Here is a 72089-nt window from a genome sequence, read left to right as displayed (position 1 = left end):
TACAGTGAAAACTGCAGGAACTTCAAACCGGCACTAGGAAACAGACTGAGAAAGCAGAGAAAAAGTGTCTCCTGCAACCCATTCCTTTGGTGCTAGATGAACGAACGTCTCTCCACTTGCTCAGTTCTGAGAGATAAGTGTGTGTGAAAGCCGTCCTTCACCTAGCTTGTTGGGAACACAAAGATTCTTTTCAGTTGCAAACTCCATTCCATACATATATATGGGGAGGTACTACCTCCAACTCGGTTTTACAGTGAAAACTGCAGGAACTTCAAACCGGCACTAGGAAACAGAGTGAGAAAGAAGAGAAAAAGTGTCTCCTGCAACCCGTTCCCTTGGTGCTAGATGAACGAACGTCTCTCCACTTGCTCAGTTCTGAGAGATAAGTGTGTGTGAAAGCCGTCCTTCACATAGCTTGCTGCTTACACAAAGTTTCTTTTCAGTTGCAAACTCCATTCCATACATATATATGGGGAGGTACTAGCTCCAACTCGGTTTTACAGTGAAAACTGCAGGAACTTCAAACCGGCACTAGGAAACAGACTGAGAAAGCAGAGAAAATGTGTCTCCTGCAACCCGTTCCCTTGGTGCTAGATGAACGAACGTCTCTCCACTTGCTCAGTTCTGAGAGATATGTGTGTGTGAAAGCCGTACTTCACCTAGCTTGTTGGGAACACAAAGTTTCTTTTCAGTTGCAAACTCCATTCCAAACATATATATGGGGAGGTACTACCTCCAACTAGGTTTAAGAGTGAAAACTGCAGGAACTTCAAACCGGCACTAGGAAACAGACTGAGAAAGCAGAGAAAAAGTGTCTCCTGCAAACCGTTCCCTTCGTGCTAGATGAACGAACGTCTCTCCACTTGCTCAGTTGTGAGAGATAAGTGTGTGTGAAAGCCGTCCTTCACCTAGCTTGTTGGGAACACAAAGATTCTTTTCAGTTGCAAACTCCTTTCCATACATATATATGGGGAGGTTCTAGCTCCAACTCTGTTTTTCAGTGAAAACTGCAGGAACTTCAAACCGGCACTAGGAAACAGATTGAGAAGCAGAGAAAAAGTGTATCCTGCAACCCGTTCCCTTGGTGCTAGATGAACAAACGTCTCTCCACTTTCTCAGTTCTGAGAGATATGTGTGTGTGAAAGCCGTTCTTCACCTAGCTTGTTGGGAAAACAAAGTTTCTTTTCAGTTGCAAAATGCATTCCATACATATATATGGGTAGGTACTAGCTCCAACTCGGTTTACAGTGAAAACTGCAGGAACTTCAAACCGGCACTAGGAAACAGACTGAGAAAGCAGAGAAAAAGTGTCTCCTGCAACCCATTCCTTTGGTGCTAGATGAACGAACGTCTCTCCACTTGCTCAGTTCTGAGAGATAAGTGTGTGTGAAAGCCGTCCTTCACCTAGCTTGTTGGGAACACAAAGATTCTTTTCAGTTGCAAACTCCATTCCATACATATATATGGGGAGGTACTACCTCCAACTCGGTTTTACAGTGAAAACTGCAGGAACTTCAAACCGGCACTAGGAAACAGAGTGAGAAAGAAGAGAAAAAGTGTCTCCTGCAACCCGTTCCCTTGGTGCTAGATGAACGAACGTCTCTCCACTTGCTCAGTTCTGAGAGATAAGTGTGTGTGAAAGCCGTCCTTCACATAGCTTGCTGCTTACACAAAGTTTCTTTTCAGTTGCAAACTCCATTCCATACATATATATGGGGAGGTACTAGCTCCAACTCGGTTTTACAGTGAAAACTGCAGGAACTTCAAACCGGCACTAGGAAACAGACTGAGAAAGCAGAGAAAAAGTGTCTCCTGCAACCCGTTCCCTTGGTGCTAGATGAACGAACGTCTCTCCACTTGCTCAGATCTGAGAGATAAGTGTGTGTGAAAGCAGTCCTTCACCTAGCTTGTTGGGAACACAAAGTTTCTTTTCAGTTGCAAACTCCACTCCATACATATATATGGGGAGGTACGAGCTCCAACTCGGTTTTACAGTGAAAACTGCAGGAACTTCAAACCGGCACTAGGAATCAGACTGAGAAACCAGAGTAAAAGTTTCTCCTGCAACCCGTTCCCTTTGTGCTAGATGAACGAATGTCTCTCCACATGCTCAATTCTGAGAGATAAGTGTGTCTGAAAGCCGTGCTTCACCTAGCTTGTTGGGAACACAAAGTTTCTTTTCATTTGCAAACTCCACTCCATACATATATATGCGGAGGTACGAGCTCCAACTCTGTTTTACAGTGAAAACTGCAGGAACTTCAAATTGGCACTAGGAAACAGACTGAGAAAGCAGAGAAAAAGTGTCTCATGCAACCCGTTCCCTTGGTGCTAGATGAACGAACGTCTCTCCACTTGCTCAGTTCTGAGAGATATGTGTGTGTGAAAGCCGTACTTCACCTAGCTTGTTGGGAACACAAAGTTTCTTTTCAGTTGCAAACTCCATTCCAAACATATATATGGGGAGGTACTAGCTCCAACACGGTTTTACAATGAAAACTGCAGGAACTTCAAACCGGCACTAGGAAACAGACTGAGAAAGCCGTGAAATAGTGTATCCTGCAACCGGTTCCGTTGGTGCTAGATGAACGAACGTCTCTCCACTTACTCAGTTCTGAGAGATAAGTGTGTGTGAAAGCCATCCTTCACCTAGCTTGTTGGGAACAGAAAGTTTCTTTTCAGTTGCAAACTCCATTCCATACATATATATGGGGAGGTACTAGCTCCAACTCGGTTTTACAGTGAAAACTGCAGGAACTTCAAACCGGCACTAGGAAACAGACTGAGAAAGCAGAGAAAATGTGTCTCCTGCAACCCGTTCCCTTGGTGCTAGATGAACGAACGTCTCTCCACTTGCTCAGTTCTGAGAGATAAGTGTGTGTGAAAGCCGTTCTTCACCTAGCTTGTTGGGAACACAAAGTTTCTTTTCAGTTGCAAACTCCATTCCATACATATATATGGGGAGGTACTAGCTCCAACTCGGTTTTGCAGTGAAAACTGCAGGAAATTCAAACCGGCACTAGGAAACAGACTGAGAAAGCAGAGAAAAAGTGTCTCATGCAACCCGTTCCCTTGGTGCTAGATGAACGAACGTCTCTCCACTTGCTCAGTTCTGAGAGATATGTGTGTGTGAAAGCCGTACTTCACCTAGCTTGTTGGGAACACAAAGTTTCTTTTCAGTTGCAAACTCCATTCCAAACATATATATGGGGAGGTACTACCTCCAACTAGGTTTAAGAGTGAAAACTGCAGGAACTTCAAACCGGCACTAGGAAACAGACTGAGAAAGCAGAGAAAAAGTGTCTCCTGCAAACCGTTCCCTTCGTGCTAGATGAACGAACGTCTCTCCACTTGCTCAGTTGTGAGAGATAAGTGTGTGTGAAAGCCGTCCTTCACCTAGCTTGTTGGGAACACAAAGATTCTTTTCAGTTGCAAACTCCTTTCCATACATATATATGGGGAGGTTCTAGCTCCAACTCTGTTTTTCAGTGAAAACTGCAGGAACTTCAAACCGGCACTAGGAAACAGATTGAGAAGCAGAGAAAAAGTGTATCCTGCAACCCGTTCCCTTGGTGCTAGATGAACAAACGTCTCTCCACTTTCTCAGTTCTGAGAGATATGTGTGTGTGAAAGCCGTTCTTCACCTAGCTTGTTGGGAAAACAAAGTTTCTTTTCAGTTGCAAAATGCATTCCATACATATATATGGGTAGGTACTAGCTCCAACTCGGTTTACAGTGAAAACTGCAGGAACTTCAAACCGGCACTAGGAAACAGACTGAGAAAGCAGAGAAAAAGTGTCTCCTGCAACCCATTCCTTTGGTGCTAGATGAACGAACGTCTCTCCACTTGCTCAGTTCTGAGAGATAAGTGTGTGTGAAAGCCGTCCTTCACCTAGCTTGTTGGGAACACAAAGATTCTTTTCAGTTGCAAACTCCATTCCATACATATATATGGGGAGGTACTACCTCCAACTCGGTTTTACAGTGAAAACTGCAGGAACTTCAAACCGGCACTAGGAAACAGAGTGAGAAAGAAGAGAAAAAGTGTCTCCTGCAACCCGTTCCCTTGGTGCTAGATGAACGAACGTCTCTCCACTTGCTCAGTTCTGAGAGATAAGTGTGTGTGAAAGCCGTCCTTCACATAGCTTGCTGCTTACACAAAGTTTCTTTTCAGTTGCAAACTCCATTCCATACATATATATGGGGAGGTACTAGCTCCAACTCGGTTTTACAGTGAAAACTGCAGGAACTTCAAACCGGCACTAGGAAACAGACTGAGAAAGCAGAGAAAAAGTGTCTCCTGCAACCCGTTCCCTTGGTGCTAGATGAACGAACGTCTCTCCACTTGCTCAGATCTGAGAGATAAGTGTGTGTGAAAGCAGTCCTTCACCTAGCTTGTTGGGAACACAAAGTTTCTTTTCAGTTGCAAACTACATTCCATACATGTATATGGGGAGGTACAAGCTCCAACTCGGTTTGACAGTGTAAACTGCAGGAACTTCAAACCGACACTAGGAAACAGACTGAGAAAGCAGAGAAAATGTGTCTCCTGCAACCCGTTCCCTTGGTGCTAGATGAACGAACGTCTCTCCACTTACTCAGTTCTGAGAGATAAGTGTGTGTGAAAGCCGTCCTTCACCTAGATTTTTTGGAAAATAAAGTTTCTTTTCAGTTGCAACCTCCATTCCATACATATATATGGGGAAGTACGAGCTCCAACCCGGTTTTACAGTGAAAACTGCAGGAACTTCAAACCGGCACTAGGAAACAAACTGAGAAAGCAGAGAAATAGTGTCTCCTGCAACCCTTTCCGTTGTTGCTAAATGAACGAACGTCTCTCCACTTGCTCAGTTCTGAGAGATAAGTGTGTGTGAAAGCCGTCCTTCACCTAGCTTGTTGTGAACACAAAGTTTCTTTTCAGTTGCAAACTCCTTTCCATACATATATATGGGGAGGTACTAGATCCAACTCGGTTTTACAGTGAAAACTGCAGGAACTTCAAACCGGCACTAGGAAACAGACTGAGAAAGCAGAGAAAATGTGTCTCCTGCAACCCGTTCCCTTGGTGCTAGATGAACGAACGTCTCTCCACTTGCTCAGTTCTGAGAGATAAGTGTGTGTGAAAGCCGTTCTTCACCTAGCTTGTTGGGAACACAAAGTTTCTTTTCAGTTGCAAACTCCATTCCATACATATATATGGGGAGGTACTAGCTCCAACTCGGTTTTGCAGTGAAAACTGCAGGAAATTCAAACCGGCACTAGGAAACAGACTGAGAAAGCAGAGAAAAAGTGTCTCATGCAACCCGTTCCCTTGGTGCTAGATGAACGAACGTCTCTCCACTTGCTCAGTTCTGAGAGATATGTGTGTGTGAAAGCCGTACTTCACCTAGCTTGTTGGGAACACAAAGTTTCTTTTCAGTTGCAAACTCCATTCCAAACATATATATGGGGAGGTACTACCTCCAACTAGGTTTAAGAGTGAAAACTGCAGGAACTTCAAACCGGCACTAGGAAACAGACTGAGAAAGCAGAGAAAAAGTGTCTCCTGCAAACCGTTCCCTTCGTGCTAGATGAACGAACGTCTCTCCACTTGCTCAGTTGTGAGAGATAAGTGTGTGTGAAAGCCGTCCTTCACCTAGCTTGTTGGGAACACAAAGATTCTTTTCAGTTGCAAACTCCTTTCCATACATATATATGGGGAGGTTCTAGCTCCAACTCTGTTTTTCAGTGAAAACTGCAGGAACTTCAAACCGGCACTAGGAAACAGATTGAGAAGCAGAGAAAAAGTGTATCCTGCAACCCGTTCCCTTGGTGCTAGATGAACAAACGTCTCTCCACTTTCTCAGTTCTGAGAGATATGTGTGTGTGAAAGCCGTTCTTCACCTAGCTTGTTGGGAAAACAAAGTTTCTTTTCAGTTGCAAAATGCATTCCATACATATATATGGGTAGGTACTAGCTCCAACTCGGTTTACAGTGAAAACTGCAGGAACTTCAAACCGGCACTAGGAAACAGACTGAGAAAGCAGAGAAAAAGTGTCTCCTGCAACCCATTCCTTTGGTGCTAGATGAACGAACGTCTCTCCACTTGCTCAGTTCTGAGAGATAAGTGTGTGTGAAAGCCGTCCTTCACCTAGCTTGTTGGGAACACAAAGATTCTTTTCAGTTGCAAACTCCATTCCATACATATATATGGGGAGGTACTACCTCCAACTCGGTTTTACAGTGAAAACTGCAGGAACTTCAAACCGGCACTAGGAAACAGAGTGAGAAAGAAGAGAAAAAGTGTCTCCTGCAACCCGTTCCCTTGGTGCTAGATGAACGAACGTCTCTCCACTTGCTCAGTTCTGAGAGATAAGTGTGTGTGAAAGCCGTCCTTCACATAGCTTGCTGCTTACACAAAGTTTCTTTTCAGTTGCAAACTCCATTCCATACATATATATGGGGAGGTACTAGCTCCAACTCGGTTTTACAGTGAAAACTGCAGGAACTTCAAACCGGCACTAGGAAACAGACTGAGAAAGCAGAGAAAAAGTGTCTCCTGCAACCCGTTCCCTTGGTGCTAGATGAACGAACGTCTCTCCACTTGCTCAGATCTGAGAGATAAGTGTGTGTGAAAGCAGTCCTTCACCTAGCTTGTTGGGAACACAAAGTTTCTTTTCAGTTGCAAACTCCACTCCATACATATATATGGGGAGGTACGAGCTCCAACTCGGTTTTACAGTGAAAACTGCAGGAACTTCAAACCGGCACTAGGAATCAGACTGAGAAACCAGAGTAAAAGTTTCTCCTGCAACCCGTTCCCTTTGTGCTAGATGAACGAATGTCTCTCCACATGCTCAATTCTGAGAGATAAGTGTGTCTGAAAGCCGTGCTTCACCTAGCTTGTTGGGAACACAAAGTTTCTTTTCATTTGCAAACTCCACTCCATACATATATATGCGGAGGTACGAGCTCCAACTCTGTTTTACAGTGAAAACTGCAGGAACTTCAAATTGGCACTAGGAAACAGACTGAGAAAGCAGAGAAAAAGTGTCTCATGCAACCCGTTCCCTTGGTGCTAGATGAACGAACGTCTCTCCACTTGCTCAGTTCTGAGAGATATGTGTGTGTGAAAGCCGTACTTCACCTAGCTTGTTGGGAACACAAAGTTTCTTTTCAGTTGCAAACTCCATTCCAAACATATATATGGGGAGGTACTACCTCCAACTAGGTTTAAGAGTGAAAACTGCAGGAACTTCAAACCGGCACTAGGAAACAGACTGAGAAAGCAGAGAAAAAGTGTCTCCTGCAAACCGTTCCCTTCGTGCTAGATGAACGAACGTCTCTCCACTTGCTCAGTTGTGAGAGATAAGTGTGTGTGAAAGCCGTCCTTCACCTAGCTTGTTGGGAACACAAAGATTCTTTTCAGTTGCAAACTCCTTTCCATACATATATATGGGGAGGTTCTAGCTCCAACTCTGTTTTTCAGTGAAAACTGCAGGAACTTCAAACCGGCACTAGGAAACAGATTGAGAAGCAGAGAAAAAGTGTATCCTGCAACCCGTTCCCTTGGTGCTAGATGAACAAACGTCTCTCCACTTTCTCAGTTCTGAGAGATATGTGTGTGTGAAAGCCGTTCTTCACCTAGCTTGTTGGGAAAACAAAGTTTCTTTTCAGTTGCAAAATGCATTCCATACATATATATGGGTAGGTACTAGCTCCAACTCGGTTTACAGTGAAAACTGCAGGAACTTCAAACCGGCACTAGGAAACAGACTGAGAAAGCAGAGAAAAAGTGTCTCCTGCAACCCATTCCTTTGGTGCTAGATGAACGAACGTCTCTCCACTTGCTCAGTTCTGAGTGATAAGTGTGTGTGAAAGCCGTCCTTCACCTAGCTTGTTGGGAACACAAAGATTCTTTTCAGTTGCAAACTCCATTCCATACATATATATGGGGAGGTACTACCTCCAACTCGGTTTTACAGTGAAAACTGCAGGAACTTCAAACCGGCACTAGGAAACAGAGTGAGAAAGAAGAGAAAAAGTGTCTCCTGCAACCCGTTCCCTTGGTGCTAGATGAACGAACGTCTCTCCACTTGCTCAGTTCTGAGAGATAAGTGTGTGTGAAAGCCGTCCTTCACATAGCTTGCTGCTTACACAAAGTTTCTTTTCAGTTGCAAACTCCATTCCATACATATATATGGGGAGGTACTAGCTCCAACTCGGTTTTACAGTGAAAACTGCAGGAACTTCAAACCGGCACTAGGAAACAGACTGAGAAAGCAGAGAAAAAGTGTCTCCTGCAACCCGTTCCCTTGGTGCTAGATGAACGAACGTCTCTCCACTTGCTCAGATCTGAGAGATAAGTGTGTGTGAAAGCAGTCCTTCACCTAGCTTGTTGGGAACACAAAGTTTCTTTTCAGTTGCAAACTACATTCCATACATGTATATGGGGAGGTACAAGCTCCAACTCGGTTTGACAGTGTAAACTGCAGGAACTTCAAACCGACACTAGGAAACAGACTGAGAAAGCAGAGAAAATGTGTCTCCTGCAACCCGTTCCCTTGGTGCTAGATGAACGAACGTCTCTCCACTTACTCAGTTCTGAGAGATAAGTGTGTGTGAAAGCCGTCCTTCACCTAGATTTTTTGGAAAATAAAGTTTCTTTTCAGTTGCAAACTCCATTCCATACATATATATGGGGAAGTACGAGCTCCAACCCGGTTTTACAGTGAAAACTGCAGGAACTTCAAACCGGCACTAGGAAACAAACTGAGAAAGCAGAGAAATAGTGTCTCCTGCAACCCTTTCCGTTGTTGCTAAATGAACGAACGTCTCTCCACTTGCTCAGTTCTGAGAGATAAGTGTGTGTGAAAGCCGTCCTTCACCTAGCTTGTTGTGAACACAAAGTTTCTTTTCAGTTGCAAACTCCTTTCCATACATATATATGGGGAGGTACTAGATCCAACTCGGTTTTACAGTGAAAACTGCAGGAACTTCAAACCGGCACTAGGAAACAGACTGAGAAAGCAGAGAAAAATTGTCTCCTGCAACCCGTTCTCTTGGTGCTAGATGAACGAACGTCTCTCCACTTGCTCAGTTCTGAGAGACAAGTGTGTGTGAAAGTCGTACTTCACCTAGCTTGTTGGGAACACAAAGTTTCTTTTCAGTTGCAAACTCAATTCCATACATGTATATGGGGAGGTACAAGCTCCAAATCGGTTTTACAGTGAAAACTGCAGGAACTTCAAACCGGCACTGGGAAAAATACTGAGAAAGCAGAGAAAAAGCGTCTCCTGAAACCCGTTCCCTTGGTGCTAGATGAACGAACGTCTCTCCACTTGCTCAGTTCTGAGAGATAAGTGTGTGTGAAAGCCGTACTTCACCTATCTTGTTGGGAACACAAAGTTTCTTTTCAGTTGCAAACTCCATTCCATACATATATATGGGGAGGTACTAGCTCCAACTCGGTTTGACAGTGAAAACTGCAGGAACTTCAAACCGGCACTAGGAAACAGACTGAGAAAGCAGAGAAAAAGTGTCTCCTGCAACCCGTTCCCTTGGTGCTAGATGAACGAACGTCTCCCCACTTGCTCAGTTCTGAGAGATAAGTGTGTGTGAAAGCCGTCCTTCACCTAGCTTGTTGGGAACACAAAGTTTCTTTTCAGTTGCAAACTACTTTCCATACATATATATGGGGAGGTACTAGCTCCAACTCGGTTTTACAGTGAAAACTGCAGGAACTTCAAACCGGCACTAGGAAACAGACTGAGAAAGCAGAGAAAAAGCGTCTCCTGAAACCCGTTCCCTTTGTGCTAGATGAACGAACGTCTCTCAACATGCTCAGTTCTGAGAGATAAGTGTGTGTGAAAGCCGTCCTTCACATAGCTTGTTGGGAACACAAAGTATCTTTTCAGTTGCTAACTCCAAACCATACATATATATGGAGAGGTACTAGCTCCAACTCGGTTTTACAGTGAAAACTGCAGGAACTTCAAACCGGCACTAGGAAACAGACTGAGAAACCAGAGTAAAAGTAACTTCTGCAACCCGTTCCCTTTGTGCTAGATGAACGAACGTCTCTCCACATGCTCAGTTCTGAGAGATAAGTGTGAGTGAAAGCCGTCCTTCACATAGAAATTTGGGAACACAAAGTTTCTTTTCAGTTGCAAACACCACTCCATACATATATATGCAGAGGTACGAGCTCCAACTCTGTTTTACAGTGAAAACTGCAGGAACTTCAAATTGGCACTAGGAAACATACTGTGAAACCAGAGATAACATTTCCCCTGCAACCCGTTCCATTTGTGCTGGATGAACGAACGTCTCTCCACATGCTCATTTCTGAGAGATAATTGTGTGTGAAAGCCGTCCTTCACCTAGCTTGTTGGGAACACAAAGTTTCTTTTCAGTTGCAAACTCCACTCCATACATATATATGGGGAGGTACTAGCTCCAACTCTGATTTACAGTGAAAACTGCAGGAATTTCAAACCGGCTCTAAGAAACAGACTGAGAAACCAAAGTAAAAGTTTCTCCTGCAACACGTTCCCTTTGTGCTAGATGAACGAACGTCTCTCCACATGCTCAATTCTGAGAGATAAGTGTGTGTGAAAGCCGTCCTTCACCTAGCTTTTTGGGAACACAAAGTTTCTTTTCATTTGCAAACCCCACTCCATAAATATATATGGGGAGGTACTAGCTCCAACTCGGTTTTACAGTGAAAAATGCAGGAACTTCAAACCGGCACTAGGAAACAGACTGAGAAACCAGAGTAAAAGTTTCTCCTGCAAACCGTTCCCTTTGTGCTAGATGAACGAACGTCTATCCACATGCTCAATTCTGAGAGATAAGTGTGTGTGAAATCCGTCCTTGAACTACCTTGTAGGGAATACAAAGATTCCTTTCAGTAGCAAACTCCAATCCATACATATTTATGGGGAGGTAAGAGCTCCAAATCTGTTTCACAGTGAAAACTGCAGGAACTTCAAACTGGCACTAAGAAACATACTGTGAAACAAGAGTAAAAGTTTCCCTTAAAACCAGTTCCCATTTTGCTAGATGAAAGAACGTTTCTCCACATGCTCAGTTCTGAGAGATAAGTGTGTTTGAAAGCCGTCCTTCACCTAGCTTGTTGGGAACACAAAGATTCTTTTCAGTTGCAAACTCCACTACATACATATATAACGGGAAGTAATAGCTCCAAATCGATTTTACACTGAAACCTGCAGGAACTTCAAACCGGCACTAGGAAACAGGCTGAGAACCAGAGTAAATGTTTCTCCTGCAAACCGTACCCTTTGCGGTAGATGAACGAACGTCTCTCCACATGCTCAGTTCTGAGAGTTAAGAGTGTGTGAAAGCCGTCCTTCACCTAGGTTGTTGGGAACACAAAGTTTCTTTTCAGTTGCAAACTCCACTCCATACATATATATGGGGAGGTACGAGGTCCAACTCGGTTTTACAGTGAAAACTGTTGGATATTGAAACCGGCACTAGGAAACATACTGAGACACCAGAGTAAAAGTTACTTCTGCAACCCGTTCCCTTTGTGCTAGATGAACGAACGTCTCTCAACATGCTCAGATCTGAGAGATAAGTGTGTGTGAAAGCCGTCCTTCACATAGCTTGTTGGGAACACAAAGTATCTTTTCAGTTGCTAACTCCAAACCATACATATATATGGAGAGGTACTAGCTCCAACTCGGTTTTACAGTGAAAACTGCAGGAACTTCAAACCGGCACTAGGAAACAGACTGAGAAACCAGAGTAAAAGTAACATCTGCAACCCGTTCCCTTTGTGCTAGATGAACGAACGTCTCTCCACATGCTCAGTTCTGAGTGATAAGTGTGAGTGAAAGCCGTCCTTCACATAGAATGTTGGGAACACAAAGTTTCTTTTCAGTTGCAAACTCCACTCCATACATATATATGCGGAGGTACGAGCTCCAACTCTGTTTTACAGTGAAAACTGCAGTAACTTCAAATTGGCACTAGGAAACATACTGTGAAACCAGAGATAACATTTCTCCTGCAACCCGTTCCATTTGTGCTGGATGAACGAACGTCTCTCCACATGCTCATTTCTGAGAGATAAGTGTGTGTGAATGCCGTCCTTCAAATAGCTTGTTGGGAACACAAAGTTTCTTTTCAGTTGCAAACCCCACTCCATACATATATATGGAGAGGTACTAGCTCTAACTCGGTTTTACTGTGAAAACTGCAGGAACTTCAACAGGTACTAGAAAACAGAATGTGAAACCAGAGTAAATGTTTCCCCTGCAACCCGTTCCCTTTGTGCTAGATGAACGAACGTCTCTACACATGCTCAGTTCTGAGAGATAATTGTGTGTGAAAGCCTTCCTTAAACTTGCTTGTTGGGAACACAAAGTTTCTTTTCCCTTGCAAACCCCACTCCATAAGTACATACGGGTAGGTAAAACTCCAACTCGGTTTTACAGTGAAAACTGCAGGAACTTCAAACCGGCACTAGGAAACATACTGTCAATCCAGAGTAAAAGTTTCTCCTGCAACCCGTTCCCTTTGTGCTAGATGAACGAACTTCTCTCCACATGATCAGTTCTGAGAGATATGTGTGTGTGAAAGCCGTCCTTCACCTAGGTTGTTGGGAACACAAAGTTTCTTTTAATTTGCAAACTCCAATCCATACATATATATGGGGAGGTACTAGCTCCAACTCAGTTTTACAGTGAAAACTGCAGGAACTTCAAACCGGCACTAGGAAACAGACTGAGAAACCAGAGAAAAATTTCTCCTGCAACCCGTTCCCTTTGTGTTAGATGAACGAACGTCTCTCCACATGCTCAGTTCTGAGAGATAAGTGTGTGAAAGGGGTCCTTGAACAAGCTTGTAGGGAACACAAAGTTTCCTTTCTGTTGCAAATACCAATCCATACATATTTATGGGGAGGTACGAGCACCAACTCTGTTTTACAGTGAAAACTGCAGGAACTTCAAAAAGGCAATAAGAAACATACTTTGAAACAAGAGTAAAAGTTTCACTTACAACCAGTTCCCTTTGTGCTAGATGAACGAACGTCTCTCCACATGCTCAGTTCTGAGAGATAAGTGTGTGTGAAAGCCGTCCTTCAACTAGCTTGTTGGGAACACAAAGATCCTTTTCAGTTGCAAACTCCTCTCCATACATATATAAGGGGAAGTACTAGCTCCAACTCTGTATTACACTGAAAACTGCAGGAACTTCATACCGGCACTAGGAAACAGACTAAGAAACCAGAGTAAAAGTTTCTCCTGCAACACGTTCCCTTTGTGCTAGATGAACGAATGTTTCTCCACATGCTCAGTTCTGAGAGATAAGTGTGTGTGAAAGCCGTCCTTAACCTAGCTTGTTGGGAACACAAAGTTTCTTTTAATTTGCAAACTCCAATCCTTACATATACAAGGGGAGTTACGATTTCCAACACTGTTTTACAGAAAAACTGCAGGACTTCAAACCGGGCCTAGGAAACAGACTGAGAAACCAGAGAAAAGTTTCTCCTGCCACCCGTTCCCTTTGTGCTAGATGAACGAACGTCTCTCCACATGCTCAGTTCTGAGAGATAAGTGTGTGTGAAAGCCGTCCTTCAACTAGCTTGTTGGGAACACAAAGTTTCTTTTCACTTGCAAACTCCACTCCATACATATATATGGGGAGGTACTAGCTCCAACTCGGTTTTACAGTGAAAACTGCAGGAACTTCAAACCGGCACTAGGAAACAGACTGAGAAACCCGAGTAAATCTTTCTCCTGCAACCCGTTCCCTTTGTGCTAGATGAACGAACGTCTCTCCACATGCTCAGTTCAGAGAGATAAGTGTGTGTGAAAGCCGTCCTTCACCTAGCTTGTTGGGAACAAAAAGTTTCTTTTCAGATGCAAACTCCACTCCATACATATATATGGAGGGTACGAGCTCCAACACAGTATTACAGTGAAAACTGCAGGAACTTCAAACCGGCACTAGGAAACATACTGAGAAACCAGAGTAAAAGTTTCTCCTGCAACCCGTTCCCTTTGTGCTACATGAGCGAAAGTCTCCCCACATGCTCAGGTCTGAGAGATAAGTGTGTGTGAAAGCCGTCTTTCAACTATCTTGATGGGAACACAAAGTTTCTTTTAATTTGCAAACTCCAATCCATACATATATATGGGGAGGTACTAGTTCCAACTCAGTTTTACAGTGAAAACTGCAGGAACTTCAAACCGGCACTAGGAAACAGACTGAGAAACCAGAGTAAAATTTCTCCTGCAACCCGTTCCCTTTGTTTTAGATGAACGAACGTCTCTCCACATGCTCAGTTCTGAGAGATAAGTGTTTGTGAAAGAGGTCCTTGAACTAGCTTGTAGGGAACACAAAGTTTCCTTTCTGTTGCAAATACCAATCCATACATATTTATGGGGAGGTACGAGCTCCAACTCTGTTTTACAGTGAAAACTGCAGGAACTTCAAAAAGGCAATAAGAAACATACTTTGAAACAAGAGTAAAAGTTTCACTTACAACCATTTCCCTTTGTGCTAGATGAACGAACGTCTCTCCACATGCTCAGTTCTGAGAGATAAGTGTGTGTGAAAGCCGTCCTTCAACTAGCTTGTTGGGAACACAAAGATCCTTTTCAGTTGCAAACTCCTCTCCATACATATATAAGGGGAAGTACTAGCTCCAACTCTGTTTTACACTGAAAACTGCAGGAACTTCAAACCGGCACTAGGAAACATACTGTGAAACCAGAGTAAATGTTTCTCCTGCAACCCGTTCCCTTTGTGCTAGATGAACGAACGTCTCTCCACATGCTCAGTTCTGAGAGATAAGTGTGTGTGAAAGCCGTCCTTAACCTAGCTTGTTGGGAACACAAAGTTTCTTTTAATTTGCAAACTCCAATCCTTACATATATAAGGGGAGTTACGATTTAAAACACTGTTTTACAGAAAAACTGCAGGACTTCAAACCGGCACTAGGAAACAGACTGAGAAACCAGAGAAAAGTTTCTCCTGCCACCCGTTCCCTTTGTGGTAGATTAACGAACGTCTCTCCACATGCTCAGTTCTGAGAGATAAGTGTGTGTGAAAGCCGTCCTTCAACTAGGTTGTTGGGAACACAAAGTTTCTTTTCACTTGCAAACTCCACTCCATACATATATATGGGGAGGTACGAGCTCCAACTCGGTTTTACAGTGAAAACTGCAGGAACATCAAACCGGCACTAGGAAACATACTGTGAAACCAGAGTAAAAGTTTGTCCTGCAACCCGTTCCCTTTGTGCTAGATGAAGAACGTCTCTCCACATGCTCAGTTCTGAGAGATAAGTGTGTGTGAAAGCCGTCCTTCACCTAGCTTGTTGGGAACACAAAGTCTCTTTTCATTTGCAAACTCTAATCCATACATATATATGGGGAGGTACTAGCTCCAAGACGGTTTTACAGTGAAAATTGCAGGAACTTCAAACTGGCACTAGGAAACAGACTGAGAGAACAGAGTAAAATTTCCCCTGCAACCCGTTCCCTTTGTGCTAGATGACCGATCGTCTCTCCACATGCTAAGTTCTGAGAGATTAGTGTGTGTGAAAGCCGTCCTTCATCTAGCTTGTTGGGAACACAAGGTTTCTTTTCAGTTGCAAACTCCACTCCATACATATATATGGGGAGGTACTAGCTCCAACTCGGTTTTACAGTGAAAACTGCAGGAACTTAAAACCGGCTCTAGGAAACATACTGATAAACCAGAGTAAAAGTTTCTCCTGCAACCCGTTCCCTTTGTGCTAGATGAACGAACGTTTCTCCACATGCTCATTTCTGAGAGATAAGTGTGTGTGAAAGCCGTCCTTAAACTTGCTTGTTGGGAACACAAAGTTCCTTTTAACTTGCAAACTCCACTCCATACATATTTATGGGGAGGTACTAGCTCCAACTCGGTTTTACAGTGAAAACTGCAGGAACTTCAAACCGGCACTAGGAAACAGACTGAGAAACCAGAGTAAAAGTTTCTCCTGCAACCCGTTCCCTTTGTGCTAGATGAACGAACGTCTCTCCACATGCCCATTTCTGAGAGATAAGTGTGTGTGAAAGCCGTCCTTCACTTAGCATGTTGGGAACACAAAGTTTCTTTTCAGTTGCAAACTCCACTCCATACATATATATGGGGAGGTACGAGCTCCAACTCGGTTTTACAGTGAAAACTGCAGGAACATCAAACCGGCACTAGGAAACATATTGTGATACGAGAGTAAAAGTTTCTACTGCAACCAGTTCCCTTTGTGCTACATGAGCGAAAGTCTCCCCACATGCTCAGGTCTGAGAGATAAGTGTGTGTGAAAGCCATCTTTCACCTATCTTGATGGGAACACAAAGTTTCTTTTCATTTGCAAACTGCAATCCATACATATATAAGGGGAGGTACTAGCTCCAACTCGGTTTTACAGTGAAAAATGCAGGAACTTTAAACCGGCACTAGGAAACACACTGAGAAACCAGAGTAACTGTTTTCCTGCAAACTGTTCCCTTTGTGCTAGATGAACGAAAGTTTCTCCACATGGTCAATTCTGAGAGAAAAGTGTGTGTGAAAACCATCCTTCAACTAGCTTGTTGGGAACACAAAGTTTCTTTTCACTTGCAAACTCCACTCCATACATATATATGGGGAGGTACGAGCTCCAACTCGGTTTTACAGTGAAAACTGCAGGAACATCAAACCGGCACTAGGAAACATACTGTGAAACCAGAGTAAAAGTTTGTCCTGCAACCCGTTCCCTTTGTGCTAGATGAAGAACGTCTCTCCACATGCTCAGTTCTGAGAGATAAGTGTGTGTGAAAGCCGTCCTTCACCTAGCTTGTTGGGAACACAAAGTCTCTTTTCATTTGCAAACTCTAATCCATACATATATATGGGGAGGTACTAGCTCCAACACGGTTTTACAGTGAAAATTGCAGGAACTTCAAACTGGCACTAGGAAACAGACTGAGAGAACAGAGTAAAATTTCCCCTGCAACCCGTTCCCTTTGTGCTAGATGACCGATCGTCTCTCCACATGCTAAGTTCTGAGAGATTAGTGTGTGTGAAAGCCGTCCTTCACCTAGCTTGTTGGGAACACAAGGTTTCTTTTCAGTTGCAAACTCCACTCCATACATATATATGGGGAGGTACTAGCTCCAACTCGGTTTTACAGTGAAAACTGCAGGAACTTAAAACCGGCTCTAGGAAACAGACTGGGAAACCAGGGTAAAAGTTCCTAATGCAACCCGTTCCCTTTGTGCTAGATGAACGATCGTCTCTCCACATGCTCATTTCTGAGATATAATTGTGTGTGAAAGCCGTCATTAACTTAGCTTGTTGGGAACACAAAGTTTCTTTTCACTGCAAATTCCACTCCGTATATATATATGTGGAGGTACTAGCTCCAAATCGGTTTTACAGTGAAAACTGCAGGAACTTCAAACCGGCACTAGGAAACAGACTGAGAAACCAGAGTAAAAGTTTCTCCTGCAACCCGTTCCCTTTGTGCTAGATGAACGAACGTCTCTCCACATGCCCATTTCTGAGAGATAAGTGTGTGTGAAAGCCGTCCTTCACTTAGCATGTTGGGAACACAAAGTTTCTTTTCAGTTGCAAACTCCACTCCATACATATATATGGGGAGGTACGAGCATCAACACTGTTTTACAATGAAAACTGCAGGAACTTCAAACCGGCACTAGGAAACATATTGTGATACGAGAGTAAAAGTTTCTACTGCAACCAGTTCCCTTTGTGCTACATGAGCGAAAGTCTCCCCACATGCTCAGGTCTGAGAGATAAGTGTGTGTGAAAGCCGTCTTTCACCTATCTTGATGGGAACACAAAGTTTCTTTTCATTTGCAAACTGCAATCCATACATATATAAGGGGAGGTACTAGCTCCAACTCGGTTTTACAGTGAAAAATGCAGGAACTTTTAACCGGCACTAGGAAACACACTGAGAAACCAGAGTAACTGTTTTTCCTGCAAACTGTTCCCTTTGTGCTAGATGAACGAAAGTTTCTCCACATGGTCAATTCTGAGAGAAAAGTGTGTGTGAAAACCATCCTTCAACTAGCTTGTTGGGAACACAAAGTTTCTTTTCACTTGAAAACTCCACTCCATAAGTATATATGGGTAGGTAAAATTCCAACTCGGTATTACAGTGAAAACTGCAGGAACTTCAAACCGGCAGTAGGAAACAGACTGAGAAACCCGAGTAAAAGTTTCTCCTGTAACCCGTTCGCTTTGTGCTAGATGAACGTACGTCTCTCCACAAGCTCAGTTCAGAGAGATATGTGTGTGTGAAAGCCGTCCTTCACCTAGCTTGTTGGGAACCCAAAGTTTCTTTTCACTTGCAAACTCCACTACATACATACATATGGGGAGGTACGAGCTCCAACCGTGTTTTACAGTGAAAACTGCAGGAACTTCAAACCGGCACTAGGAAACAGACTGAGAAACCAGAGTAAAAGTTTCCCCTGCCACCCGTTCCCTTTGTGCTAGATGAACGAACGTATCTCCACATGCTCAGTTCTGAGAGATAAGTGTGTGTGAAAGCCGTCCTTCACCTAGTTTGTTGGGAACACAAAGTTTCTTTTCACTTGCAAAATCCACTCCATACATATATATGGGGAGGTACGAGCTCCAACACGGTTTTACAGTGAAAACTGCAGGAACTTCAAACCGGCACTAGGAAACAGACTGAGAAACCAGAGCAAAAGTTTCCCTTACAACCAGTTCCCTTTGTGCTAGATGAACGAACGTCTCTCCACATTCTCAGTTCTGAGAGACATGTGTGTGTGAAAGCCGTCCTTCACCTAGCTTGTTGGGAACACAAAGATTCTTTTCAGTTGCAAACTCCACTCCATACATATTTATGGGGAGGTAATAGTTCCAACTCGGTTTTACAGTGAAAACTGCAGCAACTTAAAAACGGCACTAGGAAAGAGACTGAGAAACCAGAGTAAAATTTCTCCTGCAACCCGTTCCCTTTGTGTTAGATAAACGAACGTCTCTCCACATGCTCAGTTCTGAGAGAAAAGTGTGTGTGAAAGCCTTCCTTCACCTAGCTTGTTGGGAACACAAAGTTTCTTTTCAGTTGCAAACTCCACTCCATACATATATATGGGGAGTTACGATTTCCAACACTGTTTTACAGTGAAAACTGCAGGACTTCAAACCGGCACTAGGAAACAGACTGGGAAACCAGGGTAAAAGTTCCTAATGCAACCCGTTCCCTTTGTGCTAGATGAACGATCGTCTCTCCACATGCTCATTTCTGAGATATAAGTGTGTGTGAAAGCCGTCATTCACCTAGCTTGTTGGGAACACAAAGTTTCTTTTCACTTGCAAATTCCACTCTATATATATATATGTGGAGGTACTAGCTCCAAATCGGTTTTACAGTGAAAACTGCAGGAACTTCAAACCGGCACTAGGAAACAGACTGAGAAACCAGAGTAAAAGTTTCTCCTGCAACACGTTCCCTTTGTGCTAGATGAACGAACGTCTCTCCACATGCCCATTTCTGAGAGATAAGTGTGTGTGAAAGCCGTCCTTCACTTAGCAGGTTGGGAACACAAATTTTCTTTTCAGTTGCAAACTCCAATCCATACATATAAATGGGGAGGTACGAGCACCAACTCTCTTTTACAATGAAAACTTCAGGAACTTCAAACCGGCACTAGGAAACATATTGAGATACGAGAGTAAAAGTTTCTACTGCAACCCGTTCCCTTTGTTCTACATGAGCGAAAGTCTCCCCACATGCTCAGGTCTGAGAGATAAGTGTGTGTGAAAGCCGTCTTTCACCTATCTTGATGGGAACACAAAGTTTCTTTTCATTTGCAAACTGCAATCCATACATATATAAGGGGAGGTACTAGCTCCAACTCGGTTTTACAGTGAAAAGTGCAGGAATTTTAAACCGGCACTAGGAAACAGACTGAGAAACCAGAGTAACTGTTTTTCCTGCAAAATGTTCCCTTTGTGATAGATGAACGAACGTCTCTCCACATGCTCAATTCTGAGAGAAAAGTGTGTGTGAAAACCATCCTTCAACTAGCTTGTTGGGAACACAAAGTTTCTTTTCACTTGAAAACTCCACTCCATAAGTATATATGGGTAGGTAAAATTCCAACTCGGTTTTACAGTGAAAACTGCAGGAACTTCAAACCGGCAGTAGGAAACAGACTGAGAAACCCGAGTAAAAGTTTCTCCTGCAACCCGTTCGCTTTGTGCTAGATGAACGAACGTCTCTCCACAAGCTCAGTTCTGAGAGATATGTGTGTGTGAAAGCCGTCCTTCACCTAGCTTGTTGGGAACACAAAGTTTCTTTTCACTTGCAAACTCTACTCCATACATACATATGGGGAGGTACGAGCTCCAACACTGTTTTACAGTGAAAACTGCAGGAACTTCAAACCGGCACTAGGAAACAGACTGAGAAACCAGAGTAAAAGTTACTCCTGCCACCCGTTCCCTTTGTGCTAGATGAACGAACGTCTCTCCACATGCTCAGTTCTGAGAGATAAGTGTGTGTGAAAGCCGTCCTTCACCTAGTTTGTTGGGAACACAAAGTTTCTTTTCACTTGCAAACTCCACTCCATACATATATATGGGGAGGTACGAGCTCCAACTCGGTTTTACTGTGAAAAATGCAGGAACTTCAAACCGGCACTAGGAAACAGACTGAGAAACCAGAGTAAAAGTTTCCCTTACAACCAGTTCCCTTTGTGCTAGATGAACGAACGTCTCTCCACATGCTCAGTTCTGAGAGATAAGTGTGTGTGAAAGCCGTCCTTCACCTAGCTTGTTGGGAATACAAAGATTCTTTTCAGTTGCAAACTCCACTCCATACATATATATGGGGAGGTAAGAGCTCCAACACTGTTTTACAGTGAAAACTGCAGGAACTTCAAAACGGCACTAGGAAACATACTGTGAAACCAGAGTAAAAGTTTGCCTGCAACCCGTTCCCTTTGTGCTAGATGAATGAACGTCTCTCCACATGCTGAGTTCTGAGAGATAAGTGTGTGTGAAAGCCGTCCTTCACCTAGCTTGTTGGAAACACAAAGTCTCTTTTCATTTGCAAACTCTAATCCATACATATATATGGGGGGGTACTAGCTCCAACACGGTTTTACAGTGAAAATTGCAGGAATTTCAAACTGGCACTAGGAAACAGACTGAGAGAACAGAGTAAAATTTCTCCTGCAACCAGTTCCCTTTGTGCTAGATGAACGATCGTCTCTCCACATGCTCAGTTATGAGAGATTAGTGTGTGTGAAAGCCGACTTCACCTAGCTTGTTGGGAACACAAGGATTCTTTTAAGTTGCAAACTCCACTCCATACATATATATGGGGAGGTACTAGCTCCAAATCGGTTTTACAGTGAAAACTGCAGGAACTTCAAACCGGCCCTAGGAAACAGACTGAGAAACCCGAGTAAATCTTTCTCCTGCAACCCGTTCCATTTGTGCTAGATGAACGAACTTCTCTCCACATGCTCAGTTCAGAGAGATAAGTGTGTGTGAAAACCGTCCTTCACCTAGCTTGTTGGGAACACAAAGTTTCTTTTCACTAGCAAACTCCACTCCATACATATATATGGGGTGGTACGAGCTCCAACTCGATTTTACAGTGAAAACTGCAGGAACTTCAAACCGGCACTAGGAAACAGACTGAGAAACCAGAGTAAAAGTTGCTCCTGCAAACCGTTCCCATTGTGCTAGATGAACGAACGTCTCTCCAAATGCTCAGTTCTGAGGGATAAGTGTGTGTGAAAGCCGTCCTTCACCTAGCTTGTTGGGAAAACAAAGTTTCTTTTCAGATGCAAACTCCACTCCATACATATATATGGGGAGGTACGAGCTCCAACACAGTATTACAGTGAAAACTGCAGGAACTTCAAACCGGCACTAGGAAACATACTGAGAAACCAGAGTAAAAGTTTCTCCTGCAACCCGGTCCCTAGGTGCTAGATGAACGAACGTCTCTCCACATGCTCATTTCTGAGAGATAAGTGTGTGTGAAAGCCCTCCTTCACCTAGCTTGTTGGGAACACAAAGTTTCTTTTCAGTTGCAAACACCACTCCATACATATATATGGGGAGGTAAGAGATCCAACTCGGTTTTACAGTGAATACTGCAGGAACTTCAAACCGGCACTAGGAAACAGACTGAGAAAACAGAGTAAAAGTTTCTCCTGCAACCCGTTCCCTGTGTGCTAGATGAACGAACGTCTCTCCACATGCACATTTCTGAGAGATAAGTGTGTGTGAAAGCCGTCCTTCACCTGGCTTGTTGGGAACACAAAGTTTCTTTTCACTTGCAAACTCCACCCATACGTATATATGTGGAGGTACTAGCTCCAACTCAGTTTTACAGTGAAAACTCCAGGTACTTCAAACCGGCACTAGGAAACAGATTGAGAAACCAGAGTAAAAGTTTCTCCTGCAACCCGTTCCCTTTGTGCTAGATGAACGAACGTCTCTCCACATGCACATTTCTGAGAGATAAGTGTGTGTGAAAGCCGTACTTCACCTGGCTTGTTTGGAACACAAAGTTTCTTTTCACTTGCAAACTCCACCCATACGTATATATGTGGAGGTACTAGCTCCAACTCGGTTTTACAGTGAAAACTCCAGGTACTTCAACCCGGCACTAGGAAACACACTGAGAAACCACAGTAAAAGTTTCTCCTGCAACCCGTTCCCTTTGTGCTAGATGAACGAACGTCTCTCCACATGCTCAGTTCTGAGAGATATGTTTGTGTGAAAGCCGTCCTTCACCCAGCTTGTTGGGAACACAAATTTTCTTTTCAATACTAAACTCCACTCCATACATATATATGGGGAATTATGAGCTCCAAATCTGTTTTACAGTGAAAACTGCAGGAACTTCAAACCGGCACTAGGAAACATACTGTGAAACCAGGGTAAATGTTTTTAATGCAACCCGTTACATTTGTGGTATATGAATGAACGTCTCTACACATGCTCAGTTCTGAGAGGTAAGTGTGTGTGAAAGCCGTCCTTCACATAGCTTGATGGGAACACGAAGATTCTTTTCAGTTACAAACTCCACTCCATACATATATATGGGGAGGTACTAGCTCCAAATCTGTTTTACAGTGAAAACTGCAGGAACTTCAAACCGGCACTAGGAATCATACTTTGAAACCAGAGTAAAAGTTTCTCCTGCACCCCTTTCCGTTTGTGCTAGATGAACGATCGTCTCTCCACATGCTCAGTTCTGAGAGATAATTGTGTGTGAAAGCCATCCTTCATCTAGCTTGTTGGGAACACAAAGTTTCTTTTCACTTGCAAACTATACTCCATACATATATATGTGGAGGTACGAGCTCCAACTCTGTTTTACAATGAAAACTGCAGTAACTTCAAACCGGCACTAAGAAACAGACTGAGAAACCAGAGTAAAAGTTTCTCCTGCATACCATTCCCTTTGTGCTAGGTGAACGAACGTCTCTCCACATGATCAGTTCTGAGAGATAATAGAGTGTGAAGGCCGTCCTTCACCTAGCTTGTTGGGAACACAAAGTTTCTTTTCAGTTGCAAACACCACTCCATACATATATATGGGGAGGTACGAGTTCCAGCTCTGTTTTACAGTGAAAACTGCTGGAACTTCAAACCGGCACTAGGAAAAAGACTGAGAAACCAGAGAATAGTTTCTCCTGCAACCCGCTCCCTTTGTGCTAGATGAACGAACGTCTCTCCACATGCTCATTTCTGATAGAAAACTGTGTGTGAAAGCCATCCATCACCTAGCTTGTTGGGAACAGAAAGTTTCTTTACATTTGCAAACTCCATTCCATACATCTATATGGGGATGTACGAACTCCAACTCGGTTTTACAGTGAAAACTGCAGGTACTTCAAACCGGCACTAGGAAACAGACTGAGAAACCAGAGTAAAAGTTTCTCCTGCAACCCGTTTCCTTTGTGCCAAATGAACGAACGTCTCTCCACATGCCCAGTTCTGAGAGATAAGTGTGTGTGAAAGCCGTCCTTCACCTAGCTTGATGGGAAAACAAAGTTTCTTTCAGTAGCAAAATCCATTCCATACATATATATGGGGAGGTACGAGCTCCTACTCGGTTTTACAGAGAAAACTGCAGGAACTTCAAAACGGCACTAGGAAACAGACTGAGAAACCAGAGTAAAAGTTGCTCCTGCAAACCGTTCCCATTGTGCTAGATGAACGAACGTCTCTCCAAATGCTCAGTTCTGAGGGATAAGTGTGTGTGAAATCCGTCCTTCACCTAGCTTGTTGGGAAAACAAAGTTTCTTTTCAGATGCAAACTCCACTCCATACATATATATGGGGAGGTACGAGCTCCAACACAGTATTACAGTGAAAACTGCAGGAACTTCAAACCGGCACTAGGAAACATACTGAGAAACCAGAGTAAAAGTTTCTCCTGCAACCCGTTCCCTGTGTGCTAGATGAACGAACGTCTCTCCACATGCTCAGTTCGGAGAGGTAAGTGTGTGTGATTGCCGTCCTTCACCTAGCTTGTTGGGAACACAAAGTTTCTTTTCACTTGCAAACTCCACTCCATACATATATATGGGGAGGTACGAGCTCCAACTCGGTTTTACAGTGAAAACTGCAGGAAATTCAAACCGGCACTAGGAAACAGACTGAGAAAACAGAGTAAAAGTTTCTCCTGCAACCCGGTCCCTAGGTGCTAGATGAACGAACGTCTCTCCACATGCTCATTTCTGAGAGATAAGTGTGTGTGAAAGCCGTCCTTCACCTAGCTTGTTGGGAACACAAAGTTTCTTTTCAGTTGCAAACACCACTCCATACATATATATCGGGAGGTAAGAGATCCAACTCGGTTTTACAGTGAATACTGCAGGAACTTCAAACCGGCACTAGGAAACACACTGAGAAAACAGAGTAAAAGTTTCTCCTGCAACCCGTTCCCTGTGTGCTAGATGAACGAACGTCTCTCCACATGCACATTTCTGAGAGATAAGTGTGTGTGAAAGCCGTACTTCACCTGGCTTGTTGGGAACACAAAGTTTCTTTTCACATGCAAACTCCACCCATACGTATATATGTGGAGGTACTAGCTCCAACTCGGTTTTACAGTGAAAACTCCAGGTACTTCAAACCGGCACTAGGAAACAGATTGAGAAACCAGAGTAAAAGTTTCTCCTGCAACCCGTTCCCTTTGTGCTAGATGAACGAACGTCTCTCCACATGCACATTTCTGAGAGATAAGTGTGTGTGAAAGCCGTCCTTCACCTGGCTTGTTGGGAACACAAAGTTTCTTTTCACCTGCAAACTCCACCCATACGTATATATGTGGAGGTACTAGCTCCAACTCGGTTTTACAGTGAAAACTCCAGGTACTTCAACCCGGCACTAGGAAACACACTGAGAAACCACAGTAAAAGTTTCTCCTGCAACATGTTCCCTTTCTGCTAGATGAACGAACGTCTCTCCACATGCTCAGTTCTGAGAGATAAGTGTGTTTGAAAGCCGTCCTTCACCTAGCTTGTTGGGAACACAAAATTTCTTTTCACATGCAAATTCCACTCCATACATATATATGGGGAGGTACAAGCTCCAACTCTGTTTTACAGTGAAAACTGCAGGAACTTCAAACCGGCACTAGTAAACAGACTCTGAAACCAGAGTAAAAGTTTCACTTGCAACCCGTTTCCATTGAGCTAGATGAACGAACGTCTCTCCACATGCTCAGTTCTGAGAGATAAGTGTGTGTGAAAGCCGTCCTTCACCTAGCTTTTTGGGAACACAAAGTTTCTTTTCACTTGCAAACTCCACTCCATACATATATATGGGGAGGTACGAGCTCCAACTCTGTTTTACAGTGAAATCTGCAGGAACTTCAAACCGGCACTAGGAAACATACTGTGAAACCAGAGTAAAAGTTTGCCTGCAACCCGTTCCCTTTGTGCTAGATGAATGAACGTCTCTCCACATGCTGAGTTCTGAGAGATAAGTGTGTGTGAAAGCCGTCCTTCACCTAGCTTGTTGGAAACACAAAGTCTCTTTTCATTTGCAAACTCTAATCCATACATATATATGGGGGGGTACTAGCTCCAACACGGTTTTACAGTGAAAATTGCAGGAATTTCAAACTGGCACTAGGAAACAGACTGAGAGAACAGAGTAAAATTTCTCCTGCAACCAGTTCCCTTTGTGCTAGATGAACGATCGTCTCTCCACATGCTCAGTTATGAGAGATTAGTGTGTGTGAAAGCCGACTTCACCTAGCTTGTTGGGAACACAAGGATTCTTTTAAGTTGCAAACTCCACTCCATACATATATATGGGGAGGTACTAGCTCCAAATCGGTTTTACAGTGAAAACTGCAGGAACTTCAAACCGGCCCTAGGAAACAGACTGAGAAACCCGAGTAAATCTTTCTCCTGCAACCCGTTCCATTTGTGCTAGATGAACGAACTTCTCTCCACATGCTCAGTTCAGAGAGATAAGTGTGTGTGAAAACCGTCCTTCACCTAGCTTGTTGGGAACACAAAGTTTCTTTTCACTAGCAAACTCCACTCCATACATATATATGGGGTGGTAAGAGCTCCAACTCGATTTTACAGTGAAAACTGCAGGAACTTCAAACCGGCACTAGGAAACAGACTGAGAAACCAGAGTAAAAGTTGCTCCTGCAAACCGTTCCCATTGTGCTAGATGAACGAACGTCTCTCCAAATGCTCAGTTCTGAGGGATAAGTGTGTGTGAAAGCCGTCCTTCACCTAGCTTGTTGGGAAAACAAAGTTTCTTTTCAGATGCAAACTCCACTCCATACATATATATGGGGAGGTACGAGCTCCAACACAGTATTACAGTGAAAACTGCAGGAACTTCAAACCGGCACTAGGAAACATACTGAGAAACCAGAGTAAAAGTTTCTCCTGCAACCCGGTCCCTAGGTGCTAGATGAACGAACGTCTCTCCACATGCTCATTTCTGAGAGATAAGTGTGTGTGAAAGCCCTCCTTCACCTAGCTTGTTGGGAACACAAAGTTTCTTTTCAGTTGCAAACACCACTCCATACATATATATGGGGAGGTAAGAGATCCAACTCGGTTTTACAGTGAATACTGCAGGAACTTCAAACCGGCACTAGGAAACAGACTGAGAAAACAGAGTAAAAGTTTCTCCTGCAACCCGTTCCCTGTGTGCTAGATGAACGAACGTCTCTCCACATGCACATTTCTGAGAGATAAGTGTGTGTGAAAGCCGTCCTTCACCTGGCTTGTTGGGAACACAAAGTTTCTTTTCACTTGCAAACTCCACCCATACGTATATATGTGGAGGTACTAGCTCCAACTCAGTTTTACAGTGAAAACTCCAGGTACTTCAAACCGGCACTAGGAAACAGATTGAGAAACCAGAGTAAAAGTTTCTCCTGCAACCCGTTCCCTTTGTGCTAGATGAACGAACGTCTCTCCACATGCACATTTCTGAGAGATAAGTGTGTGTGAAAGCCGTACTTCACCTGGCTTGTTTGGAACACAAAGTTTCTTTTCACTTGCAAACTCCACCCATACGTATATATGTGGAGGTACTAGCTCCAACTCGGTTTTACAGTGAAAACTCCAGGTACTTCAACCCGGCACTAGGAAACACACTGAGAAACCACAGTAAAAGTTTCTCCTGCAACCCGTTCCCTTTGTGCTAGATGAACGAACGTCTCTCCACATGCTCAGTTCTGAGAGATATGTTTGTGTGAAAGCCGTCCTTCACCCAGCTTGTTGGGAACACAAATTTTCTTTTCAATACTAAACTCCACTCCATACATATATATGGGGAATTATGAGCTCCAAATCTGTTTTACAGTGAAAACTGCAGGAACTTCAAACCGGCACTAGGAAACATACTGTGAAACCAGGGTAAAAGTTTTTAATGCAACCCGTTACATTTGTGGTATATGAATGAACGTCTCTACACATGCTCAGTTCTGAGAGGTAAGTGTGTGTGAAAGCCGTCCTTCACATAGCTTGATGGGAACACGAAGTTTCTTTTCAGTTACAAACTCCACTCCATACATATATATGGGGAGGTACTAGCTCCAAATCTGTTTTACAGTGAAAACTGCAGGAACTTCAAACCGGCACTAGGAATCATACTTTGAAACCAGAGTAAAAGTTTCTCCTGCACCCCTTTCCGTTTGTGCTAGATGAACGATCGTCTCTCCACATGCTCAGTTCTGAGAGATAATTGTGTGTGAAAGCCATCCTTCATCTAGCTTGTTGGGAACACAAAGTTTCTTTTCACTTGCAAACTATACTCCATACATATATATGTGGAGGTACGAGCTCCAACTCTGTTTTACAATGAAAACTGCAGTAACTTCAAACCGGCACTAAGAAACAGACTGAGAAACCAGAGTAAAAGTTTCTCCTGCATACCATTCCCTTTGTGCTAGGTGAACGAACGTCTCTCCACATGATCAGTTCTGAGAGATAATAGAGTGTGAAGGCCGTCCTTCACCTAGCTTGTTGGGAACACAAAGTTTCTTTTCAGTTGCAAACACCACTCCATACATATATATGGGGAGGTACGAGTTCCAGGTCTGTTTTACAGTGAAAACTGCTGGAACTTCAAACCGGCACTAGGAAAAAGACTGAGAAACCAGAGAATAGTTTCTCCTGCAACCCGCTCCCTTTGTGCTAGATGAACGAACGTCTCTCCACATGCTCATTTCTGATAGAAAACTGTGTGTGAAAGCCATCCATCACCTAGCTTGTTGGGAACAGAAAGTTTCTTTACATTTGCAAACTCCATTCCATACATCTATATGGGGATGTACGAACTCCAACTCGGTTTTACAGTGAAAACTGCAGGTACTTCAAACCGGCACTAGGAAACAGACTGAGAAACCAGAGTAAAAGTTTCTCCTGCAACCCGTTTCCTTTGTGCCAAATGAACGAACGTCTCTCCACATGCCCAGTTCTGAGAGATAAGTGTGTGTGAAAGCCGTCCTTCACCTAGCTTGATGGGAAAACAAAGTTTCTTTCAGTAGCAAAATCCATTCCATACATATATATGGGGAGGTACGAGCTCCTACTCGGTTTTACAGAGAAAACTGCAGGAACTTCAAACCGGCACTAGGAAACATACTGAGAAACCAGAGTAAAAGTTTCTCCTGCAACCCGGTCCCTAGGTGCTAGATGAACGAACGTCTCTCCAAATGCTCAGTTCTGAGGGATAAGTGTGTGTGAAAGCCGTCCTTCACCTAGCTTGTTGGGAAAACAAAGTTTCTTTTCAGATGCAAACTCCACTCCATACATATATATGGGGAGGTACGAGCTCCAACAAAGTATTACAGTGAAAACTGCAGGAACTTCAAACCGGCACTAGGAAACATACTGAGAAACCAGAGTAAAAGTTTCTCCTGCAACCCGTTCCCTGTGTGCTAGATGAACGAACGTCTCTCCACATGCTCAGTTCGGAGAGGTAAGTGTGTGTGATTGCCGTCCTTCACCTAGCTTGTTGGGAACACAAAGTTTCTTTTCACTTGCAAACTCCACTCCATACATATATATGGGGAGGTACGAGCTCCAACTCGGTTTTACAGTGAAAACTGCAGGAAATTCAAACCGGCACTAGGAAACAGACTGAGAAAACAGAGTAAAAGTTTCTCCTGCAACCCGGTCCCTAGGTGCTAGATGAACGAACGTCTCTCCACATGCTCATTTCTGAGAGATAAGTGTGTGTGAAAGCCGTCCTTCACCTAGCTTGTTGGGAACACAAAATTTCTTTTCAGTTTCAAACACCACTCCATACATATATATCGGGAGGTAAGAGATCCAACTCGGTTTTACAGTGAATACTGCAGGAACTTCAAACCGGCACTAGGAAACACACTGAGAAAACAGAGTAAAAGTTTCTCCTGCAACCCGTTCCCTGTGTGCTAGATGAACGAACGTCTCTCCACATGCACATTTCTGAGAGATAAGTGTGTGTGAAAGCCGTACTTCACCTGGCTTGTTGGGAACACAAAGTTTCTTTTCACTTGCAAACTCCACCCATACGTATATATGTGGAGGTACTAGCTCCAACTCGGTTTTACAGTGAAAACTCCAGGTACTTCAAACCGGCACTAGGAAACAGATTGAGAAACCAGAGTAAAAGTTTCTCCTGCAACCCGTTCCCTTTGTGCTAGATGAACGAACGTCTCTCCACATGCACATTTCTGAGAGATAAGTGTGTGTGAAAGCCGTCCTTCACCTGGCTTGTTGGGAACACAAAGTTTCTTTTCACCTGCAAACTCCACCCATACGTATATATGTGGAGGTACTAGCTCCAACTCGGTTTTACAGTGAAAACTCCAGGTACTTCAACCCGGCACTAGGAAACACACTGAGAAACCACAGTAAAAGTTTCTCCTGCAACATGTTCCCTTTCTGCTAGATGAACGAACGTCTCTCCACATGCTCAGTTCTGAGAGATAAGTGTGTTTGAAAGCCGTCCTTCACCTAGCTTGTTGGGAACACAAAATTTCTTTTCACATGCAAATTCCACTCCATACATATATATGGGGAGGTACAAGCTCCAACTCTGTTTTACAGTGAAAACTGCAGGAACTTCAAACCGGCACTAGTAAACAGACTCTGAAACCAGAGTAAAAGTTTCACTTGCAACCCGTTTCCATTGAGCTAGATGAACGAACGTCTCTCCACATGCTCAGTTCTGAGAGATAAGTGTGTGTGAAAGCCGTCCTTCACCTAGCTTTTTAGGAACACAAAGTTTCTTTTCACTTGCAAACTCCACTCCATACATATATATGGGGAGGTACGAGCTCCAACTCTGTTTTACAGTGAAATCTGCAGGAACTTCAAACCGGCACTAAAAACAACCTGAGAAACCAGAGTAAAAGTTCCTCCTGCAACCCGTTCCCTTTGTGCTAGATGAACGAACGTCTCTCCACATGCTCAGTTCTGAGAGATATGTTTGTGTGAAAGCCGTCCTTCACCCAGCTTGTTGGGAACACAAATTTTCTTTTCAATACTAAACTCCACTCCATACATATATATGGGGAATTATGAGCTCCAACTCTGTTTTACAGTGAAAACTGCAGGAACTTCAAACCGGCACTAGGAAACATACTGTGAAACCAGGGAAAATGTTTTTAATGCAACCCGTTACCTTTGTGGTATATGAACGAACGTCTCTACACATGCTCAGTTCTGAGAGGTAAGTGTGTGTGAAAGCCGTCCTTCACATAGCTTGATGGGAACACGAAGTTTCTTTTCAGTTACAAACTCCACTCCATACATATATATGGGGAGGTACTAGCTCCAACTCGGTTTTACAGTAAAAACTGCAGGAACTTCAAACCGGCACTAGGAAACATACTTTGAAACCAGAGTAAAAGTTTCTCCTGCACCCCTTTCCGTTTGTGCTAGATGAACGATCGTCTCTCCACATGCTCAGTTCTGAGAGATAAGTGTGTTTGAAAGCCGTCCTTCACCTAGCTTGTTGGGAACACAAAATTTCTTTTCACATGCAAATTCCACTCCATACATATATATGGGGAGGTACAAGCTCCAACTCTGTTTTACAGTGAAAACTGCAGGAACTTCAAACCGGCACTAGTAAACAGACTCTGAAACCAGAGTAAAAGTTTCACTTGCAACCCGTTTCCATTGAGCTAGATGAACGAACGTCTCTCCACATGCTCAGTTCTGAGAGATAAGTGTGTGTGAAAGCCGTCCTTCACCTAGCTTGTTGGGAACACAAATTTTCTTTTCAATACTAAACTCCACTCCATACATATATATGGGGAATTATGAGCTCCAAATCTGTTTTACAGTGAAAACTGCAGGAACTTCAAACCGGCACTAGGAAACATACTGTGAAACCAGGGTAAATGTTTTTAATGCAACCCGTTACCTTTGTGGTATATGAATGAACGTCTCTACACATGCTCAGTTCTGAGAGGTAAGTGTGTGTGAAAGCCGTCCTTCACATAGCTTGATGGGAACACGAAGTTTCTTTTCAGTTACAAACTCCATTCCATACATATATATGGGGAGGTACTAGCTCCAACTCTGTTTTACAGTGAAAACTGCAAGAACTTCAAACCGGCACTAGGAATCATACTTTGAAACCAGAGTAAAAGTTTCTCCTGCACCCCTTTCCGTTTGTGCTAGATGAACGATCGTCTCTCCACATGCTCAGTTCTGAGAGATAATTGTGTGTGAAAGCCATCCTTCATCTAGCTTGTTGGGAACACAAAGTTTCTTTTCAGTTGCAAACACCACTCCATACATATATATGGGGAGGTACGAGTTCCAGCTCTGTTTTACAGTGAAAACTGCTGGAACTTCAAACCGGCACTAGGAAAAAGACTGAGAAACCAGAGAATAGTTTCTCCTGCAACCCGCTCCCTTTGTGCTAGATGAACGAACGTCTCTCCACATGCTCATTTCTGATAGAAAACTGTGTGTGAAAGCCGTCCATCACCTAGCTTGTTGGGAACAGAAAGTTTCTTTACATTTGCAAACTCCATTCCATACATATATATGGGGATGTACGAACTCCAACTCGGTTTTACAGTGAAAACTGCAGGTACTTCAAACCGGCACTAGGAAACAGACTGAGAAACCAGAGTAAAAGTTTCTCCTGCAACCCGTTTCCTTTGTGCCAAATGAACGAACGTCTCTCCAAATGCTCAGTTCTGAGGGATAAGTGTGTGTGAAAGCCGTCCTTCACCTAGCTTGTTGGGAAAACAAAGTTTCTTTTCAGATGCAAACTCCACTCCATACATATATATGGGGAGGTACGAGCTCCAACACAGTATTACAGTGAAAACTGCAGGAACTTCAAACCGGCACTAGGAAACATACTGAGAAACCAGAGTAAAAGTTTCTCCTGCAACCCGTTCCCTGTGTGCTAGATGAACGAACGTCTCTCCACATGCTCAGTTCGGAGAGGTAAGTGTGTGTGATTGCCGTCCTTCACCTAGCTTGTTGGGAACACAAAGTTTCTTTTCACTTGCAAACTCCACTCCATACATATATATGGGGAGGTACGAGCTCCAACTCGGTTTTACAGTGAAAACTGCAGGAAATTCAAACCGGCACTAGGAAACACACTGAGAAAACAGAGTAAAAGTTTCTCCTGCAACCCGGTCCCTAGGTGCTAGATGAACGAACGTCTCTCCACATGCTCATTTCTGAGAGATAAGTGTGTGTGAAAGCCGTCCTTCACCTAGCTTGTTGGGAACACAAAGTTTCTTTTCAGTTGCAAACACCACTCCATACATATATATCGGGAGGTAAGAGATCCAACTCGGTTTTACAGTGAATACTGCAGGAACTTCAAACCGGCACTAGGAAACACACTGAGAAAACAGAGTAAAAGTTTCTCCTGCAACCCGTTCCCTGTGTGCTAGATGAACGAACGTCTCTCCACATGCACATTTCTGAGAGATAAGTGTGTGTGAAAGCCGTCCTTCACCTGGCTTGTTGGGAACACAAAGTTTCTTTTCACTTGCAAACTCCACCCATACGTATATATGTGGAGGTACTAGCTCCAACTCGGTTTTACAGTGAAAACTCCAGGTACTTCAAACCGGCACTAGGAAACAGATTGAGAAACCAGAGTAAAAGTTTCTCCTGCAACCCCGTTCCCTTTGTGCTAGATGAACGAAAGTCTCTCCACATGCACATTTCTGAGAGATAAGTGTGTGTGAAAGCCGTCCTTCACCTGGCTTGTTGGGAACACAAAGTTTCTTTTCACCTGCAAACTCCACCCATACGTATATATGTGGAGGTACTAGCTCCAACTCGGTTTTACAGTGAAAACTCCAGGTACTTCAACCCGGCACTAGGAAACACACTGAGAAACCACAGTAAAAGTTTCTCCTGCAACCCGTTCCCTTTGTGCTAGATGAACGAACGTCTCTCCACATGCTCAGTTCTGAGAGATATGTTTGTGTGAAAGCCGTCCTTCACCCAGCTTGTTGGGAACACAAATATTCTTTTCAATACTAAACTCCACTCCATACATATATATGGGGAATTATGAGCTCCAAATCTGTTTTACAGTGAAAACTGCAGGAACTTCAAACCGGCACTAGGAAACATACTGTGAAACCAGGGTAAATGTTTTTAATGCAACCCGTTACATTTGTGGTATATGAATGAACGTCTCTACACATGCTCAGTTCTGAGAGGTAAGTGTGTGTGAAAGCCGTCCTTCACATAGCTTGATGGGAACACGAAGTTTCTTTTCAGTTACAAACTCCACTCCATACATATATATGGGGAGGTACTAGCTCCAAATCTGTTTTACAGTGAAAACTGCAGGAACTTCAAACCGGCACTAGGAATCATACTTTGAAACCAGAGTAAAAGTTTCTCCTGCACCCCTTTCCGTTTGTGCTAGATGAACGATCGTCTCTCCACATGCTCAGTTCTGAGAGATAATTGTGTGTGAAAGCCATCCTTCATCTAGCTTGTTGGGAACACAAAGTTTCTTTTCACTTGCAAACTATACTCTATACATATATATGTGGAGGTACGAGCTCCAACTCTGTTTTACAATGAAAACTGCAGTAACTTCAAACCGGCACTAAGAAACAGACTGAGAAACCAGAGTAAAAGTTTCTCCTGCATACCATTCCCTTTGTGCTAGGTGAACGAACGTCTCTCCACATGATCAGTTCTGAGAGATAATAGAGTGTGAAGGCCGTCCTTCACCTAGCTTGTTGGGAACACAAAGTTTCTTTTCAGTTGCAAACACCACTCCATACATATATATGGGGAGGTACGAGTTCCAGCTCTGTTTTACAGTGAAAACTGCTGGAACTTCAAACCGGCACTAGGAAAAAGACTGAGAAACCAGAGAATAGTTTCTCCTGCAACCCGCTCCCTTTGTGCTAGATGAACGAACGTCTCTCCACATGCTCATTTCTGATAGAAAACTGTGTGTGAAAGCCATCCATCACCTAGCTTGTTGGGAACAGAAAGTTTCTTTACATTTGCAAACTCCATTCCATACATCTATATGGGGATGTACGAACTCCAACTCGGTTTTACAGTGAAAACTGCAGGTACTTCAAACCGGCACTAGGAAACAGACTGAGAAACCAGAGTAAAAGTTTCTCCTGCAACCCGTTTCCTTTGTGCCAAATGAACGAACGTCTCTCCACATGCCCAGTTCTGAGAGATAAGTGTGTGTGAAAGCCGTCCTTCACCTAGCTTGATGGGAAAACAAAGTTTCTTTCAGTAGCAAAATCCATTCCATACATATATATGGGGAGGTACGAGCTCCTACTCGGTTTTACAGAGAAAACTGCAGGAACTTCAAAACGGCACTAGGAAACAGACTGAGAAACCAGAGTAAAAGTTGCTCCTGCAAACCGTTCCCATTGTGCTAGATGAACGAACGTCTCTCCAAATGCTCAGTTCTGAGGGATAAGTGTGTGTGAAAGCCGTCCTTCACCTAGCTTGTTGGGAAAACAAAGTTTCTTTTCAGATGCAAACTCGACTCCATACATATATATGGGGAGGTACGAGCTCCAACACAGTATTACAGTGAAAACTGCAGGAACTTCAAACCGGCACTAGGAAACATACTGAGAAACCAGAGTAAAAGTTTCTCCTGCAACCCGTTCCCTGTGTGCTAGATGAACGAACGTCTCTCCACATGCTCAGTTCGGAGAGGTAAGTGTGTGTGATTGCCGTCCTTCACCTAGCTTGTTGGGAACACAAAGTTTCTTTTCACTTGCAAACTCCACTCCATACATATATATGGGGAGGTACGAGCTCCAACTCGGTTTTACAGTGAAAACTGCAGGAAATTCAAACCGGCACTAGGAAACAGACTGAGAAAACAGAGTAAAAGTTTCTCCTGCAACCCGGTCCCTAGGTGCTAGATGAACGAACGTCTCTCCACATGCTCATTTCTGAGAGATAAGTGTGTGTGAAAGCCGTCCTTCACCTAGCTTGTTGGGAACACAAAGTTTCTTTTCAGTTGCAAACACCACTCCATACATATATATCGGGAGGTAAGAGATCCAACTCGGTTTTACAGTGAATACTGCAGGAACTTCAAACCGGCACTAGGAAACACACTGAGAAAACAGAGTAAAAGTTTCTCCTGCAACCCGTTCCCTGTGTGCTAGATGAACGAACGTCTCTCCACATGCACATTTCTGAGAGATAAGTGTGTGTGAAAGCCGTACTTCACCTGGCTTGTTGGGAACACAAAGTTTCTTTTCACATGCAAACTCCACCCATACGTATATATGTGGAGGTACTAGCTCCAACTCGGTTTTACAGTGAAAACTCCAGGTACTTCAAACCGGCACTAGGAAACAGATTGAGAAACCAGAGTAAAAGTTTCTCCTGCAACCCGTTCCCTTTGTGCTAGATGAACGAACGTCTCTCCACATGCACATTTCTGAGAGATAAGTGTGTGTGAAAGCCGTCCTTCACCTGGCTTGTTGGGAACACAAAGTTTCTTTTCACCTGCAAACTCCACCCATACGTATATATGTGGAGGTACTAGCTCCAACTCGGTTTTACAGTGAAAACTCCAGGTACTTCAACCCGGCACTAGGAAACACACTGAGAAACCACAGTAAAAGTTTCTCCTGCAACATGTTCCCTTTCTGCTAGATGAACGAACGTCTCTCCACATGCTCAGTTCTGAGAGATAAGTGTGTTTGAAAGCCGTCCTTCACCTAGCTTGTTGGGAACACAAAATTTCTTTTCACATGCAAATTCCACTCCATACATATATATGGGGAGGTACAAGCTCCAACTCTGTTTTACAGTGAAAACTGCAGGAACTTCAAACCGGCACTAGTAAACAGACTCTGAAACCAGAGTAAAAGTTTCACTTGCAACCCGTTTCCATTGAGCTAGATGAACGAACGTCTCTCCACATGCTCAGTTCTGAGAGATAAGTGTGTGTGAAAGCCGTCCTTCACCTAGCTTTTTGGGAACACAAAGTTTCTTTTCACTTGCAAACTCCACTCCATACATATATATGGGGAGGTACGAGCTCCAACTCTGTTTTACAGTGAAATCTGCAGGAACTTCAAACCGGCACTAGGAAACATACTGTGAAACCAGAGTAAAAGTTTGCCTGCAACCCGTTCCCTTTGTGCTAGATGAATGAACGTCTCTCCACATGCTGAGTTCTGAGAGATAAGTGTGTGTGAAAGCCGTCCTTCACCTAGCTTGTTGGAAACACAAAGTCTCTTTTCATTTGCAAACTCTAATCCATACATATATATGGGGGGGTACTAGCTCCAACACGGTTTTACAGTGAAAATTGCAGGAATTTCAAACTGGCACTAGGAAACAGACTGAGAGAACAGAGTAAAATTTCTCCTGCAACCAGTTCCCTTTGTGCTAGATGAACGATCGTCTCTCCACATGCTCAGTTATGAGAGATTAGTGTGTGTGAAAGCCGACTTCACCTAGCTTGTTGGGAACACAAGGATTCTTTTAAGTTGCAAACTCCACTCCATACATATATATGGGGAGGTACTAGCTCCAAATCGGTTTTACAGTGAAAACTGCAGGAACTTCAAACCGGCCCTAGGAAACAGACTGAGAAACCCGAGTAAATCTTTCTCCTGCAACCCGTTCCATTTGTGCTAGATGAACGAACTTCTCTCCACATGCTCAGTTCAGAGAGATAAGTGTGTGTGAAAACCGTCCTTCACCTAGCTTGTTGGGAACACAAAGTTTCTTTTCACTAGCAAACTCCACTCCATACATATATATGGGGTGGTAAGAGCTCCAACTCGATTTTACAGTGAAAACTGCAGGAACTTCAAACCGGCACTAGGAAACAGACTGAGAAACCAGAGTAAAAGTTGCTCCTGCAAACCGTTCCCATTGTGCTAGATGAACGAACGTCTCTCCAAATGCTCAGTTCTGAGGGATAAGTGTGTGTGAAAGCCGTCCTTCACCTAGCTTGTTGGGAAAACAAAGTTTCTTTTCAGATGCAAACTCCACTCCATACATATATATGGGGAGGTACGAGCTCCAACACAGTATTACAGTGAAAACTGCAGGAACTTCAAACTGGCACTAGGAAACATACTGAGAAACCAGAGTAAAAGTTTCTCCTGCAACCCGGTCCCTAGGTGCTAGATGAACGAACGTCTCTCCACATGCTCATTTCTGAGAGATAAGTGTGTGTGAAAGCCCTCCTTCACCTAGCTTGTTGGGAACACAAAGTTTCTTTTCAGTTGCAAACACCACTCCATACATATATATGGGGAGGTAAGAGATCCAACTCGGTTTTACAGTGAATACTGCAGGAACTTCAAACCGGCACTAGGAAACAGACTGAGAAAACAGAGTAAAAGTTTCTCCTGCAACCCGTTCCCTGTGTGCTAGATGAACGAACGTCTCTCCACATGCACATTTCTGAGAGATAAGTGTGTGTGAAAGCCGTCCTTCACCTGGCTTGTTGGGAACACAAAGTTTCTTTTCACTTGCAAACTCCACCCATACGTATATATGTGGAGGTACTAGCTCCAACTCAGTTTTACAGTGAAAACTCCAGGTACTTCAAACCGGCACTAGGAAACAGATTGAGAAACCAGAGTAAAAGTTTCTCCTGCAACCCGTTCCCTTTGTGCTAGATGAACGAACGTCTCTCCACATGCACATTTCTGAGAGATAAGTGTGTGTGAAAGCCGTACTTCACCTGGCTTGTTTGGAACACAAAGTTTCTTTTCACTTGCAAACTCCACCCATACGTATATATGTGGAGGTACTAGCTCCAACTCGGTTTTACAGTGAAAACTCCAGGTACTTCAACCCGGCACTAGGAAACACACTGAGAAACCACAGTAAAAGTTTCTCCTGCAACCCGTTCCCTTTGTGCTAGATGAACGAACGTCTCTCCACATGCTCAGTTCTGAGAGATATGTTTGTGTGAAAGCCGTCCTTCACCCAGCTTGTTGGGAACACAAATTTTCTTTTCAATACTAAACTCCACTCCATACATATATATGGGGAATTATGAGCTCCAAATCTGTTTTACAGTGAAAACTGCAGGAACTTCAAACCGGCACTAGGAAACATACTGTGAAACCAGGGTAAATGTTTTTAATGCAACCCGTTACATTTGTGGTATATGAATGAACGTCTCTACACATGCTCAGTTCTGAGAGGTAAGTGTGTGTGAAAGCCGTCCTTCACATAGCTTGATGGGAACACGAAGTTTCTTTTCAGTTACAAACTCCACTCCATACATATATATGGGGAGGTACTAGCTCCAAATCTGTTTTACAGTGAAAACTGCAGGAACTTCAAACCGGCACTAGGAATCATACTTTGAAACCAGAGTAAAAGTTTCTCCTGCACCCCTTTCCGTTTGTGCTAGATGAACGATCGTCTCTCCACATGCTCAGTTCTGAGAGATAATTGTGTGTGAAAGCCATCCTTCATCTAGCTTGTTGGGAACACAAAGTTTCTTTTCACTTGCAAACTATACTCCATACATATATATGTGGAGGTACGAGCTCCAACTCTGTTTTACAATGAAAACTGCAGTAACTTCAAACCGGCACTAAGAAACAGACTGAGAAACCAGAGTAAAAGTTTCTCCTGCATACCATTCCCTTTGTGCTAGGTGAACGAACGTCTCTCCACATGATCAGTTCTGAGAGATAATAGAGTGTGAAGGCCGTCCTTCACCTAGCTTGTTGGGAACACAAAGTTTCTTTTCAGTTGCAAACACCACTCCATACATATATATGGGGAGGTACGAGTTCCAGCTCTGTTTTACAGTGAAAACTGCTGGAACTTCAAACCGGCACTAGGAAAAAGACTGAGAAACCAGAGAATAGTTTCTCCTGCAACCCGCTCCCTTTGTGCTAGATGAACGAACGTCTCTCCACATGCTCATTTCTGATAGAAAACTGTGTGTGAAAGCCATCCATCACCTAGCTTGTTGGGAACAGAAAGTTTCTTTACATTTGCAAACTCCATTCCATACATCTATATGGGGATGTACGAACTCCAACTCGGTTTTACAGTGAAAACTGCAGGTACTTCAAACCGGCACTAGGAAACAGACTGAGAAACCAGAGTAAAAGTTTCTCCTGCAACCCGTTTCCTTTGTGCCAAATGAACGAACGTCTCTCCACATGCCCAGTTCTGAGAGATAAGTGTGTGTGAAAGCCGTCCTTCACCTAGCTTGATGGGAAAACAAAGTTTCTTTCAGTAGCAAAATCCATTCCATACATATATATGGGGAGGTACGAGCTCCTACTCGGTTTTACAGAGAAAACTGCAGGAACTTCAAAACGGCACTAGGAAACAGACTGAGAAACCAGAGTAAAAGTTGCTCCTGCAAACCGTTCCCATTGTGCTAGATGAACGAACGTCTCTCCAAATGCTCAGTTCTGAGGGATAAGTGTGTGTGAAAGCCGTCCTTCACCTAGCTTGTTGGGTAAACAAAGTTTCTTTTCAGATGCAAACTCCACTCCATACATATATATGGGGAGGTACGAGCTCCAACAAAGTATTACAGTGAAAACTGCAGGAACTTCAAACCGGCACTAGGAAACATACTGAGAAACCAGAGTAAAAGTTTCTCCTGCAACCCGTTCCCTGTGTGCTAGATGAACGAACGTCTCTCCACATGCTCAGTTCGGAGAGGTAAGTGTGTGTGATTGCCGTCCTTCACCTAGCTTGTTGGGAACACAAAGTTTCTTTTCACTTGCAAACTCCACTCCATACATATATATGGGGAGGTACGAGCTCCAACTCGGTTTTACAGTGAAAACTGCAGGAAATTCAAACCGGCACTAGGAAACAGACTGAGAAAACAGAGTAAAAGTTTCTCCTGCAACCCGGTCCCTAGGTGCTAGATGAACGAACGTCTCTCCACATGCTCATTTCTGAGAGATAAGTGTGTGTGAAAGCCGTCCTTCACCTAGCTTGTTGGGAACACAAAGTTTCTTTTCAGTTGCAAACACCACTCCATACATATATATCGGGAGGTAAGAGATCCAACTCGGTTTTACAGTGAATACTGCAGGAACTTCAAACCGGCACTAGGAAACACACTGAGAAAACAGAGTAAAAGTTTCTCCTGCAACCCGTTCCCTGTGTGCTAGATGAACGAACGTCTCTCCACATGCACATTTCTGAGAGATAAGTGTGTGTGAAAGCCGTACTTCACCTGGCTTGTTGGGAACACAAAGTTTCTTTTCACTTGCAAACTCCACCCATACGTATATATGTGGAGGTACTAGCTCCAACTCGGTTTTACAGTGAAAACTCCAGGTACTTCAAACCGGCACTAGGAAACAGATTGAGAAACCAGAGTAAAAGTTTCTCCTGCAACCCGTTCCCTTTGTGCTAGATGAACGAACGTCTCTCCACATGCACATTTCTGAGAGATAAGTGTGTGTGAAAGCCGTCCTTCACCTGGCTTGTTGGGAACACAAAGTTTCTTTTCACCTGCAAACTCCACCCATACGTATATATGTGGAGGTACTAGCTCCAACTCGGTTTTACAGTGAAAACTCCAGGTACTTCAACCCGGCACTAGGAAACACACTGAGAAACCACAGTAAAAGTTTCTCCTGCAACATGTTCCCTTTCTGCTAGATGAACGAACGTCTCTCCACATGCTCAGTTCTGAGAGATAAGTGTGTTTGAAAGCCGTCCTTCACCTAGCTTGTTGGGAACACAAAATTTCTTTTCACATGCAAATTCCACTCCATACATATATATGGGGAGGTACAAGCTCCAACTCTGTTTTACAGTGAAAACTGCAGGAACTTCAAACCGGCACTAGTAAACAGACTCTGAAACCAGAGTAAAAGTTTCACTTGCAACCCGTTTCCATTGAGCTAGATGAACGAACGTCTCTCCACATGCTCAGTTCTGAGAGATAAGTGTGTGTGAAAGCCGTCCTTCACCTAGCTTTTTAGGAACACAAAGTTTCTTTTCACTTGCAAACTCCACTCCATACATATATATGGGGAGGTACGAGCTCCAACTCTGTTTTACAGTGAAATCTGCAGGAACTTCAAACCGGCACTAAAAACAACCTGAGAAACCAGAGTAAAAGTTCCTCCTGCAACCCGTTCCCTTTGTGCTAGATGAACGAACGTCTCTCCACATGCTCAGTTCTGAGAGATATGTTTGTGTGAAAGCCGTCCTTCACCCAGCTTGTTGGGAACACAAATTTTCTTTTCAATACTAAACTCCACTCCATACATATATATGGGGAATTATGAGCTCCAACTCTGTTTTACAGTGAAAACTGCAGGAACTTCAAACCGGCACTAGGAAACATACTGTGAAACCAGGGAAAATGTTTTTAATGCAACCCGTTACCTTTGTGGTATATGAACGAACGTCTCTACACATGCTCAGTTCTGAGAGGTAAGTGTGTGTGAAAGCCGTCCTTCACATAGCTTGATGGGAACACGAAGTTTCTTTTCAGTTACAAACTCCACTCCATACATATATATGGGGAGGTACTAGCTCCAACTCGGTTTTACAGTAAAAACTGCAGGAACTTCAAACCGGCACTAGGAAACATACTTTGAAACCAGAGTAAAAGTTTCTCCTGCACCCCTTTCCGTTTGTGCTAGATGAACGATCGTCTCTCCACATGCTCAGTTCTGAGAGATAAGTGTGTTTGAAAGCCGTCCTTCACCTAGCTTGTTGGGAACACAAAATTTCTTTTCACATGCAAATTCCACTCCATACATATATATGGGGAGGTACAAGCTCCAACTCTGTTTTACAGTGAAAACTGCAGGAACTTCAAACCGGCACTAGTAAACAGACTCTGAAACCAGAGTAAAAGTTTCACTTGCAACCCGTTTCCATTGAGCTAGATGAACGAACGTCTCTCCACATGCTCAGTTCTGAGAGATAAGTGTGTGTGAAAGCCGTCCTTCACCTAGCTTGTTGGGAACACAAATTTTCTTTTCAATACTAAACTCCACTCCATACATATATATGGGGAATTATGAGCTCCAAATCTGTTTTACAGTGAAAACTGCAGGAACTTCAAACCGGCACTAGGAAACATACTGTGAAACCAGGGTAAATGTTTTTAATGCAACCCGTTACCTTTGTGGTATATGAATGAACGTCTCTACACATGCTCAGTTCTGAGAGGTAAGTGTGTGTGAAAGCCGTCCTTCACATAGCTTGATGGGAACACGAAGTTTCTTTTCAGTTACAAACTCCATTCCATACATATATATGGGGAGGTACTAGCTCCAACTCTGTTTTACAGTGAAAACTGCAAGAACTTCAAACCGGCACTAGGAATCATACTTTGAAACCAGAGTAAAAGTTTCTCCTGCACCCCTTTCCGTTTGTGCTAGATGAACGATCGTCTCTCCACATGCTCAGTTCTGAGAGATAATTGTGTGTGAAAGCCATCCTTCATCTAGCTTGTTGGGAACACAAAGTTTCTTTTCAGTTGCAAACACCACTCCATACATATATATGGGGAGGTACGAGTTCCAGCTCTGTTTTACAGTGAAAACTGCTGGAACTTCAAACCGGCACTAGGAAAAAGACTGAGAAACCAGAGAATAGTTTCTCCTGCAACCCGCTCCCTTTGTGCTAGATGAACGAACGTCTCTCCACATGCTCATTTCTGATAGAAAACTGTGTGTGAAAGCCGTCCATCACCTAGCTTGTTGGGAACAGAAAGTTTCTTTACATTTGCAAACTCCATTCCATACATATATATGGGGATGTACGAACTCCAACTCGGTTTTACAGTGAAAACTGCAGGTACTTCAAACCGGCACTAGGAAACAGACTGAGAAACCAGAGTAAAAGTTTCTCCTGCAACCCGTTTCCTTTGTGCCAAATGAACGAACGTCTCTCCAAATGCTCAGTTCTGAGGGATAAGTGTGTGTGAAAGCTGTCCTTCACCTAGCTTGTTGGGAAAACAAAGTTTCTTTTCAGATGCAAACTCCACTCCATACATATATATAGGGAGGTACGAGCTCCAACACAGTATTACAGTGAAAACTGCAGGAACTTCAAACCGGCACTAGGAAACATACTGAGAAACCAGAGTAAAAGTTTCTCCTGCAACCCGTTCCCTGTGTGCTAGATGAACGAACGTCTCTCCACATGCTCAGTTCGGAGAGGTAAGTGTGTGTGATTGCCGTCCTTCACCTAGCTTGTTGGGAACACAAAGTTTCTTTTCACTTGCAAACTCCACTCCATACATATATATGGGGAGGTACGAGCTCCAACTCGGTTTTACAGTGAAAACTGCAGGAAATTCAAACCGGCACTAGGAAACACACTGAGAAAACAGAGTAAAAGTTTCTCCTGCAACCCGGTCCCTAGGTGCTAGATGAACGAACGTCTCTCCACATGCTCATTTCTGAGAGATAATTGTGTGTGAAAGCCGTCCTTCACCTAGCTTGTTGGGAACACAAAGTTTCTTTTCAGTTGCAAACACCACTCCATACATATATATCGGGAGGTAAGAGATCCAACTCGGTTTTACAGTGAATACTGCAGGAACTTCAAACCGGCACTAGGAAACACACTGAGAAAACAGAGTAAAAGTTTCTCCTGCAACCCGTTCCCTGTGTGCTAGATGAACGAACGTCTCTCCACATGCACATTTCTGAGAGATAAGTGTGTGTGAAAGCCGTCCTTCACCTGGCTTGTTGGGAACACAAAGTTTCTTTTCACTTGCAAACTCCACCCATACGTATATATGTGGAGGTACTAGCTCCAACTCGGTTTTACAGTGAAAACTCCAGGTACTTCAAACCGGCACTAGGAAACAGATTGAGAAACCAGAGTAAAAGTTTCTCCTGCAACCCCGTTCCCTTTGTGCTAGATGAACGAACGTCTCTCCACATGCACATTTCTGAGAGATAAGTGTGTGTGAAAGCCGTCCTTCACCTGGCTTGTTGGGAACACAAAGTTTCTTTTCACCTGCAAACTCCACCCATACGTATATATGTGGAGGTACTAGCTCCAACTCGGTTTTACAGTGAAAACTCCAGGTACTTCAACCCGGCACTAGGAAACACACTGAGAAACCACAGTAAAAGTTTCTCCTGCAACATGTTCCCTTTCTGCTAGATGAACGAACGTCTCTCCACATGCTCTGTTCTGAGAGATAAGTGTGTTTGAAAGCCGTCCTTCACCTAGCTTGTTGGAAACACAAAATTTCTTTTCACATGCAAATTCCACTCCATACATATATATGGGGAGGTACAAGCTCCAACTCTGTTTTACAGTGAAAACTGCAGGAACTTCAAACCGGCACTAAAAACAACCTGAGAAACCAGAGTAAAAGTTCCTCCTGCAACCCGTTCCCTTTGTGCTAGATGAACGAACGTCTCTCCACATGCTCAGTTCTGAGAGATATGTTTGTGTGAAAGCCGTCCTTCACCCAGCTTGTTGGGAACACAAATTTTCTTTTCAATACTAAACTCCACTCCATACATATATATGGGGAATTATGAGCTCCAACTCTGTTTTACAGTGAAAACTGCAGGAACTTCAAACCGGCACTAGGAAACATACTGTGAAACCAGTGAAAATGTTTTTAATGCAACCCGTTACCTTTGTGGTATATGAACGAACGTCTCTACACATGCTCAGTTCTGAGAGATAATTGTGTGTGAAAGCCATCCTTCATCTAGCTTGTTGGGAACACAAAGATTCTTTTCACTTGCCAACTATACTCCATACATATATATGTGGAGGTACGAGCTCCAACTCAGTTTTACAGTGAAAACTGCAGTAACTTCAAACCGTCACTAAGAAACAGACTGAGAAACCAGAGTAAAAGTTTCTCCTGCAAACCATTCCCTTTGTGCTAGGTGAACGAACGTCTCTCCACATGATCAGTTCTGAGAGATAATAGAGTGTGAAGGCCGTCCTTCACCTAGCTTGTTGGGAACACAAAGTTTCTTTTCAGTTGCAAACTCCACTCCATACATATATATGGGGTGGTACGAGTTCCAGCTCTGTTTTACAGTGAAAACTGCTGGAACTTCAAACCGGCACTAGGAAAAAGACTGAGAAACCAGAGAATAGGTTCTCCTGCAACCCGCTCCCTTTGTGCTAGATGAACGAACGTCTCTCCACATGCTCATTTCTGATAGAAAACTGTGTGTGAAAGCCGTCCATCACCTAGCTTGTTGGGAACAGGAAGTTTCTTTTCATTTGCAAACTCCATTCCATACATATATATGGGGATGTACGAACTCCAACTCGGTTTTACAGTGAAAACTGCAGGTACTTCAAACCGGCACTAGGAAACAGACTGAGAAACCAGAGTAAAAGTTTCTCCTGCAACCCGTTTCCTTTGTGCCAAATGAACGAACGTCTCTCCACATGCTCAGTTCTGAGAGATAAGTGTGTGTGAAAGCCGTCCTTCACCTAGCTTGATGGGAAAACAAAGTTTCTTTCAGTAGCAAAATCCATTCCATACATATATATGGGGAGGTACGATCTCCTACTCGGTTTTACAGAGAAAACTGCAGGAACTTCAAAACGGCACAAGGAAACATACTGTGAAACCAGAGAAAGTTTTCTCCTGCAACCCGTTCCCTTTGTGCTAGATGAATGAACGTCTCTCCACATGCTCATTTCTGAGAGATATGTGTGTGTGAAAGCCGTCCTTCACCTAGCTTGTTGGGAACACAAGGTTTCTTTTCAGTTGCAAACCCCACACCATACATATATATGTGGAGGTACGAGCTCCAACTCTGTTTTACAGTGAAATCTGCAGGAACTTCAAACCGGCACTAAAAACAACCTGAGAAACCAGAGTAAAAGTTTCTCCTGCAACACGTTCCCTTTGTGCTAGATGAACGAACGTCTCTCCACATGTTCATTTCTGAGAGATAAAAGTGAGGGAATGCCGCCTTCACCTAGATTGTTGGGAACACAAAGTTACTTTACAGTTCCAAACTCCACTCCATACATATATATGGGGGGGTACAAGCTCCAACACGGTTTTACAGTGAAAACTGCAGGAACTTCAAAACGGCACTAGGAAACATACTGTGAAACCAGAGTAAAAGTTTCCCCTGCAACCCGTTCCCTTTGTGCTAGATGAACGAACGTCTCTCCACATGCTCAGTTCTGAGAGATAATTGTGTGTGAAAGCCGTACTTCACCTATCTTGTTGGGAACACAAAGTTTCTTTTCACTTGCAAACTCCACTCCATACATAAATATGGAGAGGTACGAGCTCCAACTCGGTTTTACAGTGAAAACTGCAGGAACTTCAAACCGGCACTAGGAAACAGACTGAGAAACCAGAGTAAAAGTTTCTCCTGCAACCCGTACCCTTTATGCTAGATGAACGAACGTCTCTCTTCATGCTCAATTCTGAGAGATAAGTGTGTGTGAAAGCCGTCCTTCACCTAGCTTGTTGGGAACACAAAGTTTCTTTTCACTTGCAAACTCCATTCCATACATATATATGGGGAGGTACTAGCTCCAACTCGGTTTTACAGTGAAAACTGCAGGAACTTCAAACCGGCACTAGGAAACAGACTGAGAAACCAGAGTAAAAATTTTTCCTGCAAACCATTCCCTTTGTGCTACATGAACGAACGTCTCTCCACATGCTCAGTTCAGAGAGATAAGTGTGTGTCAAAGCCGTCCTTCACCTAGCTTGTTGGGAACACAAAGTTTCTTTTCACTTGCAAACTCCACTCCATACATATATATAGGGAGGTACTAGCTCCAACTCTGTTTTACAGTGAAAACTGCAGGAACTTCAAACCGGCACTAGGAAGCAGACTGAGAATCCAGAGTAAAAGTTTCTCCTGCAACCCGTTCACTTTGTGCTAGATGAACGAACGTCTCTCCACATGCTCAGTTCTGAGAGATAAGTGTGTGTGAAAGCCGTAATTCACCTAGCTTGTTGAGAACACAAAATTTCTTTTCACTTGCAAACTCCACTCCATACATATATATGGGGTGGTACTAGCTACAACTCTGTTTTACAGTGAAAACTGCAGGAACTTCAAACCGACACTAGGAAACATACAGTGAAACCAGAGTAAAAGTTTCTATTGCAACCCGTTTCCATTGTGCTAGATGAACGAACGTCTCTCCACATGCTCAGTTCTGAGAGATAAGTGTGTGTGAAAGCCGTCCTTCACCTAGCTTGTTGGGAACACAAAGATTCTTTTCACTTGCAAACTCAATTCCATATATGTACATGGGGAAGTACGAGCTCCAACTCGGTTTTACAGTGAAAACTGCAGGAACTTCAAACCGGCACTAGGAAAAAGACTGAGAAAGCAGAGTAAAAGTTTCTCCTGCAACACGTTCCCTTTGTGCTAGATGAACGAACGTCTCTCCACATGCTCATTTCTGAGAGATAAAAGTGAGGGAATGCCGCCTTCACCTAGATTGTTGGGAACACAAAGTTTCTTTTCAGTTGCAAACTCCACTCCATACATATATATGGGGGGGTACAAGCTCCAACACGGTTTTACAGTGAAAACTGCAGGAACTTCAAAACGACACTAGGAAACATACTGTGAAACCAGAGTAAAAGTTTCCCCTGCAACCCGTTCCCTTTGTGCTAGATGAACGAACGTCTCTCCACATGCTCAGTTCTGAGAGATAATTGTGAGTGAAAGCCGTTCTTCACCTATCTTGTTGGGAACACAAAGTTTCTTTTCACTTGCAAACTCCACTCCATACATAAATATGGAGAGGTACGAGCTCCAACTCGGTTTTACAGTGAAAACTGCAGGAACTTCAAACCGGCACTAGGAAACAGACTGAGAAACCAGAGTAAATGTTTCTCCTGCAACCCGTACCCTTTGTGCTAGATGAACGAACGTCTCTCAACATGCTCAATTCTGAGAGATAAGTGTGTGTGAAAGCCGTCCTTCACCTAGCTTCTTGGGAACACAAAGTTTCTTTTCACTTGCAAACTCCATTCCATACATATATATGGGGAGGTACTAGCTCCAACTCTGTTTTACAGTGAAAACTGCAGGAACTTCAAACCGGCACTAGGAAAAAGACTGAGAAACCAGAGTAAAAATTTCTCCTGCAACCCGTTCCCTTTGTGCTAGATGAACGAACGTCTCTCCACATGCTCAATTCAGAGAGATAAGTGTGTGTCAAAGCCGTCCTTCACCTAGCTTGTTGGGAACACAAAGTTTCTTTTCACTTGCAAACTCCACTCCATACATATATATAGGGAGGTACTAACTCCAACTCTGTTTTACAGTGAAAACTGCAGGAACTTCAAACCGGCACTAGGAAGCAGACTGAGAATCCAGAGTAAAAGTTTCTCCTGCAACCCGTTCACTTTGTGCTAGATGAACGAACGTCTCTCCACATGCTCAGTTCTGAGAGATAAGTGTGAGTGAAAGACGTTATTCACCTATCTTGTTGGGAACACAAAGTTTCTTTTCAGTTGCCAACTCCACTCCATACATATATATGTGGAGGTACGAGCACAAATCTATTTTACAGTGAAAACTGCAGGAACTTCAAACCGGCACTAGGAAACAGACTGTGAAACCAGAGTAAAAGTTTCTCCTGCAACCCGTTCCCTTTGTGCTAGATGAACGAACGTCTCTCCAAATGCTCATTTCTGAGAGATAATTGTGTGTGAAAGCCGTCCATCAACTAGCTTGTTGGGAACACAAAGTTTCTTTTAATTTGCAAACTCCAATCCATACATATATATGGGGGGGTACAATCTCCAACTCGGTTTTACAATGAAAACTGCAGGAACTTCAAAACGGCACTAGGATACATACTGTGAAACCAGAGTAAAAGTTTCCCCTGCAACCCGTTCCCTTTGTGCTAGATGAACGAACGTCTCTCCACATGCTCAGTTCTGAGAGATAAGTGTGTGTGAAAGCCGTCCTTCAACTAGCTTGTTGGGAACACAAAGTTTCTTTTCACATGCAAACTCCACTCCATACATAAATATGGGGAGGTACGAGCTCCAACTCGGTTTTACAGTGAAAACTGCAGGAACTTCAAACCGGCACTAGGAAACAGACTGAGAAACCAGAGTAAAAGTTTCTCCTGCAACCCGTATCCTTTGTGCTAGATGAACGAACGTCTCTCCTCATGCTCAATTCTGAGAGATAAGTGTGTGTGAAAGCCGTCCTTCACCTAGCTTGTTGGGAACACAAAGTTTCTTTTCACTTGCAAACTCCATTTCATACATATATATGGGGAGGTACTAGCTCCAACTCGGTTTTACAGTGAAAACTGCAGGAACTTCAAACCGGCACTAGGAAACAGACTGAGAAACCAGAGTAAAAATTTTTCCTGCAAACCATTCCCTTTGTGCTAGATGAACGAACGTCTCTCCACATGCTCAGTTCAGAGAGATAAGTGTGTGTCAAAGCCGTCCTTCACCTAGCTTGTTGGGAACACAAAGTTTCTTTTCACTTGCAAACTCCACTCCATACATATATATAGGGAGGTACTAGCTCCAAATCTGTTTTACAGTGAAAACTGCAGGAACTTCAAACCGGCACTAGGAAGCAGACTGAGAATCCAGAGTAAAAGTTTCCCCTGCAACCCGTTCACTTTGTGCTAGATGAACGAACGTCTCTCCACATGCTCAGTTCTGAGAGATAAGTGTGTGTGAAAGCCGTAATTCACCTATCTTGTTGGGAACACAAAGGTTCTTTTCAGTTGCAAACTCCACTCCATACATATATATGGGGAGGTCGGAGCACAAATCTATTTTACAATGAAAACTGCAGGAACTTCAAACCGTCACTAGGAAACATACTGTGAAACCAGAGTAAAAGTATCTCCTGCAACCCGTTCCCTTTGTGCTAGATGAACGAACGTCTCTCAACATGCTCATTTCTGAGAGATAAGTTTGTGTAAAAGCCGTCCATCAACTAGCTTGTTGGGAACACAAAGTTTCTTTTCATTTGCAAACTCCACTCCATACATATATATGGGGAGGTACGAGCTCCAACTCGGTTTTACAGTGAAAACTGCAGTAACTTCAAACCGGCACTAGGAAACAGACTGAGAAACCAGAGTAAAAGTTTCCCCTGCAACTCGTTCCCTTTGTTCTAGATGAACGAACGTCTCTCCACATAGTAAGTTCTGAGAGATAACTGTGTGTGAAAGCCGTACTCCACCAAGCTTGTTGGGAACACAAAGATTCTTTTCACTTGCGAACTCCACTCCATACATATATTTGGGGAGGTACTAGCTCCAACTCGATTTTACAGTGAAAACTGCAGGAACTTCAAACCGGCACTACGAAACAGACTGAGAAACCAGAGTAAAAGTTTCTCCTGCAACCCGATCCCTTTGTGCTAGATGAACGAAAGTCTCTCCACATGCTCAGTTCTGAGATATAAGTGTGTGTGAAAGCCGTCCAACAACTAACTTGTTGGGAACACAAAGTTTCTTTTCATTTGCAAACTCCACTCCATACATATATATGTGGAGGTACTAGCTCCAACTCGGTTTTACAGTGAAAACTGCAGGAACATCATACCGGCACTACGAAACAGACTGAGAAACCAGAGTAAAAGTTTCTCCTGCAAACAGTTCACTTTGTGCTAGATGAACGAACGTCTCTCCACATGCTCAGTTCTGAAGAGATAAGTGTGAGTGAAAGCCGTAATTCACCTATCTTGTTGGGAACACAAAGTTTCTTTTCAGTTGCAAACTCCACTCCATACATATATATGGGGAGGTACGAGCTCCAAATCTATTTTACTGTGAAAACTGCAGGAACTTCAAACCGGCACTAAGAAACAGACTGAGAAAACAGAGTAAAAATTTCTCCTGCAACCCGTTCCCTTTCTGCTAGATGAACAAACGTCTCTTGACATGCTCAGTTCTGAGAGATATGTGTGTGTGAAAGCCGTCCATCACCTGCTTGTTGGGAACACAAAGTTTATTTTCATTTGCAAACTCCAATCCATACATATATATGGGGAGGTACGAGCTCCAACCCGGTTTTACAGTGAAAACTGCAGTAATGTCAAATCGGCACTAGGAAACAGACTTAGAAAGCAGAGTAAAAGTTGCTCCTGCAACCCGTTCCCTTTGTGCTTGATGAATGAACGTCTCTCCACATGCTCATTTCTGAGAGATAAGTGTGTGTGAAAGCCGTCCATCAAATAGCTTGTTGGGAACAAAAAGTTTCTTTTCATTTACAAACTCCACTCCATACATATATATGGGGAGGTACGAGCTCCAACTCGGTTTTACAGTGAAAACTGCAGGAACTTAAAACCGGCACTAGGAAACATACTGTGAAACAGAATAAAAGTTTCTCCTGCAAACCGTTTCCATTGTGCTAGATGAACGAACGTCTCTCCACATGCTCAGTTCTGAGAGATAAGTGTGTGTGAAAGCCGTCCTTCAACTAGCTTGATGGGAACACAAAGTTTCTTTCAGTTGCAAACCCCAATCCATACATATATATGGGGAGGTACGAGATCCAACTCGGTTTTACAGTGAAAAATGCAGGAACTTAAAACCGGCACTAGGAAACATACTGTGAAACAGTGTAAAAATTTCTCCTGCAAAACGTTCCCTTTGTGCTAGATGAACGAACGTCTCTTCACATGCTCAGTTCTGAGAGATAAGTGTGTGTGAAAGCCGTCCTTCACCTAGCTTGTTGAGAACACAAAGTTTCTTTTCACTTGCATACTCCACGCCATACATATATTTGTGGAGGTACTAGCTCCAACTCGGTTTTACAGTGAAAACTGCACGAACTTCAAACCGGCACTACGAAACAGACTGAGAAACCAGAGTAAAAGTTTCCCCTGCAACCCGTTCCCTTTGTGCTAGATGAACGAACGTCTCTCCACATGCTCAGTTCTGAGAGATAAGTGTGTGTGAAAGCCGTCCTTCACCTAGCTTGTTGGGAACACAAACTTTCTTTTCACTTTCAAACTCCACTCCATACATATATATGGGGTGGTACTAGATCCAACTCTCTTTTAAGTGAATACTGCAGGAAATTCAAACCGGCACTAGGTAGCAGACTGAGAAACCAGAGTAAAAGTTTCTCCTGCAACCCGATCACTTTGTGCTAGATGAACGAAAGTCTCTCCACATGCTCAGTACTGAGACATAAGTGTGAGTGGAAGCCGTCCTTCACCTATCTTGTTGGGAACACAAAGTTTCTTTTCAGATGCAAATTCCACTCCATACATATATATGGGGAGGTACGATCTCCAACTCGGTTTTACAGTGAAAACTGCAGGAACTTCAAACAGGCACTAGGAAACAGACTGAGAAACCAGAGTAAAAGTTTCTCCTGCAACCCGTTCCCTTTGTGCTAGATGAACGAACTTCTCTCCACATGCTCAGTTCTGAGAGAAAAATGTGTGTCAAATCCGACTTCAACTAGCTTGTTGAGAACACAAAGTTTCTTTTCAGATGCAAACTCCACTCCATACATATATATGGGTAGGTACGATCTCCAACTCGGTTTTACAGTGAAAACTGCAGGAACTTCAAACCGGCACTAGGAAACAGACTGAGAAACCAGAGTAAAAGTTTCTCCTGCAACCCGTTCCCTTTGTGCTAGATGAACGGACGTCTCTCCACATGCTCAGTTCTGAGAGATAATTGTGTGTGAAAGCCGTCCTTCACCTAGCTTGTTGGGAACACAAACTTTCTTTTCACTTTCAAACTCCACTCCATACATATATATGGGGTGGTACTAGATCCAACTCTCTTTTAAGTGAATACTGCAGGAAATTCAAACCGGCACTAGGAAGCAGACTGAGAAACCAGAGTAAAAGTTTCTCCTGCAACCCGATCACTTTGTGCTAGATGAACGAAAGTCTCTCCACATGCTCAGTACTGAGAGATAAGTGTGAGTGGAAGCCGTCCTTCACCTATCTTGTTGGGAACACAAAGTTTCTTTTCAGATGCAAATTCCACTCCATACATATATATGGGGAGGTACGATCTCCAACTCGGTTTTACAGTGAAAACTGCAGGAACTTCAAACAGGCACTAGGAAACAGACTGAGAAACCAGAGTAAATGTTTCTCCTGCAACCCGTTCCCTTTGTGCTAGATGAACGAACTTCTCTCCACATGCTCAGTTCTGAGAGAAAAATGTGTGTCAAATCCGACTTCAACTAGCTTGTTGAGAACACAAAGTTCCTTTTCAGATGCAAACTCCACTCCATACATATATATGGGTAGGTACGATCTCCAACTCGGTTTTACAGTGAAAACTGCAGGAACTTCAAACCGGCACTAGGAAGCAGACTGAGAATCCAGAGTAAAAGTTTCTCCTGCAACCCGTTCACTTTGTGCTAGATGAACGAACGTCTCTCCACATGCTCAGTTCTGAGAGATAAGTGTGAGTGAAAGACGTTATTCACCTATCTTGTTGGGAACACAAAGTTTCTTTTCAGTTGCCAACTCCACTCCATACATATATATGTGGAGGTACGAGCACAAATCTATTTTACAGTGAAAACTGCAGGAACTTCAAACCGGCACTAGGAAACAGACTGTGAAACCAGAGTAAAAGTTTCTCCTGCAACCCGTTCCCTTTGTGCTAGATGAACGAACGTCTCTCCAAATGCTCATTTCTGAGAGATAATTGTGTGTGAAAGCCGTCCATCAACTAGCTTGTTGGGAACACAAAGTTTCTTTTAATTTGCAAACTCCAATCCATACATATATATGGGGGGGTACAATCTCCAACTCGGTTTTACAATGAAAACTGCAGGAACTTCAAAACGGCACTAGGATACATACTGTGAAACCAGAGTAAAAGTTTCCCCTGCAACCCGTTCCCTTTGTGCTAGATGAACGAACGTCTCTCCACATGCTCAGTTCTGAGAGATAAGTGTGTGTGAAAGCCGTCCTTCAACTAGCTTGTTGGGAACACAAAGTTTCTTTTCACATGCAAACTCCACTCCATACATAAATATGGGGAGGTACGAGCTCCAACTCGGTTTTACAGTGAAAACTGCAGGAACTTCAAACCGGCACTAGGAAACAGACTGAGAAACCAGAGTAAAAGTTTCTCCTGCAACCCGTATCCTTTGTGCTAGATGAACGAACGTCTCTCCTCATGCTCAATTCTGAGAGATAAGTGTGTGTGAAAGCCGTCCTTCACCTAGCTTGTTGGGAACACAAAGTTTCTTTTCACTTGCAAACTCCATTTCATACATATATATGGGGAGGTACTAGCTCCAACTCGGTTTTACAGTGAAAACTGCAGGAACTTCAAACCGGCACTAGGAAACAGACTGAGAAACCAGAGTAAAAATTTTTCCTGCAAACCATTCCCTTTGTGCTAGATGAACGAACGTCTCTCCACATGCTCAGTTCAGAGAGATAAGTGTGTGTCAAAGCCGTCCTTCACCTAGCTTGTTGGGAACACAAAGTTTCTTTTCACTTGCAAACTCCACTCCATACATATATATAGGGAGGTACTAGCTCCAAATCTGTTTTACAGTGAAAACTGCAGGAACTTCAAACCGGCACTAGGAAGCAGACTGAGAATCCAGAGTAAAAGTTTCCCCTGCAACCCGTTCACTTTGTGCTAGATGAACGAACGTCTCTCCACATGCTCAGTTCTGAGAGATAAGTGTGTGTGAAAGCCGTAATTCACCTATCTTGTTGGGAACACAAAGGTTCTTTTCAGTTGCAAACTCCACTCCATACATATATATGGGGAGGTCGGAGCACAAATCTATTTTACAATGAAAACTGCAGGAACTTCAAACCGTCACTAGGAAACATACTGTGAAACCAGAGTAAAAGTATCTCCTGCAACCCGTTCCCTTTGTGCTAGATGAACGAACGTCTCTCAACATGCTCATTTCTGAGAGATAAGTTTGTGTAAAAGCCGTCCATCAACTAGCTTGTTGGGAACACAAAGTTTCTTTTCATTTGCAAACTCCACTCCATACATATATATGGGGAGGTACGAGCTCCAACTCGGTTTTACAGTGAAAACTGCAGTAACTTCAAACCGGCACTAGGAAACAGACTGAGAAACCAGAGTAAAAGTTTCCCCTGCAACTCGTTCCCTTTGTGCTAGATGAACGAACGTCTCTCCACATAGTAAGTTCTGAGAGATAACTGTGTGTGAAAGCCGTACTCCACCAAGCTTGTTGGGAACACAAAGTTTCTTTTCACTTGCGAACTCCACTCCATACATATATTTGGGGAGGTACTAGCTCCAACTCGATTTTACAGTGAAAACTGCAGGAACTTCAAACCGGCACTACGAAACAGACTGAGAAACCAGAGTAAAAGTTTCTCCTGCAACCCGATCCCTTTGTGCTAGATGAACGAAAGTCTCTCCACATGCTCAGTTCTGAGATATAAGTGTGTGTGAAAGCCGTCCAACAACTAACTTGTTGGGAACACAAAGTTTCTTTTCATTTGCAAACTCCACTCCATACATATATATGTGGAGGTACTAGCTCCAACTCGGTTTTACAGTGAAAACTGCAGGAACATCATACCGGCACTACGAAACAGACTGAGAAACCAGAGTAAAAGTTTCTCCTGCAAACAGTTCACTTTGTGCTAGATGAACGAACGTCTCTCCACATGCTCAGTTCTGAAGAGATAAGTGTGAGTGAAAGCCGTAATTCACCTATCTTGTTGGGAACACAAAGTTTCTTTTCAGTTGCAAACTCCACTCCATACATATATATGGGGAGGTATGATCTCCAAATCTATTTTACAGTGAAAACTGCAGGAACTTCAAACCGGCACTAGGAAACATACTGTGAAACCAGAGTAAAAGTTTCTCCTGCAACCCGTTCCCTTTGTGCTAGATGAACGAACGTCTCTCCACATGCTCAGTTCTGAAAGATAAGTGTGTGTGAAAGCCGTCCTTCAACTTGCTTGATGGGAACACAAAGTTTCTTTCATTTGCATACCCCAATCCATACATATATATGGGGAGGTACGAGATCCAACTCGGTTTTACAGTGAATACTGCAGGAACTTCAAACCGGCACTCGGAAACATACTGTGAAACAGAGTAAAAGTTTCTCCTGCAACCCGTTCCATTTGTGCTTGATGAACGAACGTCTCTCCACATGCTCAGTTCTGAGAGATATGTGTGTCTGAAACCGTCCATCACCTACCTTGTTGGGAACACAAAGTTTATTTTCATTTGCAAACTCCACTCCATACATATATATGGGGAGTTACGAGCTCCAAATCGGTTTTACAGTGAAAACTGCAGTAACTTCAAACCGGCACTAGGAAACAGACTGAGAATCCAGAGTAAAAGTTTCTCCTGCAACCAGTTCCCATTGTGCTAGATGAACGAACGTCTCTCCACATGCTCAGTTCTGAGAGATAAGTGTGTGTGAAACCCTTCCTTCAACTAGCTTGATGGGAACACAAAGTTTCTTTCAGTTGAAAACCCCTATCCATACATATATATGGGGAGGTACGAGATCCAACTCGGTTTTACAGTGAAAACTGCAGGAACTTAAAACCGGCACTAGGAAACATACTGTGAAACAGTGTAAAAGTTTCTCCTGCAACCCGTACCCTTTGTGCTAGATGAACGAACGTCTCTCCTCATGCTCATTTCTGAGAGATAAGTGTGTGTGAAAGCCGTCCTTCACCTAGCTTGTTGGGAACACAAAGTTTCTTTTCACTTGCAAACTCCATTCCATACATATATATGGGGAGGTACTAGCTCCAACTCGGTTTTACAGTGGAAACTGCATTAACTTCAAACCGGCACTAGGAAACAGACTGAGAAACCAGAGTAAAAATTTCTCCTGCAACCCACTCCCTTTGTGCTAGATGAACGAACGTCTCTCCACATACTCAGTTCAGAGAGATAAGTGTGTGTGAAAGCCGTCCTTCACCTAGCTTGTTGGGAACACAAAGTTTCTTTTCACTTGCAAACTCCACTCCATACATATATATAGGGAGGTACTAGCTCCAACTCTGTTTTACAGTGAAAACTGCTGGAATTTCAAACCGGCACTAGGAAGCAGACTGAGAATCCAGAGTAAAAGTTTCTCCTGCAACCCTTTCACTTTGTGCTAGATGAACGAACGTCTCTCCACATGCTCAGTTCTGAGAGATAAGTGTGAGTGAAAGCCGTAATTCACCTATCTTGTTGGGAACACAAAGTTTCTTTTCATTTGCAAACTACACTCCATACATATATATGGGGAGGTCCGAGCACAAATCTATTTTACAGTGAAAATGCAGGAACTTCAAACCGGCACTAGGAAACAAGCTGTGAAACCAGTGTAAAAGTTTCTCCTGCAACCCGTTCCCTTTGTGCTAGATGAACGAACGTCTCTCCACATGCTCATTTCTGAGAGATAAGTGTGTGTGAAAGCCGTCCATCAACTAGCTTGTTGGGAACACAAAGTTTCTCTTCATTTACAAACTCCACTCCATACATATATATGGGGAGGTACGAGCTCCAACTCGGTTTTACAGTGAAAACTGCAGGAACTTAAAACCGGCACTAGGAAACATACTGTGAAACAGAGTAAAAGTTTCTCCTGCAACCCGTTCCCTTTGTGCTAGATGAACGAACGTCTCTCGACATGCTCAGTTCTGAGAGATATATGTGTGTGAAAGCCGTCCATCACCTAGCTTGTTGGGAACACAAAGTTTATTTTCATTTGCAAACTCCACTCCATACATATATATGGGGTGGTACGAGCTCCAACTCGGTTTTACAGTGAAAACTGCAGTAACTTCAAACCGTCACTAGGAAACAGACTGAGAAACCAGAGTAAAAGTTTCTCCTGCAAACCGTTCCCATTGTGCTAGGTGAACGAACGTCTCTCAAAATGCTCAGTTCTGAGAGATAAGTGTGTGTGAAAGCCTTCCTTCAACTAGCTTGATGGGAACACAAAGTTTCTTTCAGTTGCATACCCCAATCCATACATATATATGGGGAGGTACTAGCTCCAACTCGGTTTTACAGTTAAAACTGCAGGAAATTCAAACCGGCACTAGGAAACAGACTGAGAAACCAGAGTAAAAATTTCTCCTGCAACCCGTTCCCTCTTTGCTAGATGAACGAACGTCTCTCCACATGCTCAGTTCTGAGAGATAAGTGTGTGTGAAAGCGGTCCTTCACCTAGCTTGTTGGGAACACAAACTTTCTTTTCACTTTCCAACTCCACTCCATACATATAAATGGGGAGGTATTAGATCCAACTCTGTTTTAAGTGAATACTGCAGGAACTTCAAACCGGCACTAGGAAGCAGACTGAGAAACCAGAGTAAAATTTTCTCCTGCAAACGGTTCACTTTGTGCTAGATGAACGAACGTCAATCCACATGCTCAGTTCTGAGAGATAAGTGTGAGTGAAAGCCGTAATTCACCTATCTTGTTGGGAACACAAAGTTTCTTTTCAGTTGCAAACTCCACTCCATACATATATATGGGGAGGTACGAGCTCCAAATCTATTTTACTGTGAAAACTGCAGGAACTTCAAACCGGCACTAAGAAACAGACTGAGAAAACAGAGTAAAAATTTCTCCTGCAACCCGTTCCCTTTCTGCTAGATGAACAAACGTCTCTTGACATGCTCAGTTCTGAGAGATATGTGTGTGTGAAAGCCGTCCATCACCTGCTTGTTGGGAACACAAAGTTTATTTTCATTTGCAAACTCCAATCCATACATATATATGGGGAGGTACGAGCTCCAACCCGGTTTTACAGTGAAAACTGCAGTAATGTCAAATCGGCACTAGGAAACAGACTTAGAAAGCAGAGTAAAAGTTGCTCCTGCAACCCGTTCCCTTTGTGCTAGATGAATGAACGTCTCTCCACATGCTCATTTCTGAGAGATAAGTGTGTGTGAAAGCCGTCCATCAAATAGCTTGTTGGGAACAAAAAGTTTCTTTTCATTTACAAACTCCACTCCATACATATATATGGGGAGGTACGAGCTCCAACTCGGTTTTACAGTGAAAACTGCAGGAACTTAAAACCGGCACTAGGAAACATACTGTGAAACAGAATAAAAGTTTCTCCTGCAAACCGTTTCCATTGTGCTAGATGAACGAACGTCTCTCCACATGCTCAGTTCTGAGAGATAAGTGTGTGTGAAAGCCGTCCTTCAACTAGCTTGATGGGAACACAAAGTTTCTTTCAGTTGCAAACCCCAATCCATACATATATATGGGGAGGTACGAGATCCAACTCGGTTTTACAGTGAAAAATGCAGGAACTTAAAACCGGCACTAGGAAACATACTGTGAAACAGTGTAAAAATTTCTCCTGCAAAACGTTCCCTTTGTGCTAGATGAACGAACGTCTCTTCACATGCTCAGTTCTGAGAGATAAGTGTGTGTGAAAGCCGTCCTTCACCTAGCTTGTTGAGAACACAAAGTTTCTTTTCACTTGCATACTCCACGCCATACATATATTTGTGGAGGTACTAGCTCCAACTCGGTTTTACAGTGAAAACTGCACGAACTTCAAACCGGCACTACGAAACAGACTGAGAAACCAGAGTAAAAGTTTCCCCTGCAACCCGTTCCCTTTGTGCTAGATGAACGAACGTCTCTCCACATGCTCAGTTCTGAGAGATAAGTGTGTGTGAAAGCCGTCCTTCACCTAGCTTGTTGGGAACACAAACTTTCTTTTCACTTTCAAACTCCACTCCATACATATATATGGGGTGGTACTAGATCCAACTCTCTTTTAAGTGAATACTGCAGGAAATTCAAACCGGCACTAGGTAGCAGACTGAGAAACCAGAGTAAAAGTTTCTCCTGCAACCCGATCACTTTGTGCTAGATGAACGAAAGTCTCTCCACATGCTCAGTACTGAGACATAAGTGTGAGTGGAAGCCGTCCTTCACCTATCTTGTTGGGAACACAAAGTTTCTTTTCAGATGCAAATTCCACTCCATACATATATATGGGGAGGTACGATCTCCAACTCGGTTTTACAGTGAAAACTGCAGGAACTTCAAACAGGCACTAGGAAACAGACTGAGAAACCAGAGTAAAAGTTTCTCCTGCAACCCGTTCCCTTTGTGCTAGATGAACGAACTTCTCTCCACATGCTCAGTTCTGAGAGAAAAATGTGTGTCAAATCCGACTTCAACTAGCTTGTTGAGAACACAAAGTTTCTTTTCAGATGCAAACTCCACTCCATACATATATATGGGTAGGTACGATCTCCAACTCGGTTTTACAGTGAAAACTGCAGGAACTTCAAACCGGCACTAGGAAACAGACTGAGAAACCAGAGTAAAAGTTTCTCCTGCAACCCGTTCCCTTTGTGCTAGATGAACGGACGTCTCTCCACATGCTCAGTTCTGAGAGATAATTGTGTGTGAAAGCCGTCCTTCACCTAGCTTGTTGGGAACACAAACTTTCTTTTCACTTTCAAACTCCAATCCATACATATATATGGGGTGGTACTAGATCCAACTCTCTTTTAAGTGAATACTGCAGGAAATTCAAACCGGCACTAGGAAGCAGACTGAGAAACCAGAGTAAAAGTTTCTCCTGCAACCCGATCACTTTGTGCTAGATGAACGAAAGTCTCTCCACATGCTCAGTACTGAGAGATAAGTGTGAGTGGAAGCCGTCCTTCACCTATCTTGTTGGGAACACAAAGTTTCTTTTCAGATGCAAATTCCACTCCATACATATATATGGGGAGGTACGATCTCCAACTCGGTTTTACAGTGAAAACTGCAGGAACTTCAAACAGGCACTAGGAAACAGACTGAGAAACCAGAGTAAAAGTTTCTCCTGCAACCCGTTCCCTTTGTGCTAGATGAACGAACTTCTCTCCACATGCTCAGTTCTGAGAGAAAAATGTGTGTCAAATCCGACTTCAACTAGCTTGTTGAGAACACAAAGTTTCTTTTCAGATGCAAACTCCACTCCATACATATATATGGGTAGGTACGATCTCCAACTCGGTTTTACAGTGAAAACTGCAGGAACTTCAAACCGGCACTAGGAAACAGACTGAGAAACCAGAGTAAAAGTTTCTCCTGCAACCCGTTCCCTTTGTGCTAGATGAACGGACGTCTCTCCACATGCTCATTTCTGAGAGATAATTGTGTGTGAAAGCCGTCCTTCACCTAGCTTGTTGGGAACACAAAGTTTCTTTTCACTTGCAAACTCCACTCCATACATATATATAGTGAGGTACTAGCTCCAAATCTGTTTTAAAGTGAAAACTGCAGGAACTTCAAACCGGCACTAGGAAGCAGACTGAGAATCCAGAGTAAAAGTTTCCCCTGCAACCCGTTCACTTTGTGCTAGATGAACGAACGTCTCTCCACATGCTCAGTTCTGAGAGATAAGTGTGTGTGAAAGCCGTAATTCACCTATCTTGTTGGGAACACAAAGGTTCTTTTCAGTTGCAAACTCCACTCCATACATATATATGGGGAGGTCGGAGCACAAATCTATTTTACAATGAAAACTGCAGGAACTTCAAACCGTCACTAGGAAACATACTGTGAAACCAGAGTAAAAGTTTCTCCTGCAACCCGTTCCCTTTGTGCTAGATGAACGAACGTCTCTCAACATGCTCATTTCTGAGAGATAAGTTTGTGTAAAAGCCGTCCATCAACTAGCTTGTTGGGAACACAAAGTTTCTTTTCATTTGCAAACTCCACTCCATACATATATATGGGGAGGTACGAGCTCCAACTCGGTTTTACAGTGAAAACTGCAGTAACTTCAAACCGGCACTAGGAAACAGACTGAGAAACCAGAGTAAAAGTTTCCCCTGCAACTCGTTCCCTTTGTGCTAGATGAACGAACGTCTCTCCACATAGTAAGTTCTGAGAGATAACTGTGTGTGAAAGCCGTACTCCACCAAGCTTGTTGGGAACACAAAGTTTCTTTTCACTTGCGAACTCCACTCCATACATATATTTGGGGAGGTACTAGCTCCAACTCGATTTTACAGTGAAAACTGCAGGAACTTCAAACCGGCACTACGAAACAGACTGAGAAACCAGAGTAAAAGTTTCTCCTGCAAACCGATCCCTTTGTGCTAGATGAACGAAAGTCTCTCCACATGCTCAGTTCTGAGATATAAGTGTGTGTGAAAGCCGTCCAACAACTAACTTGTTGGGAACACAAAGTTTCTTTTCATTTGCAAACTCCACTCCATACATATATATGTGGAGGTACTAGCTCCAACTCGGTTTTACAGTGAAAACTGCAGGAACATCATACCGGCACTACGAAACAGACTGAGAAACCAGAGTAAAAGTTTCTCCTGCAAACAGTTCACTTTGTGCTAGATGAACGAACGTCTCTCCACATGCTCAGTTCTGAAGAGATAAGTGTGAGTGAAAGCCGTAATTCACCTATCTTGTTGGGAACACAAAGTTTCTTTTCAGTTGCAAACTCAACTCCATACATATATATGGGGAGGTATGATCTCCAAATCTATTTTACAGTGAAAACTGCAGGAACTTCAAACCGGCACTAGGAAACATACTGTGAAACCAGAGTAAAAGTTTCTCCTGCAACCCGTTCCCTTTGTGCTAGATGAACGAACGTCTCTCCACATGCTCAGTTCTGAAAGATAAGTGTGTGTGAAAGCCGTCCTTCAACTTGCTTGATGGGAACACAAAGTTTCTTTCATTTGCATACCCCAATCCATACATATATATGGGGAGGTACGAGATCCAACTCGGTTTTACAGTGAATACTGCAGGAACTTCAAACCGGCACTCGGAAACATACTGTGAAACAGAGTAAAAGTTTCTCCTGCAACCCGTTCCATTTGTGCTTGATGAACGAACGTCTCTCCACATGCTCAGTTCTGAGAGATATGTGTGTCTGAAACCGTCCATCACCTACCTTGTTGGGAACACAAAGTTTATTTTCATTTGCAAACTCCACTCCATACATATATATGGGGAGTTACGAGCTCCAAATCGGTTTTACAGTGAAAACTGCAGTAACTTCAAACCGGCACTAGGAAACAGACTGAGAATCCAGAGTAAAAGTTTCTCCTGCAACCAGTTCCCATTGTGCTAGATGAACGAACGTCTCTCCACATGCTCAGTTCTGAGAGATAAGTGTGTGTGAAACCCTTCCTTCAACTAGCTTGATGGGAACACAAAGTTTCTTTCAGTTGAAAACCCCAATCCATACATATATATGGGGAGGTACGAGATCCAACTCGGTTTTACAGTGAAAACTGTAGGAACTTAAAACCGGCACTAGGAAACATACTGTGAAACAGTGTAAAAGTTTCTCCTGCAACCCGTACCCTTTGTGCTAGATGAACGAACGTCTCTCCTCATGCTCATTTCTGAGAGATAAGTGTGTGTGAAAGCCGTCCTTCACCTAGCTTGTTGGGAACACAAAGTTTCTTTTCACTTGCAAACTCCATTCCATACATATATATGGGGAGGTACTAGCTCCAACTCGGTTTTACAGTGGAAACTGCATTAACTTCAAACCGGCACTAGGAAACAGACTGAGAAACCAGAGTAAAAATTTCTCCTGCAACCCACTCCCTTTGTGCTAGATGAACGAACGTCTCTCCACATGCTCAGTTCAGAGAGATAAGTGTGTGTGAAAGCCGTCCTTCTCCTAGCTTGTTGGGAACACAAAGTTTCTTTTCACTTGCAAACTCCACTCCATACATATATATAGGGAGGTACTAGCTCCAACTCTGTTTTACAGTGAAAACTGCTGGAATTTCAAACCGGCACTAGGAAGCAGACTGAGAATCCAGAGTAAAAGTTTCTCCTGCAACCCTTTCACTTTGTGCTAGATGAACGAACGTCTCTCCACATGCTCAGTTCTGAGAGATAAGTGTGAGTGAAAGCCGTAATTCACCTATCTTGTTGGGAACACAAAGTTTCTTTTCATTTGCAAACTACACTCCATACATATATATGGGGAGGTCCGAGCACAAATATATTTTACAGTGAAAATGCAGGAACTTCAAACCGGCACTAGGAAACAAGCTGTGAAACCAGTGTAAAAGTTTCTCCTGCAACCCGTTCCCTTTGTGCTAGATGAACGAACGTCTCTCGACATGCTCAGTTCTGAGAGATATATGTGTGTGAAAGCCGTCCATCACCTAGCTTGTTGGGAACACAAAGTTTATTTTCATTTGCAAACTCCACTCCATACATATATATGGGGAGGTACGAGCTCCAACTCGGTTTTACAGTGAAAACTGCAGTAACTTCAAACCGTCACTAGGAAACAGACTGAGAAACCAGAGTAAAAGTTTCTCCTGCAAACCGTTCCCATTGTGCTAGGTGAACGAACGTCTCTCAACATGCTCAGTTCTGAGAGATAAGTGTGTGTGAAAGCCTTCCTTCAACTAGCTTGATGGGAACACAAAGTTTCTTTCAGTTGCATACCCCAATCCATACATATATATGGGGAGGTACTAGCTCCAACTCGGTTTTACAGTTAAAACTGCAGGAAATTCAAACCGGCACTAGGAAACAGACTGAGAAACCAGAGTAAAAATTTCTCCTGCAACCCGTTCCCTTTGTGCTAGATGAACGAACGTCTCTCCACATGCTCAGTTCTGAGAGATAAGTGTGTGTGAAAGCGGTCCTTCACCTAGCTTGTTGGGAACACAAACTTTCTTTTCACTTTCCAACACCACTCCATACATATACATGGGGAGGTATTAGATCCAACTCTGTTTTAACTGAATACTGCAGGAACTTCAAACCGGCACTAGGAAGCAGACTGAGAAACCAGAGTAAAATTTTCTCCTGCAAACGGTTCACTTTGTGCTAGATGAACGAACGTCAATCCACATGCTCAGTTCTGAGAGATAAGTGTGAGTGAAAGCCGTAATTCACCTATCTTGTTGGGAACACAAAGTTTCTTTTCAGTTGCAAACTCCACTCCATACATATATATGGGGAGGTACGAACTCCAAATCTATTTTACTGTGAAAACTGCAGGAACTTCAAACCGGCACTAAGAAACAGACTGAGAAAACAGAGTAAAAATTTCTCCTGCAACCCGTTCCCTTTCTGCTAGATGAACAAACGTCTCTTGACATGCTCAGTTCTGAGAGATATGTGTGTGTGAAAGCCGTCCATCACCTGCTTGTTGGGAACACAAAGTTTATTTTCATTTGCAAACTCCAATCCATACATATATATGGGGAGGTACGAGCTCCAACCCGGTTTTACAGTGAAAACTGCAGTAATGTCAAATCGGCATTAGGAAACAGACTTAGAAAGCAGAGTAAAAGTTGCTCCTGCAACCCGTTCCCTTTGTGCTAGATGAACGAACGTCTCTCCACATGCTCATTTCTGAGAGATAAGTGTGTGTGAAAGCCGTCCATCAACTAGCTTGTTGGGAACAAAAAGTTTCTTTTCATTTACAAACTCCACTCCATACATATATATGGGGAGGTACGAGCTCCAACTCGGTTTTACAGTGAAAACTGCAGGAACTTAAAACCGGCACTAGGAAACATACTGTGAAACAGAATAAAAGTTTCTCCTGCAAACCGTTTCCATTGAGCTAGATGAACGAACGTCACTCCACATGCTCAGTTCTGAGAGATAAGTGTGTGTGAAAGCCGTCCTTCAACTAGCTTGATGGGAACACAAAGTTTCTTTCAGTTGCAAACCCCAATCCATACATATATATGGGGAGGTACGAGATCCAACTCGGTTTTACAGTGAAAAATGCAGGAACTTAAAACCGGCACTAGGAAACATACTGTGAAACAGTGTAAAAATTTCTCCTGCAAAACGTTCCCTTTGTGCTAGATGAACGAACGTCTCTTCACATGCTCAGTTCTGAGAGATAAGTGTGTGTGAAAGCCGTCCTTCACCTAGCTTGTTGAGAACACAAAGTTTCTTTTCACTTGCATACTCCACGCCATACATATATTTGTGGAGGTACTAGCTCCAACTCGGTTTTACAGTGAAAACTGCACGAACTTCAAACCGGCACTACGAAACAGACTGAGAAACCAGAGTAAAAGTTTCCCCTGCAACCCGTTCCCTTTGTGCTAGATGAACGAACGTCTCTCCACATGCTCAGTTCTGAGAGATAAGTGTGTGTGAAAGCCGTCCTTCACCTAGCTTGTTGGGAACACAAACTTTCTTTTCACTTTCAAACTCCACTCCATACATATATATGGGGTTGTACTAGATCCAACTCTCTTTTAAGTGAATACTGCAGGAAATTCAAACCGGCACTAGGAAGCAGACTGAGAAACCAGAGTAAAAGTTTCTCCTGCAACCCGATCACTTTGTGCTAGATGAACGAAAGTCTCTCCACATGCTCAGTACTGAGAGATAAGTGTGAGTGTAAGCCGTCCTTCACCTATCTTGTTGGGAACACAAAGTTTCTTTTCAGATGCAAATTCCACTCCATACATATATATGGGGAGGTACGATCTCCAACTCGGTTTTACAGTGAAAACTGCAGGAACTTCAAACAGGCACTAGGAAACAGACTGAGAAACCAGAGTAAAAGTTTCTCCTGCAACCCGTTCCCTTTGTGCTAGATGAACGAACTTCTCTCCACATGCTCAGTTCTGAGAGAAAAATGTGTGTCAAATCCGACTTCAACTAGCTTGTTGAGAACACAAAGTTTCTTTTCAGATGCAAACTCCACTCCATACATATATATGGGTAGGTACGATCTCCAACTCGGTTTTACAGTGAAAACTGCAGGAACTTCAAACCGGCACTAGGAAACAGACTGAGAAACCAGAGTAAAAGTTTCTCCTGCAACCCGTTCCCTTTGTGCTAGATGAACGGACGTCTCTCCACATGCTCAGTTCTGAGAGATAATTGTGTGTGAAAGCCGTCCTTCACCTAGCTTGTTGGGAACACAAAGTTTCTTTTCAGATTTAAACTCCAATCCATACATATATATGGGGAGGTACTAGCTCCAACCCGGTTTTACAGTGAAAACTGCAGGAACTTCACACCGGCTCTAGGAAACAGACTGAGAAACCAGAGTAAAAGTTTCTCCTGCAACCCGTTCCCTTTGTGCTAGATGAACGAACGTCTCTCCACATGCTCAGTTCTGAGAGATAAGTGTGTGTGAAAGCCGTCCTTCACCTAGCTTGTTGGGAACACAAAGTTTCTTTTCAGTTTTAAACTCCACTCCATACATATATATGGGGAGGTACTAGCTCCAACACTGTTTTACAGTGAAAACTGCTGGAAATTCACACCGGCTCTTGGAAACAGACTGAGAAACCAGAGTAAAACTTTCTCCAGCAACCCGTTCCCGTTGTGATAGATGAACAAACGTCTCTCCCCATGCTCAGTTCTGAGAGATAAGTGTGTGAAAGCCGTCCTTCACCTACCTTGTTGGGAACACAAAGTTTGTTTTCAGTTGGAACTCCACTCCATACATATATATGGGGAGGTACAAGCTCCAACTCGGTTTTACAGTGAAAACTGCAGGAACTTCAAACCGGCACTAGGAAACAGAATGAGAAACCAGGGTAATAGTTTCTTGTGCAACCCGTTCCCTTTATGCTAGATGAACGAACGTCTCTCCACATGCTCAGTTCTGAGAGATAACTGTGTGTGAAAGCCGTCCTTCACCTAGCTTGTTGGGAACACAAAGTTTCATTTCAGTTGCAAACTCCACTCCATACATATATATGGGGAGGTACGAGCTTCAACTCGTTTTTACAGTGAAAACTGCAGTAATTTCAAATAGGCACTAGGAATCAGACTGAGAAACCAGAGAAAAAGTTGCTCCTGCAACCCTTTCCCTTTGTGCTAGATGAACGAACGTCTCTCCACATGCTCAGTTCTGAGAGATATGTGTGTGTGAAAGCCGTCCATCACCTAGCTTGTTTTGAACATAAATTTTATTTTCATTTGCAAACTCCACTCCATACATATATATGGGGAGGTACGAGCTCCAACTCGGTTTTACAGTGAAAACTGCAGTAACTTCAAACCAGCTCTAGGAAACAGACTGAGAAACCAGAGTAATAGTTTCTCCTGCAACCCGTTCCCATTGTGCTAGATGAACGAACGTCTCTCCACATGCTCATTTCTGAGAGATAAGTGTGTGTGAAAGCCGTCCTTCACCTACCTTGTTGGGAACACAAAGTTTGTTTTCAGTTGGAACTCCACTGCATACATATATATGGGGAGGTACAAGCTCCAACTCGGTTTTACAGTGAAAACTGCAGGAAACTCAAACCGGCACTAGGAAACAGACTGAGAAACCAGGGTAATAGTTTCTAGTGCAACCCGTTCCATTTATGCTAGATGAACGAACGTCTCTCCACATGTTCAGTTCTGAGAGATAACTGTGTGTGAAAGCCGTCCTTCACCTAGCTTGTTGGGAACACAAAGTTTCATTTCAGTTGCAAACACCTCTCCATACATATATATGGGGAGGTACTAGCCCCAAATCCGTTTTATAGTGAAAACTGCAGGAACTTCAAACTGGCACTAGGAAACAGACTGAGAGACCAGAGTAAAAGTTTCTCCTGCAACCCTTTCCCTTTGTGCTAGATGAACGACTGTCTCTCCCCATGCTCAGTTCTTAGTGATAAGTGTGTGTGAAAGCCGTCCTTCACCAAGCTTGTTGGGAACACAAAGTTTCTTTTCACTTGCAAACTCCACTCCATACATATATATGGGGAGGTACTAGCTCCAAATCGGTTTTACAGTGAAAACAGCAGGAACTTCAACACGGCACTAGGAAACAGACTGAGAAAACAGAGTAAAGTTTTCTCCTGCAACGCGTTCCCTTTTTCTAGATGAACGAACGTCTCTCCACATGCTCATTTCTGAGAGATAAGTGTATGTTAAGGCCGACCTTCAACTAGCATGTTGGGAACACAAAGTTTCTTTTCAGTTGCAAACTCCACTCCATACATATATATGGGGATGTACAAGCTCCAACTCGGTTTTACAGTGAAAACTGCAGGAACTTCAAACCGGCACTAGGAAACAGACTGAGAAATCAGAGTAAAAGTTTCTCCTGCAACCCGTTCCCTTTTTGCTAGATGAACGAACGTCTCTCCACATGCTCAGTTCTGAGAGATATGTGTGTGTGAAAGCCGTCCTTCATGTAGCTTGTGGGAACACAAAGTTTCTTTTCAGTTGCAAACTCCACTCCATACATATATAAGGGGAGGTAGTAGCTCCAAATCGGTTTTACAGTGAAAACTGCAGGAACTTCAAACCGGAACTAGGAAACACACTGAGAAACCAGAGTAAAAGTTACTCCTGCAACCCGTTCCCTTTTTGCTAGATGAACGAACGTCTCTCCACATGCTCAGTTCTGAGAGATAAGTGTGTGTGAAAGCCGTCCTTCACCTAACTTGTTGGGAACACAAAGTTTCTTTTCAGTTTTAAACTCCACTCCATACATATATATGTGGAGGTACTAGCTCCAACACTGTTTTACAGTGAAAACTGCAGGAATTTCACACCGGCTCTTGGAAACAGACTGAGAAACCAGAGTAAAAGTTTCTCCAGCAACCCTTTCCCGTTGTGATAGATGAACAAACGTCTCTCCACATGCTCAGTTCTGAGAGATAAGTGTGTGAAAGCCGTCCTTCACCTACCTTGTTGGGAACACAAATTTTGTTTTCAGTTGGAACTCCACTCCATACATATATATGGGGAGGTACAAGCTTCAACTCGGTTTTACAGTGAAAACTGCAGGAACTTCAAACCGGCACTAGGAAACAGACTGAGAAACCAGGGTATTAGTTTCTTCTGCAACCCGTTCCCTTTGTGCTAGATGAACGAACGTCTCTCCACATGCTCAGTTCTGAGAGAAAAGTGTGTGTGTAGCCTTCCTTCACCTAGCTTGTTGGGAACACAAAGTTTCTTTGCAGTTGCAAACTCCACTACATACATATATATGGGGAGGTACAAGCTCCAACTCGGTTTTACAGTGAAAACTGCAGGAAACTCAAACCGGCACTAGGAAACAGACTGAGAAACCAGGGTAATAGTTTCTAGTGCAACCCGTTCCATTTATGCTAGATGAACGAACGTCTCTCCACATGCTCAGTTCTGCTAGATAAGTGTGTGTGAAAGCCGTCCTTCACCTAGCTTGTTGGGAACACAAAGTCTCATTTCAGTTGCAAACTCCACTCCATACATATATATGGGGATGTACAAGCTCCAACTCGGTTTTACAGTGAAAACTGCAGGAACTTCAAACCGGCACTAGGAAACAGACTGAGAAATCAGAGTAAAAGTTTCTCCTGCAACCCGTTCCATTTTTGCTAGATGAACGAACGTCTCTCCACATGCTCAGTTCTGAGAGATATGTGTGTGTGAAAGCCGTCCTTCACCTAGCTTGTGGGAACACAAAGTTTCTTTTCAGTTGCAAACTCCACTCCATACATATATAAGGGGAGGTACTAGCTCCAAATCGGTTTTACAGTGAAAACTGCAGGAACTTCAAACCGGAACTAGGAAACACACTGAGAAACCAGAGTAAAAGTTTCTCCTGCAACCCGTTCCCTTTTTGCTAGATGAACGAACGTCTCTCCACATGCTCAGTTCTGAGAGATAAGTGTGTGTGAAAGCCGTCCTTCACCTAGCTTGTTGGGAACACAAAGTTTCATTTCAGTTTTAAACTCCACTCCATACATATATATGGGGAGGTACTAGCTCCAACACTGTTTTACAGTGAAACTGCAGGAAGTTCACACCGGCTCTTGGAAACAGACTGAGAAACCAGAATAAAAGTTTCTCCAGCAACCCGTTCCCGTTGTGATAGATGAACAATCGTCTCTCCACATGCTCAGTTCTGAGAGATAATTGTGTGAAAGCCGTCCTTCACCTACCTTGTTTTTGAACACAAAGTTTGTTTTCAGTTGGAACTCCACTCCATACATATATATGGGGAGGTACAAGCTCCAACTCGGTTTTACAGTGAAAACTGCAGGTACTTCAAACCGGCACTAGGAAACAGACTGAGAAACCAGGGTAATAGTTTCTAGTTCAACCCGTTCCCTTTATGCTAGATGAACGAACGTGTCTCCACATGCTCAGTTCTGAGAGATAACTGTGTGTGAAAGCCGTCCTTCACCTAGCTTGTTGGGAACACAAAGTTTCATTTCAGTTGCAAACTCCACTCCATACATATATATGGGGAGGTACTAGCCCCAACTCGATTTTACAGTGAAAAC

The sequence above is a fragment of the Camelus bactrianus genome, chromosome 13 (assembly GCF_048773025.1).
Source record: "Camelus bactrianus isolate YW-2024 breed Bactrian camel chromosome 13, ASM4877302v1, whole genome shotgun sequence".
Taxonomy (NCBI): domain Eukaryota; kingdom Metazoa; phylum Chordata; class Mammalia; order Artiodactyla; family Camelidae; genus Camelus; species Camelus bactrianus.
This window is presented reverse-complemented; position numbering follows the sequence as displayed.